Raw genomic sequence first — 72,089 nt, 5'->3', positions numbered from 1 at the left:
GCACAAAGATCATAGTGTTCTCTTTTAAAGGCCTTGTATCACTTGAGGACTCACACAGATCCATCCATATCATATCTTACTCACTAATTTCTCCCATTTTATCACTTTACCAGTGCTATCATGTCTGTGAAAGAGAGTGGACGAGGGTACACAAGGGAGCACGTCCATCAGTTTATCTGGTGGAGTAAATTTGACGAGATGAAAGATTTGTAAGGAGCTTTATACTAAGGAGCGATTCAAAAGGGACATTTCTCACAACAACTGATGCCGCTAACAATCCCTCACCCTATTACAGGCTAGACTGATGATTAATTCATGTCTCCGCCATCTTAACGAGGTTGTGGCCGTTAGTGGGCGGGAGGGGGACGCACTCTGTGGCGCTTTGATTTCCCACATTCAAGGCCGTGTCACACATTAATGACTTCTTTGAGCTGAGAAACGAGCATCATTATCTCTTTTCAAAAAGGGAAGGATGGGAGATTTCAGCTCCGCTTGTAAAAAGACAGGGGAGGAATCATTTAGTGTGTGTGTGTGTGTGTGTGTGTTTGTGTGTCTCTGTGTGTGTGTGTGTGTGGGAGTAAGGGACTGACTGACACTTGAGCATTGCAACCTGCATTTGAGAGGAAGGACGGAAGATGCAGCTTTTCCGCGTACAGTTCAGCCCGAACAGCAATTAACACTGTTGAAACAGGTTTCACTGAGTAGAATTAACCTGCAGTAAAATTTAAATATTTATTATCAAAATGAATTTTCCGAAATTTTCCGACTTTAGTCTGTGGTTTGGATCAAGCTCCAAGAAAAGCTGGATACAACATTTCCCATAATGCAATTGGGTAGCATCTTTATGAGACCCGTCAGCCTGGTAAATGCCCACGTCTTTCAGACCTCCAATTTGAAACAAATGCTTGAGATGTTAAAAAGAAATTGTGTTCTTCTCCTTGTGATGAGCAAACTCACCTTCATGTGTAAAATTGGTGGTGTCCCTTGAACACAACACCTTTTTTCTTTATCAGTGCCAATACACTGCCTGACCTTTGGTACAGATGCTTAAACCTTACTTTGTTTGATATATAAATATAAAGCTTTTTTTCTACACACCTTTTTTCATTTAGGAGAAGAAATATATGTTAACACCAAATCACTACTAAAAATACAAAAAATGGCTTAAAAGGTTTACAGCCTTGAAGATAACCTGTGCAGCTGAATATGTGTTAAATCTGAATCCAGATTAAGGAAGCTTTGAGATTTACAGACTCTCCCGTAGTTGTTTAAACATTCCTGGAAATGTATGTAATTGGCTGTTGTGGGCTCTAGGGCGGGCATAGAAGCTCCTAGCTCCGCAAATGAGCTGTCAATCAAACAGCTGCCATCTCAGGATCTTTGTTCGCGATCGCAGGTTGTTTTTTTTGCCATTTTGTTACCAAAGTGACATTTGGGAATAAAAGAAGAGTTGTTGGAGTTTGTTGCACTACTGAAACACCCAGCCAATGTATTGGTGAGTTAGCTAAACTTTGTACATGCTAGTTTGTTAGCTTGTTTGTTTCTACAGAATCTCGTCACTGGAGGGGTCGGGCATTCAGGCCTGTTTTGTTCTCTTGGTGTACAGTACATCACACATACACTCACCCACTTATCAAGAATATAATCAAGGATGACTCATCTGATTATATCACTTTTCCATATTTCTATAGAGCAGTGCCTATGGGTTCTGCACGACTTAACCCTCAAATATGCATTCATCTTTGTAAGGAGGGGTTTATGCGCTGCAGCCCCACTTTAGCACCCTCTCTGATCACATCCTGCATTGAAGTCCTCAATCGAAGGTGCACTGTTGACCACAATTTCCAACCCCACTGATGTCTTTCCCTTTGATCTAAATACAGATGTCACTTTAGTCGCTGTTTCTATTGAAATACTAGCCAGATGAGCATTCTTAGTGACTGACGCCGTCTGTGCCCCAACAATGAACCCTGTTTCAAAGTCACTCAGATCTTTTCCTCTCGCCTGCTCAGCATTATTATACAGATGATGATTTAGTTAACTTTAGTGCACCTGTGTAGAGTAATTTGCATTCGTTATGTTTGTCCTCTGCTTTATTCAGGTTTCTCCTTTAATTTGTTGCTTGTCTATGCACATATGCTGTGTAAAATGGACTAATTGCTCCTGTTAAAAGAGAGCAGCCACATGGCCAACTGCATCAAGCAATAAAACACTAATATCAGCCACATCTTTTTATTAGGAGATTAAATGATTTTAATGTTCACCCTTCTATTATTAAATGGTATTTTTCATTTTTAAGTCATCGCAGACAGCGGGTCAGTGTGAATGGAACTTTATCTGACATTAAAACCCTGAGCACAGGTGCACCACAGGGCTGCGTGAGTTCACCGGTTCTGGTCACTCTGTACACAGATGCGTGTAGAAGTTTTTTCACAAACAATCACATTATCAAGTTCTCAGACGACACTGCAATCTTATCTCTGTTGAAAAAGAACAGTGATATATCTGAGTACTTTTTGGAAATTCAGAGGTTTGTTGAGTGGTGTGACGATAACCACCTCATTCTTAATGTAAATAAGACAGTTGAAATGGTGTTTGACCCCTGAGGAGTGGGTGACCACAGGCCTGTGGTCATCCACAACGAAGCCATTGCCCAGGTGCAGTCATACAAATATCTGGGTGTCTTCATTGACAACGCACTCACCTGGAGCACACACGTTGATAGAAGAGTCAAAGAGCACTTCTCCAGTCAGAGTATTTATGAACAGGCCACTTTGCAACAAGCAAATAAGATTGTCCGCGACCCATCACACATCCTGCATGGCGAGTATGAGCTGCTACCGTCTGGTAGAAGGTTTAGAGTTCCTCACTGCAGACTGAACAGATTCAAAAACTCGTTTGTTCCCGTGTCAATCAAGCTGTTAAATAAGGTCAGATAAGTTCAGGGGACTTGCGTTTGCTTGTTTTGTATAGGTTAGTAATTTTCCTACTACAATTTTAGCACTTTTTTGCACTCCGGCACTTTGTATGATACAGATGTGCATATCTATTGTATGTGATTGTGTGTAATTACTTATGGCTGCAGCATGGGCGAATGGCCCAGAACAAATTTCCCACATTGTGGGACAATAAAGTTAATCTTGAATCTTGAATCTTGAACCAAACAAAAAATACATCCAAGGATAATGCTCCCTGATACTGATACTTCTTGATGCTCTGAAAGATAAATCCCTCATCTGACCCCTTTGATTATCCACAAATTTCATGAACACATGATAACCTGCTCTTCCTTTCTTTTTCATCCCACCCTGGTGTGCTTTTCAAACACTTTCCTGCACTCTACTCCCTGTAAGCAAAATATTTTATTTATTAATATTTTTTTTTTCACTTTTAAGAGGCTTTTCATACCTCTACATCTATTCTGTCACTTCAGCGCTGCGGCAGTTAGAAGGGCTCAAAGGTCACGGCAAAGTAGAGAGAGCTGGATGAGTGAGAGGGTTTGAGTTCACACAGAGAGTGGAGGATTGTATATTTCCTAAGAAAACAGGAGCAGCCATTTGAGTGGAGGTCATGGACATTTCTATGCATGCTGATAGAATAGGTGGAAGCGTTGGAGGAGAAAGGCCTCTTAAAACTAAATGAACTAAAAGCTCTTGGTTTGAATGCTCTTCAGCCCGTACTCTGCCAAATGTACTCTAGCTAGAATAAAGCACTCGGGTCAGATGGGGTGTTCGTTGAAGCTTTTAGGCTAACTCTGATTCCCACTTAAAACCAACTTTAGTTCCCATTTCTGAACGAGACAAGGCCATTTCTCTGCATCTGTGTACAGAGTTACTGTGGCATGTTATACTTAAATTTTCTTCTACACTTTTTAGACACTTGTGATTCAAGGTAAGTGGAGTCCATCTGCCTTCAAACGCAGGTTATATGCAGTCAACTGTATATGTATATGTATATTTTTTAAATTATAGCTATCATTTTTGAAGCTCCTGCTGTATTGTCTGTTTAATACAATAAATCCTCTCTCTCTCACACACACACACAAATTATGCTCTGATTTTGAGGGTGTAGTGTTTGTAAAATCCACATGATGGCAGCATGGATCTGAATAATGATCTGAATCTCTCTTTTCTCTCAAGCTTTTTTTTTTGCAACTTTAAACCTACTGTCTTCTTTCAGGGGATGCAGTTGAAAGCCCTAGAAAATGCATGTAAAATGGATGTTGAGCTAAAATTATTTTGTAAGTGTTTTTTTTTTACCATATTGACACACAAGTAAATGAACATTTGTAAGCAGGGACAAGAATAGGAATAGATGTTGAGAACACGACAGTGCCTCTGAACTAGTGGAATCTAACTATACATTTACTCATGTACTTTACATAAGTACTGTTTTAAGGGACTTGTACTTAGTTTTTTCACTTCTACGCCACTACATTTTAAAAGCCAGTATTGTACTTTTTACACCACTACATTTATTTGACAACATTAGTTGCTTTGCAAATGCAGATTATTAATACAAAACATATATCAACTGATAAATTATTATGGATTATTATAGATTACGATACCAAACAGTTTATAAAGTAGGCTAGCCCTAATTATATCAATTGCAACATTAGTGATGCTACATATTATTCATCACTTATCATAATCCAGTAAAATAATATTCTGAAATGGGCCATTCTGCACATTTAATACTTTTACTTTTGGTTAATAAAATATATCTTGATGCCAATACTTTTGCTTAGGCTTAAATAGGATGTTGAATGCAAGACTCTTATTTGTAACAGTGTATTTATACACTGGTAATGCTGATTTTACCTTAACTCCACCAGTTTTACACATTAAAGCGTATTTACAGGTCTTAAGGAGTACTACTGCATATGTGAAAAAAATAGTAGAAATTGATACTACTTTAAATACTACTACTTAAACTACTTGGCATATGCGGTAGTACTCTCCAAGACCTGTAAATACACGTTAATGTGTAAAATTGGTGGAAGATCTATATGTCGATTTTGACTTACAATTTTGACTTTACTTGCTGTTGCATAGTTTCTTTTTTATTTTATAGCCTTCTAATGATCTACTTTTTACTTATCTGTACTTATTTATGTTCTTGTGCTGCTGCAACACCTGGATTTTCCCTGTGGATCACCACAGCCTTACCTTGTCTCATCTCCAACAGCAGGTGGCAGTATGGAGCTTCACTCCTACTAACATAACCCGCTGAAGAAGACCACTGCTAGGTTAGCTAGCAAGCTAGCAAGGTGCACGTATAGTAAGTCAGACGTGAGCATCAAAATGCTTCTACGGACGGCCAGACCGTGGTTGGTCCGATGCAGGAGTCTGCCTCCGGCCTGCTCAAGGTCTTACTACGCCGATAAAGTAGCTCGTCTCGGCTCGCAGCCGGATAAACAGTCTTCTGAATATCAGGTAGGCTAGCCTGTTGCTAACCCTAGCTAGCCACACTGTAACGTTACAGTTGCTGCTAATGTCAACCTTCACTGTTATGCTAGTTAGGTTTGGTGGCTCACCTGGCCAGAATAAGCAAGTTAAGGTTAGCAGCTACTGTTGACAAGCGTTAAGACTAGTTTGTTTAGTCGCTAAACCACGCAGAGGCTAACATTAGCTAGTTCAGTGGCTGAAGAGGTCAAAACCTTGAGTCTGCATTGTGCACAAGGTCTTAGCATCATCACACTAGTCTGACATGCATTTCTATTAACAACTGTTTTCTTAACAGCAGGTTGACATAGCTTTTTCTCCACATGTCATAATAGATTCAACCAAGTCAAGTGAAATGTACTTTCCTTGTATGCATCCTCGCCTCAGTTAGTGCCTAAACAAGTAATCATTATTTGTAAGTGGTGAAACTTTTCATAACTGTGACATCTCAGGTGTAGGTATGGATTGGAGGAGTGGCAACCAGCAGGCCTATTGTACAGTGTGAACCCTTGTAAGACTATAAACAGTGGCAGTGATGAGTAAAAATAAATACAATTAATGAGACTTTTTAGATGACCAGTTAGATTTAAGATTGAGATTCAGACAGCTTCATTAATCCCACCAATTTGTTTGAACAGCTTGCCAGGCACACATACCTGTAACATGTAGACACAACAATAGATGAGTAATAAATGAAATACAATATAATGAAATAAAATAAAATATGCCAAGGAGTTCATTGAAATAAAGGAATCTGTAATGAATAGAAGATGCTAATAAATAGTGACAAAATAGCAGAGAACGCAAATTAGGTTGACTTTTTTTTTATTAATGTCCAAGGTTTTGTTGCTTACGAGTGTTAGATTTAAATCATAATTCAACCGTTCAAATCACAAGGTGCATCCATGTCACTATTGGTACATAGTGTCCACATTCAGTAACCGGCATCCATTTTTTATTTTTATCCTCACTGATGCAATGCCAAAAAATATCACTGGATGGCATCACAGACACATTTTCTATGTATTTCTAGCTGGGAGAGAGACACCAACATAAACATGTCTTTTAGGTGATCATGTCCTACATTAAATCAGCGTTATTGCAGCTGTGTTATTGACCTTTTTCATTTCCTCTTGAGAAATGCGGTTTGATGACGGAGCGCTGAGGGGGTTGTAAACTTTCTTTATTGCAAATAATCTAAGAGCTGACTTTAAGAATTAAATAAGCGCCATGATCATAACTTGTCCCATTTTGTAATGGGGGAAAAAATCAGTCACAATGCTCGCCAACTCAGAGGTTGATTGGGTGTTATTACAAGTTTTTTTTAATTTTGAAATTTTCTTTATTAATCTGTTTATTGAGTAGGTGTTGGCATGAACGTGTGACAGGTCACTGTTAGGGCTGAATGGTGCTTTGATTAAATGGTATTTGTGGCATTAGCAGTAAACTATTACTACATAAATACACATAATTTTGTTGACCAAAGCCTTAAAGCCGTCACTGTTTTATGTATATATGACTTTGAAACGTTCCTACCTGCCTGTATGGATTAAGTTACAGCTGCCTATTTTATTTCTGTCATCAGTTTCTTAATATGGTGCTTTGTCTGCCACAAATTGTCATCTTTAGAAATTACATGTAGACAAACAAATGTGTGTTGTTGTTTTTCAGGAGAATTATGACCGAATGAAAGTTCTCGTTGATGAACTGAAAAACAGGACAGAGAAGATTAAACTGGGTAGGTGTTCCACTACACCTTGTGTTTTAATTCCAACATTGCAAATTAGTGTTCATGCAGTCTCGGTGATGAAAAACACTTTTACTTTCCCTACCTGTTCTAGTAAAACTGCTCCATGTCTTAATATATTAAGGATTTGAGGACCTGCTGTCAAGTGTGAATGTACAAACTGGAAGTAACAATTAATTAGAGCTGCACAATATTGGAAAAAACTGACACTGAGATATTTTGTTTTTTCTGGGAATTTCCTCCAGATAACTTGAATAGCTCTGTTTGAATATAATCAATCATGATAGAATGATGGGAGTGATTTTGTAGGGGAGTTTATTTGATCAAAGATACAAAGCACAGCCTGCTTGTTAGATAAACTGATCAAGAACGATCAATCAATGTTCACTGCGCATGCCGAGCCTACGTGTCCCTCACAAGCAACAAACTCCCATGTCTCCGAGTTTTGCTTTTGTATTAAGAAGCGAGAAACTGGTAGCAGAATGTCTTTAAGTTAATTTGCCTTATCTGACATTGTCCATGCTGAAACAATATATTGTGCTGTTGTACAACTGATTAATGAAGGGTGAAAACTTCAAGCTGTCACTGTGTCCAAACATTGCCAGTCACACTTTTATTTACAGTAGATATCTCAGTGCTGATACTCATCTAACTTTGAGCATATTACAGTGAATAACTACAGTGAGTTTTATGAAAGTTGATACGAAAGCACACTAAACATACACATTTTCTTTAACATAGTTTAAATGTGTAGGGTCCAAGTATGTGATTTGAATTTGGATCTACACTTTAACATATTGTAATAAGTCTAAAATCAACACTGGACTATGCAACGTGTTGCTTTTAACGTTTTGTTAATATACTGTTTATTCGTATGAATCCAGGTGGGGGTGAAAAAGCCAGAAGACTTCATACCTCTCGTGGGAAACTGCTGCCTAGAGAGCGTATTGACAGACTGCTGGATCCAGGGTAGAAACTTCTATTTCCTTCACTAGTTTTGATTTTTTCGTGGCTGACTCATACAGCACCCAGCAGACCGGATGCTATAGATTTGTGGTGGTTTGACGTCATTACACAAACTATGGCGCAGGTATTTCTCATGACTGATTCTGTCCACACTCCCCTGTGCGTTGAGAACAGGGAAGCAGGATGGCTTGGCTTATCTTACTGTTTACTATAGACTACTAAAATAATCCACAGTCAGGACACACTCAACTTTGAACATCTCATGTGTAAAAGTGCAAACAATTCAAGTCAGGACATTTCTCCTCCACAGTTTAAAAGTAAGTGTATTACATGTTTTTTTTTATTTGGTTTTCTTGCAGGACCCCTTTCTTGGAATTCTCTCAGTTTGCAGCATACGAGTTGTACGGAAAAGAGGAAGTCCCAGCGGGCGGTATACTTACCGGGATTGGGCGGGTTTCAGGGTAAGCACCATTAAGTGATAATCTCTCGCAGTGTGAGATCTCACATATTTGAGAGCAAATATTTTGATTAGAGCAAATATTTCTGCTAAAATAACACTGACTACACAATTAAATTACATGGGGTGTTAATTTCATCGTTGTGCCTTGTAATTAGCTTTTTCTTTAATTTCCAAAGAGAATTCACTGTAGTACTCCAGGTGCACCTGATAATTTTCAATGCTTTCTTTCTTTTGTTATTTCTCATAGGGTGGAATGTGTTATTGTTGCAAATGATGCTACTGTCAAAGGGGGAACATACTACCCAGTTACAGTGAAGAAACACCTCCGTGCACAGGAAATAGCCCAGCAGAACCACCTGCCATGCATTTACTTGGGTGAGTTTTAGACTTATAGACTAAGTTTAGGGCTACAACTAATGGTTGTTTTCATTATTGATTAATGTGCTGATTATCTTCATGATTAATTAACTGTTCAGTCTATAAAGTCGAAAAAAAAAATGCAAAAAATGCTCATCAGAATTTCCCAGAGTGACATCATTACATTACTTCTTTTGTCCAACCAAGTGTCCAAAATCCAAAGACTTTTAATTTACACAAAAGCTGCAAATCCTCACATTTAAGAAGCTGAGAAGAGCAAATGTTTGAAATGTTTGCTTGAAAAATGAATTGACTGATTGACTAATCAATTAATCGTTGCAGCTCTAAATATTTCATATGATCACCAGCAGAATTAAACATACAACAATGAAAGTCACTCAGGAAAAAAATAAATATATTTTATATCTGTAAGTCTATTAGATGAACATACCAGAAATTGAAGGTCTCCTCTACATTTGTTCCAAAGTCAAAGAGCCCTTTGGGAAAAATCAATTTTTTAAAAAAATGTTCTTGTCAGTGTAGACTTGAGACATCCCAGAGGATCCTTGTTGAGGCTGCAGTTCATCATAAAAGTGGAGACTAGGTGTCTGTAATACAGCCCGAGTCTGAATGTTAATAATAATCATTGAGTTCTCTAAATATCGGCATGCTGACTCCTGCAGTGGACTCTGGAGGGGCCAATCTACCCAGACAGGCCGATGTCTTCCCAGACAGAGATCACTTTGGACGCATTTTCTACAACCAAGCCCGGCTGTCTTCAGAGGGACTATCACAGGTGATTTTACATGTTGAAAACACTTACAGCAGCGGGGAAACGGCTTCATAATTTGCTTGTTTTTCCGCAGCTTAGTGTTGTTATCTCGGATGGTTTATTTGTTGTATTTGAATTAACTTTGGGGTTGATTCATGGATTAGTTCCTCGAAGGAGAAAGGGTTGTCTGAAAAATTATACCAGAGAGAGCAGAGATGGTGATTGTAAATGAACTGCACTACTGTAGGTTATTCATCTTTTCATTGTCTGCTGGCAGCTAAAATCCATCTTGCTATTGACTGTTGAAGAAGAGACATCCTGTCTTTAGAAGCAAAACAAAACGAGTCCGTTGTGTGAAGGAGCTGATAAATGATGTAGAGAAGTCAGGTCTCGCACTCAGTAGACCTAGAGGTGATAAACACAGCTGAATATATTCATACACCTTTAAACTGAATGCCCATTTATTCATGCTAATATTGTCTCTCCTAATGATTAAACTGATATATTATTCAAGGCTATCCCATCTGCGGCATCTTTTTTTTGTCTAAAGGTTTGGTTTTTTTTTCCCCTAGCCATATTTAGTATTACAGGCAGATTTACCGCTAGATTGCAGTATTACAAATTTACGAGTCTACTTTCCATTGCCCATTATATTTTTATTAATCTCATTGACAATTCACATCTTCATTCAAAAAGGTCCTGTCAGGACAGGCCCGCAATACTGCGTCAAATCAATACTTAATCTGAATTCTTTCTACAACCTTTGGAGTAAGTGGGTTTTATAATTTACAGTGTGCTGGTATTACAATCGTAGAACTCAGCCATTCTTGTGATAGCAGAACTTTTGGATGTCCATTGTTCATATTAGACTAATTCTTCTTTCCAGATTGCTGTCGTAATGGGCTCCTGCACTGCTGGAGGAGCATATGTACCTGCCATGGCAGACGAGAGCATCATTGTGCGGAAGCAAGGAACCATCTTTTTGGGAGGACCTCCATTGGTTGGTTAAATCTTCACAACAGCATGTCCTTTTTTGTCTTTGTAATTTCATTCAGGCTGTACAGTAAATGGTGACACACTGCTAGCAGACACTACTTAATGTGTGTGTTTGTTATTTCTGTTTAGTTGTGAGTATCCGTGCCTTTGTGTTTACAGGTCAAAGCTGCCACAGGGGAAGAAGTTTCTGCAGAAGACCTTGGCGGCGCTGATCTTCACTGCAAGTGCGAAAAATAACAATATTTCTCTTAACAACACGTGATTGGGCTTCTGATCTCTGCTTTTAAAGAACTCATCAGTCTTTACAATCATTAGGCTGATGTACATATAGGTTTTGTGACTCAACCCTAAAATCTGTGTAAGTTAGATCTTCTTTCGTGATAAAACAGGACTCTTTTGGTTTTAGTCCAAAAACATAAACCACGGCCTGTAAGTGGAGGATTAAAATCCTGCGGGGAATTTTCCAGTTGTGCTATTTACAAGTTGGGTGAGGAGGTTGTTTCCTCTGGTATAATGTGTAATTGTGTAATATCATAATCAATACTGTAATAGGGATTTGCTTTTGTTTATTCATTTATTTAGGTTCCCTTTTTACCACTACCAAGGTAGAATATTTTTCTTTTTGGGATCCACACAAGTAAAAAGCAAAGTAGAATATATTATATTGATCATATAGTCAGATATTATGTATCAATACCTGTCCTATTTGGAGAGGGGCTGGTGTTCTGTTCTATTAGAGTTTTTCAAATCCTTTTTTTGTTTTTAAAGTTTTACCAGTTAAAGCAACATTAGTTAACTTTTTATATCTTAAACAGCTTCAACATCATGTTGATGGTACAGTGTCTTGTAATAGGGTGAATGGTGTCTCTGTCTCAGCCGCTCCGCCCCCCCATCACTTGTTTCTGCACTATGTAAATTCAATGAGAGGGTAGGATCACAGCGTTACATACATGTTTACATCAACAAGTTTTCAAGACAACATTGTTATGGCATAATGAGTTTTGTTTGTAGTTAGCACCTACATTACATGCCAATTTCTACATAATGTTGCTTTAAATGGTTACTGTCTGATGGTAAATTATTCCATATTCATGACTGTATGTTGCCTTGCATGTTTTTTTACTTTAGAAGAATTATAAACATGTACATCGCACCACAGCTATTGGAAATCAGCATTGATCAAGAGGAAGATATAAAGTTTTATGGCAGATCAAAATGTTTTTGATGTGTGAAAACCCGACTTGTATTGAAATAATGTTAATTTAGATAAATGTGTTGTTTGCAGTCATTACTCCATCGGTATAATTTGCTTTTCAGTTAACATAGATTTCAGTGTTTTTAGAACACAACATATCAAGCAGATTCGTTCTGCATTTACAAATGTAAATACTTCATTTTTTTGAGGAAAAAAAATGGTTTCGTGATTGATATCATAATTTGATTTTATTTAAATTGAAGAAACATATGCTGCTATCAGTGTTATTATTAGTAATGATTCTTGTGCCGTAATAATTTCACAGTGATTTGTTGCTCATTTTCCAGGAAATCTGGTGTGACGGATCACTATGCATTAGACGATAACCATGCTCTCCATTTAGCAAGAAAGGCGGTGAGAAGCCTCAACTACAGGAAAAATATTGAGGTCAGTCCTCTGATGATATCCATTAACAATCGCTTTTTATTATCTAAAAAGTTGAGCCGTTCGTGCTTTCTGTTGACATTCAGTCTATTTTACCTTTTAGGTCACCACAGAACCTACAGAAGCTCCTCTCTACCCTGCAGATGAACTCTATGGCATAGTTGGAGATAACTTGAAACGCAACTTTGATGTCAGAGAGGTATGTTTCCTGTACGTTGTCTCAAAGGGGAAAAAGAAAAAAGAAAGGGAAGAAATGCTTTTTATATTTCCACAAGTTATTGAACAACACCCTAATATAGATCTGTCCAACTGAATGATGTGGGGCTTTGTGAAATGAATATTGTTCTGGTGGTGTAAGTGGCTTTTGAACGCTCGATCAGCTACTACGTTGGACCACATGATGGTCATTTTAAAATCATTCTTTAGCTCTTGTACAGCTGGTTATTAAACACCACAAAACAAGACTTATAGAACACAGACATATTTGCACTGTTTTATAATTAAGATTTATGAATAAAACAAATGAATCTGGCTTTCACAGGTTCAGACTGAACTGTAAACAACTGTCAGGTTTCTCTAGCAGGAGCTCAGTCGATAATGTACCGCCTGCATCAATCACTTTGTATTTGCTCTCTCTGGCAGGGCTTGCCAGATGTTCTCATTTGGTTTAAAGCCCCTGCCTTTGATCCTTGATGTAGACCCAGGAGCAAGAATTACTGCTAACTCAAGAGATGTCAAAGTGTTTGTAGTGTTGAACAGTATTGGCAGTCCATTTAGGATGCAGGATCAACTTGCTGCTCCGTGTTTACAGGAGTGTTTCAACTCTAATAGACTTTTCAGTACAAACAACCATTACATCACTTAAGCAAAACATGTTTAAATTATACATTAAATTGTATATCTTGCTGTATCTCTCTCTCGCACTGGGTAACTTATTCTTTAAATACCATGAACATTCTGGTTTATAAGAGGCACACTCACACTTCTTAAATTAATTATTTGCCAACAGTTAATACTTTGATTGCCAGGTACTTTATGATAAACACCTGAGTGCTGTCAATCTCACCTACTGCTTCTGCCCTAGCTGACTCTGCCACAGCGGCATGTTGGCTGCTGTCCTCCTCCTACGTCTCTCTCTTCATAACTACAGCTATTCCTTCCTGACCCTCCCTTGCTGCTTCAGCTGGTTGAGGCCTTAAAACATTAAAAAAAATTTAATTGGATAACTAATCTCACTGGTCGGACTCTTCAGCGTTCCCACATGTGTTTGCTTAAGTTTCTAGGTACGCTGTTTTTTCCTAATACCTCTGGTCCAGATTGTCTATGCGCCATTTCAGGACGAGCCCTTTTGAGTCTTTTCTTTCAATAATCTATTTATCTGCACTGAGGAAGCAAACATTTACTGTCAGAGTTAAAGAATTAAAATTAATTTACCCTGTTGCTCAAGCAGTCAATATTGACTAGCAGCTATATACAGCGTACTAACTTTAACTTATAGCTAACCAAACAAACACCGTAAACTTGTAATGCAAGTCTTGCCTATTTTCTGCATTATTGACTTTTACAACTCTCCTCATTATTTGATTGCAGGTCATCGCAAGAATTGTAGATGGCAGTAAATTTGATGAGTTCAAGGCTTTCTATGGAGACACACTCGTCACAGGTATGAAAAATACAATTTTTTCCCATTTCTACAACCCAGAAATGTATGTTGTTGTTGTTTTCTCATGGAGTCTCCCAACCTTACTGTTTAACTTTCAATATGTTCCTGTTCAGGATTTTCAAGAATATTTGGTTATCCTGTCGGAATCATTGGCAACAACGGAGTCTTGTTTTCAGAGTCTGCAAAAAAGGTAAATATAGTTTGTACCCAGAGATGACTGAAACAGTTAAACTACATTTTCTCCAAAGAATGGATATAGATTTCTGAAGTCCTTTCAGAGTATCTCCAGGGTGTTAATAGAAAACCTAAAGTGTATCCTTGGCTTCACAGAAACGTTCAGATTCATGGTACATCTTCCATTCTGTGATATTGAGCAGACAGGCAACAGGTGTGAAGTGTTTAAAGCTAAGCCTCACAATCATGTCGAATTTCCATACGAATAAGCATTGTACTGGCAGTGTGTCCTCAACTCTCTTAAATGTCAAGGATTTGAAGACAATACTGCAGCATAGTATTTTCCACAGAGATTCGCCGCTTACAACACTGACTACCAATATTACTCTCTGGAGGGAGCTTCAGTCTTCATAGATGGTTTGTACTGACCTTTCACAGTCAAGGCGCCGAGTTTCTCTCGTACAATAAGCTCTGAAATTGCACTTGTCTGGGCCATCTCATGAGTGCTCTGATGAATGGCATTGTAATAACATAGCATTTAGAAACCATGGACAAGAGACAATCATAATTTTCATTCAATATAATTTACTTAATTTGCAAGCCAATCGGCCGTGAAGAGAGCTGAACTTTGCACAGGCTTAGGAAAGATGAGGAGCTGAATTTGTGATTATGGACTAATACGTTTTTCGAACACATTTTGAATTAGATTACAGGCCTGACCTGGAAAAAAAAAAAAGGTTTATTTGATTCAGTTTTTCTGTGAGGTCTCAATATGACAGCACGTGCGTCGGGTATCACATCAGTGTAATTACAGTCAAAAGGCACTGATACAGTGCTTCAGACAGACACAGATGTGGAACAGACATGCTCAGAGAGCATATCCAAGAAAAATCAATACAGCACCTGCATTTAGAGAGAGGTTTTTGAGACACGCTGTCATCCCTAAAGACATGCCTGGGCTTTATTATGCTAACAGTTAAATTGCTAAAAGCTTCTCCCCAGGTGTTTGTGAAAGGCAACAGACAGATTAAATTCTTGTTGTCGAGCGCCAAAACTGCTGGATCATTTTTCACCAAGTGACAGTTTCTAATAGGCAGACGTCTTTCACACTGTCTGCAACTTCTGTTTGGGCTTTGCAATTCAAGGCAGGATGCTTTGCTGAAAGAAAGCCAGCAGAGGTAACTGCCAAAATAAGGAAAACACCTGAGTAATTTAGCAATACAAAGTATATGGAAATGAGGTGTCTCCATGGCGTTAGCAGTCCTTTTGTGCTTGTTTTCCTTTGCAATAGCTCCTGGCAGCTGTGTTGTGCAGCACATTTTTTCTGGCAAGGCTGAAGGCCGCTCGGCCCCTTGTATTCAAAGTAAAATCTAGCAAACACAAAGCCAATGTGAAACCTGATGACCTTCCTCCCACCTTGATAAGATTAATAAGGTTCGGTCTTGACTGGTCTTGACTCACATAAAGGTGAGGACAACAGCTCACGGAAACGCATAATGAATAATTTGTTGAACATGAAGCATTTGTTTCGTATCCAGTAGAGCTGCAAACACTAGTCAGTCGACTAAAAGAAAAGAAAAAGACAATAAATCACCAACTAACCAACTTGATGATTGATAAATCTTTTCAGTCGGTTTTCAAGCAGAATTGTCAAACATTTGCTGGTGCCCGCTTCTTAAATGTAAGGATTTGCTGCCAAATGAAGAGTCTTTGGGGTTTGGACTGCCAAGAGAGTCCCTTTCAGCTCTGGGAAATTGCGATAAGCAATTTTTACACTTTTGGCCATTTTGTAGACTAAATGATTAATCGTATAATCCTAAAAATTAAACAACAGATAAAAAACATAATTATTAGTTGCAGCCTTTTCATCCAGCTCCTTAAGATTATTCCAGCCTCCAATTATGGTCCAGATGGTACATTTCGTGTCACAGTTCAGCATCTACACTTGTGTGCTTTCATTATATTGTATATTGGTTATTTATATATTACATATTGAGTCTACATTCTCTGTTAGTGATTGATTTCCAGGTGTTTTTGCTGTTCATATCTTTGGGTACCTAGGAAAACAAATCAGTTACAGTTTTCTCATTATATATCGGGTGGTACTAACACATGTCTGTGCATTTTGTCCTCTGGGCAGTTTGTCTGCAGCAGTGAGAATATACTAGATTCAATAAATATTTTAATTCGTTTACAGGGGACGCATTTCATCGAGTTATGCTGCCAACGAAACATCCCACTTATTTTCCTCCAAAACATAACAGGTCAGTGGGGATTATTGGCATCTGAGATTCTGTTCTGTTGCTGTAGATTTATTTACTCTTCCTACTACCCCATCGCCTCAGTTCAGAATAAACAAAATAATTTTTATATAATTTTTATATGAGGCTATTTATTAGATTTTATGTGCTTCCCTATAGGTTAGAAAACACAAAGTTTTTATTTGCAATCTCTCCTCTTCATCTCCATCTTAGGCTTCATGGTGGGTAGAGAGTATGAAGCTGGAGGTATCGCCAAAGATGGAGCCAAGATGGTGACTGCAGTTGCCTGTGCAAATGTACCCAAGATGACTGTAATCATCGGGGGCTCCTATGGTGCAGGAAACTACGGCATGTGCGGCAGAGCCTACAGGTATGATGGAGTTAATGAGTCTTCTGTGCTGAATAAAAAGACGACAGCGGTGGCATCACAAGTAGAAGCCTGGCCAAGACCTGTTACATAAATATGATCATTAGCTGTGTCTGAGTTGTTAGTGCATAATTTAAGTGTACAGAGTGTACCATCCTGTTCAGTATGCAGAATAATATGCATCAGAGATTTTTACATTTAGGAGAAAGTAAAAGCATAAAAAGAGGCTTTCAGAGGCAAATCTTTTTTCGATGCTTAAAGACTTTTTATAATTTAGCCATGCATTTTAATTAGAATTTCCTGACACTACCAACCAGCCCTCGTCGCTTCATTGTTTGTTTTCTTTAGATAACGTCCCCCGACATTATTGCTTCTCTGGGAATGATAAGACATTCTACTGATTTATGTGGACTTGTATAACATCGTCAAACTCATGATGGACAGTAAAAAAAAGCATTAATATCGAGGTGGCAGAACCACAGATAATTATTATTATTAGTTTTTTTTAACATTTCTAAACCGATTTTGCCTCAAATGACAGCTCCATACACAGTTTATCATGACATGTAAACAGACTTGTAAAAAGTTCCCCTTGTTTTGTATTTTTGTTCCGCATTGTGAACACTTAAATAGAAATAGTAAGATTTGCATATATTAAATAAAATGGCTTAGAGACGAGCTATATGTTTTCATATTGAAGGATTGAATTAATGTAAACCTTCCTTATCTTTGTCTCACTCAACTCTCTCTCGTTGTTCTCAATTTAAATACATTTAGAAATCTAGTGGCAAGAAACGCAGGTGATTTGGCCTGTTGGAAAATGTATGCTAGTTCTCACCTTTGGTTGGACTTTCAGACTTATTTAGTATTATCCAAGTTGTACTACTTCCCAGGTTGAGCTCTCATGAATCATTTTTGCTATAGTTGTCATCAGATAATTAGATTATTACTGGAGATTAGATCTTCATTAATGTAGATTTATGTTTAGATTTCTGTGATTAGATCTTCATTAATGTAGATTTGTTTATGGTTTTGATCTTCTTAATTGTTGGTCTGTGACTATTCTGGCTTGGCAAGCGCAACGAAATTGACGTTTCCTTATTTTCCTCTCACAGCCCTCGATTTCTGTACATGTGGCCAAATTCCAGAATCTCTGTAATGGGTGGTGAGCAGGCAGCCACTGTCCTGGCCACCATTACCAAGGATCAGAGGGCACGCGAGGGAAAGGAGGTAATGATTCACATTAATCATCCCATTTGCGCTTCACTGAAAAGGCTTAAATTAGCTTTGGTGCATTTTCTGCCAAAATCATAAACATTATGAAAGATGCTTCTCCCTCAGCAGTGCTCTGATATGATACTTGTACAAGGATACAATTATATCAGTGTTAAGTGTTACAGTGGCAGCTTATGCTGAATAGTGCAGTCATCAAATGGCTGTAATTAAATAGTGTCAGGTATGCTGTTATGGGTCTATTAAGAGTGCATTAATAGCTTCGGAATGACATCAACGCCTTGGTGGCAGGCGTTTCAATCAGTGTTGAAGATAGTTTAACTAAGTGTGGCACTAAAATGACTGAAAGGGTAGCAAAAAAAACATTAGTTAATCTAGTGAATTTCAATTGTAGTCTTTATATATATATATATTTTACCTTTTTACTTTCCTTTTTTAGATTATTTTACTTTTACTCCTGTTCTTGGTCTGAGACCTCAAAATATCCCTGCTTGAGAGTAACAGAGGCAAAAAGTCAATTTATTTCTTCAATTCCTTATTTACACTAACTTTATGCATATAAAATAGTAAAAACTAGTGCTTAGGTGGAAAAACAGCCTATTCAAAGAGCAAAATGCAAAAATACTACATAATCTTGCATAATTTGTAGTTATAAACTATATATTGATGGATTTGATATGCTACATAATGCATCAATCATCCGGAGGCTGGCGTGTAAGTGACTCAGGAGAGAGGAGAAAGAAGAGAGAGTGGGTCACTTGTCTACACGATCTCTCATTGGCTATTGTAGGATTAAGGGTGGGCATGCTTTGTTTTAACAGGATCCAGGCAACAGTACTTTGCAAAAAACTGAAACACAAAATTTAGAAATTAAGTAGACAGGTCCCATCCTTCTTCCTCCTGCCAATACATCAACTTGACTTGTCTCAGTAAAACAGCAGTTGGAGTGTGTTTGTCCTCTGTAATGTAATGGAAGATGGTTTGGCTTAGCCAATACAGCAGTAAGATGAGCTGTCTAGGACTGTCAGCCTCCTCCCACACCTCCCCAACCTTGTTATTAGATCAGGACATGATGGAGAGGGAAAAATGAATAAATTGGACCTCAGGTTTTTGCCAACTTTCATTCAAACACAGACCTCTGACCCATGATATCACTCTTCTAGTTGCTGCTACCCACAGGCTAATGCATAAAAGTGGCTTATTATGATGGACACTGTTCGCTTGTCACCCCAAATCACATCTGATTGAATAAATGTATGTATACACCGCCAGGTTCAGGATGAGTCATGAAGAATATTGTAACGTTGAGTGTTTTTGATTTTAAAATACTCAAAATAGTTTTTGTGACCTGTACTTATTATTTATCAGGAGCTGACTGAATAATGGACACTGTGACACAGGTTTAGGAAAGTGTATTTTTCACTGTGGTTTTGACCAACATAAAGTGTAACAGCAATCTCGGAATCCATCGGCTGTTGTCTGATGACCATCTTTTGTTTTAACATTTTATTCACAGTTCACTGCAGAACAAGAGGCCGCCATGAAGGAACCCATAGTGCGCCGGTTTGAAGAGGAAGGCAGTCCATACTACTCCAGTGCTAGGTGAGGACATATCATACTGTATGTCACAACCTGGTGTGTCTTAAATGATATACCGACACTACTAGTAAGTAAGAAGTTTAATACTATGTCTGAGAGAAGATGTTCCTTGTGGAACAACAATATAGGGCAGAGGTTTTCTACCAACAGGCCATCAGTCTGTGTCTCTGATTTATTTTTAAATCATTTCAATAAATCATGTGATCCTGCCTTTCCAAGCACGGAGAAACCACAACAATGACTCTTCATGCATGAGGATGATGCTGTGATGTGTTTCTAGTTTATTTCTTTTCCATTAGATGTCCTGTTGTTCTGTCAATATGGGCCATCTCTGCTCTTCATTCAGTCCTGTGGTCTGTTTTTTATGGTGTTTGTTAGTAGAGCAAACATTAGACGATGGAGTTCTTACAAACAAAATACGCATTTCAAATATTGAAATTAGCCAGAATTATTTAACTGCAGGCCCTCACTGAGGCTGAAAATATCTTTTTCAGGAGTGTGCTGGCCAACATAAGTAATAAAACACAGAACACACAACTACAATGAGTTAGAAGAAGATAAAAATCAGAATTCACAAAGCTGATGAGACCAAAATGGACACAATAGCTTAAATGTACTAGATGTCTAACAAGAAAAATCCTGCTGGTTCGGCCATGATCTTGCAGATGACTTAATGAGGCTATTAACACATTTATTGTAGAGATGATACTGGCATGAGATAAAGATACTGATGTGTTTTGCGAGATGGATACAAACTGTTGATGACTTCATTGAATCAACAGAATTTGGCTGTGTTGACCACCAGTTATGGTCCCACTGAAAACACTGGCTATTGATAATTATCAGCACAGTATTTGTTTCGAACTTTAGCCCTGGTGTCCTGTAAGAATTTACTAAAATATGTAAATGATTTCTATCAAAATGTCTTGCTGGCCGTCAATGCACATGGATGGATGCCTGAAAACTATAATAATAAATACAAAACTAAAATGGCCCTCAGTAGAGTGAAACCTCGGCCGAGGCCCAACAGTCCCCTTTAATTTGATCAAGCCTAATCGAATATCAAACTCAATAGCTGTGTATCACTCTTAATTTCAAACCACCCATAACTGCCTAACCATAATTTACAGTGGCAACAGAAAACTTTTCCCTCCTAACTTTTTTCCAAATGGTATTATTGTGGCGCCGCTGATATAAAAACAACTGGATTGTTTCCGTTTTCCTCAGAGTCGTAAATACCAACATTACGAGACAGAACGTGAGTTTATTCAATAATTAGTTTATATTAGAAATGGATTGCCAGTTAACTTTTCTTTTCTCAGGTGACCACGCGCCAGATTGCAGACAAAGTTATAAAGTGATGGAACCAATATAAACACAGATGTTTCATTATGATATGTTGAAGCAGAAAACGTGTCTGTTGCCACTTTAAGCTCTCCAGATGTGTAACGGCCAACCTTTAGTACAAAACAATGTAGATGGAATCATAATCTCCGTTGTGATGTGGCAGAACAACAAAAATGTCGAAAAACAACCTATTTCGCAATGTTAAAGAAATTGAGAGAAAATTCCTGCATGTTAATGGGGTCTATTCTGGGCTGAGACACCTCTTCCATCCAAGTTTTGTTGAAATCCGTTCAGTAATCCTGCTGACAAACCAACCAACAAACAAACAGACAGACAAACAAACAGACACGGGTGAAAATAACCTCCTTGGCTGAGGTAAGAAAAGAAAATGAATTTGTGATGTATTTTGATATACCTTTGATGAGCGAGGGACTTACTGAGAGAGAGGAATACAAACTCTTGATATGAGACTTGCACAAACACTACAAGAAGCATCAGATGAGTGAGGTGTGATGCACTTTCATTCATTTCTTTATTTATTTTACAGACTGTGGGATGACGGGATTATTGATCCTGCTGATACTCGTCTGGTTTTGGGACTGAGCCTCAGTGCCGCACTGAATGCACCAACGAAGAAGACACGTTTTGGAGTGTTCAGGATGTAGAGCCCTCACACCTTCCTGTCAAGAGCTGGACGTGTACTGTAATTATACTAGTTTTTGTAGATTTACTTGTGAGTTGAAACAAACACAGGAAAAAAAAAGAAGAAAAATCACTAAAGTAGAATCACACAACGTTGGATCCATGTGATCGGATGGTGATGGTGTGCTGTCGTTGTGGGACATTTCCACTAATAAGTTGTGCCTTAACTGTTACTATTCCAGTGTGAATGCAAACTGTTTCCTTCCTCTCTTTGATGGATTGGGTTTTTTATCAATTACTGTAAATGTTGAATCATAAAAATGTGGAACATAAAAGTGCTGTCTTTTTATTCAGGACCATAACTGCTGCTTAGTGATGAGAGGAAATTACATCTTCATAAGGGGGCGCTGTTTAGCTGTAAATATCCGATTGGCCAGCAGCTAGAGGGATGACAGAAGCAACATTTGTCAAGCTAAATGCCTTTTAGATGACACTAAATGGTGTTCTGGTATTGACAGAGGAGCTATTTTGAGGAAAATCCTAACAAAATAAAGTTTTTAAGGATGTCCATGCCCAGTGCAATTATCTCTAAATGCACACTTAGTGTAAAATTACTTGTCCAGAGACATTAGTGCTTTTATTACGCCGCCTGAGCCACCCTTCTGTTTGTTTTTGTGTTGCAGCAGGCAAGAATAGGATGTGGTCTATAGATGGCATGTTGCAGGCAGTGTGCTGTGTGCCCAAGCTGAGCCACAGAGGAAGAGTGATTAACTTCACCAACTGGCCCCTCTTTCTTTCCCTACCTCTCCCTCTTTTCCATTTTGTCCGTTTATCTCTTTAAGCGAGCATGTTGCACACAGTCGGTATGCTCACATATTGACATAGACCCTCTGAATTCACTCTGGCAACAAGTTACAGTTTTTCCAGAGGCCAAGGATTAGGTGCAGCAGTGGATTTGAATGTTCGACTGTCTTCCTATGTAGCCAGCTGGTTAAAATGCTTAACTGGAAGCCCTCTTCTGTGTGTGACTGTGTGGCTGCTACACTGAAGCTGTGGAGAGCCTCACCTTAGGGAAAGCAGAAATAACTCAGGCCATGATGTGCATGTGTGTGTGTGTGTGTATACGCCACCCACACACACATCCTCCTCCACCACCTCCTACCACCAATTTTTAAAACTGGTTTGCCGGTCATGCCTTCATCTTCTTCCACCAAATGTCAACGTGGGAGGCATTACCAAACAGCATGAACCAGTTTGAAGAGTCTAGATTTCATTGAAGTGAGCAAAACTTTCTAGAGATTTAAGATTCAGAAAAGCTTAGTCTCATTCATGTTTTCAAGAAGAGACAGCAGGAAAATGTCAATCAGGAGTATTTATGATGCCTCTCTGTTGTCAAACAGCTCTTAATTGCAGTAATGATCCCTCACTGGGTGGCTTCCAGGTCTCCTCTGACAGAAGGGTGAGGTCGTCCTTTTGTCTGGCCAGAATATCTGGCAAGCTTTCCGTCTGATGTCGAGTATTTTTGGCTTTGAGGTTGCACAACACTTCACAACCTAGAGGATGACAGGCTTCCCCAGCATACACTGGATTAAAAGGGCGATCGGGACAGGTTGCCAGACACACCGACAGATGCTCTCATTAACGGCTGTGTGCAGTCGGTGTTCTCAAACTTAGATATTTTTGGATCATTGGAGGACATTAAAGTAACTGGAAGAGGCTCAAAAAACCACACATTCCACATCAAAAGGGATCAAGTGTCAAACTTTTCATGTTAGAAATCCTTTTAACATCTTTGTCGTATATCTTTTAAGTGTCATACAGATAAATTATATCTACATCTAGTCAGATACAGTGAAGCTGCTTCCTAGCTGAGCTAATTATTGTAGGCAAGCCATATACTCAGTGGCAGATGGTAACACATTACATGTACTCCAGTAGTGAACTTGTGGTGGTGCAATTTAGAAGTAATTGTACAAATATAGTACATTTTACTCCACTACACTCATTTGACAACTATAGCTACTTTGCATTTTTAGTGGGAAAAAAAAACATACAGCATCTAATCAGTATGGTAAATTAACTTGTGTTTATATAGCACCTTTCCAGTCTACCAACAACACAGAGCGCATCACATTTACCCATTCACATGCACATTCATACACTGATGTCAGTAGATGCCATGCAAGGTGCCGACCTGCTCATCAGGAGCAATGCATGAAATATCTATGCTCAGCGGTTCGTTGAGAGTAATTGAGGGTTCACTCGCTTGCAGCTGGTGGATTCAGGGATCCAACCACCGACCCTCTGATTAATGGAGGACCCGCTCTCCCTCCTGAGCCACAGTTGAAATACTTGGCTTGGTGGGTTGGGCCAGCCACCAGCCCAAAGTGTCAGGATTTGTCAATTAGGGGATGACATGCAACATTCAACTGTGTTACAAATTGGACCTTTTATGTACAAGATCTGAGAACTTCCTCCACCTCTTCATACACAATAAGTGGCTCTGAGTGGGTTGAGCTTTTCAGGAAATCCGGCAATCTTTACAACACAGCAAGAAACCATTTCTTGCTGTGTTGTTCCTCATTAAAGTGACAGGAAAGTAGGATTTCACAGTGCCTGTCTTCATCGTTTACCTCAATATGTCACATCTGCTCAACATAAATTGAATATGTTGAATATAAATAAAAGTACATATACATCATGCGTATATTTATGTTCCATCCCGACAAGTCAGGATCTTTTTGTTGATTTTTTTTGTTTAGACTATAATTGTGTGACGTGACTAAATCACGGTCTGAAATGGTGTCTAGAACAAAAATAAAAACTCTTGGTTCTGAATAAGGTTCTTTTGATTTTGAGTTGATAATCGCCCCCTTTGTTCTGCTCTGACCTTCCTGTGGAGGAGGCTAAGTAGAAGACGACTTTCTCCTTTTAGATCCCTCTCATTCTGCAAGGCAAACCTTTGTTAAGTGGCTTTTGTGAGACTGTTAACATAAATTAATTGAGAGATGACATGAATTCAGAGCAAACTATTCTGTAGTCAGTAGTTACAGGTAGATCGTGTTACCTAACTGTGAACTCATTTACCCAATAAACTGAAGTCTGCTGTGTGTTGGGTTAGTTTAAGGTCAGCAGCGAATTGTCACAATGTGAAACTCAGCCCGCTCATCACTCTTAACCCCTGAGACATTTGTTCTTCCCTCAGTGCGAACAATCCAGATGAATGATTCATTTATGTCAAATAAATTAGAGCCAGTGTGATTCAGGAGCTCATTCACTCTCTGACAGATCTGCCGAGACAATTATGACTCATGTTGGAGTCACCCCACAGCCTAAAAATAATCATGACTGAGAATTTGGGTCAGTCTTAATGTCCAGTTCCTGGAGGGAAATGGATTATTGTGTGATGAAAAATGCATTTTATTTTTCCCACTGAGTCAGAAATCACCTACTGAAACACGAGAGAGAAAATGAGTATTTCAAAGTCCAGGAGATAACTACTGTGTATTAATTTGGGAGAAAAGATATTCTTTGTTTTTTCAATTTGAATAAAACTCAACAACAACACAATCATTTAAATAGCCTCTTACTTCCAGTTCAGTGCTGCTTTGTTAATGTCATTATTGGTCTGTGGAACATTAAACAATTTGTTTCTTTAAAGGTTAATGCCACCAATTGTACAAATTAATGTGTGTTTACAGGTCTTGTGGAGTACCACTGCATATGTGAAAAAAGTCGTATAAAACCTTTTGTGGCTCCAGAGGAAGCTGCATGTCATCTTTTCATCGTTTTTAAACCGTCCAAAGTTACCGAAGCCCTGAATGGCCATTGGTTCATCATATTCCTCCGTTTTCCCGTGAAATGAGATAAACTTTATTTGTTTTCTTGAGATCATTAGGTATTTATGTCGTTATCAGGAGACAACAATGTTGTTTTCCTGAGATAAAAAGATCATTTTGTCATTATCAGTGTTGACAAAATATGATGTGAGCTCGATTTACAACATTACGTTCATCTGTTTTTTTTATTCACTCAAAAACTAATTTAGATAAAGCATAAAAGCACAAAACAAATGCGGATAAAGACTGACCTGCCTACATGAGTGTTCAAGTCATCCATCAGTTGTCATTGCTTTCTTGTGATCTTGCATCAATTAGGTTATCTCCAGAAAACAAAGTTCCTTATCTGGAGATCTTGAAAACAAATCAAATGTAACTCGTTATCACAGGAAAACTGAGGAAAATATATGTTTGACCGATGGCCATGATGAGACCAACAGTGTTACAAGAGCACAACGCCTGACCAGTGGACTGCTTTTTAACACCTGGTGCCTACATTACCCATAACCCTACCAAGCCAATTGGGGAGATCAGCATTCGATTATGGACAAATGATCAAAATGGATACCGCAAAACCTGAGATATTACCTTTTTCATTCACTGTATTCTTTCGCATTTTCAAAACCTGGCGCCTACATTACCCACAATGCACCTTAGCCACTCTGTGACATCAGTGGAGGCAATTTATCAGATTACATGCAGCTTCCTCTGGATCCACAAAAGGCTTCATACTACTTTTTTTCCACATATGTAGTAGTACTCCTCGTGACCCGTAAACAGACTTTAATTTGTCAAATGAAAAACCCTTTAACACTGACTTCACTTCCTTATTGCTGAGGTTTCCATTTAAGAATTGCAAAAATGCTTTTTGTCCTTTCACTTGATGTCCCCCATCCCTTAAACACAAACTAGACTTGAATATCTCATGAAGGTGACCATAAATAAGGACATCAGATATGAACAAATATAGTCTTGTTTCGCTAAAAAGTAATTCACAGACAAAGAAATATACAGTATATTTTACACCATCAGTCCAACATCTGGTTTATAATCATACATATAAAAAGTATCAGGGTGATAATAACAAACAGCTGAACAGTGTTAAGCTATGAGAGGAACACAGGGAGGTTAACATCATGAGAAAAAGAACAATCTGAACTTATGAACAGACAGAAACACAAGTATCTGCTTTGCAAATGAAACACACTGCAATGCAGAAGCTGCAAATCCATCGCGATGAACTGTTTCTCAGGACACATGTGAGTCCGGAGTGCTGCTCAGGATCACATCAGGTCACATCCTCCCTCCCAGCCTTCTGTCCCGGGTCCTGGGTGAGGAGCCTCCGGGGGCAGCTGCAGCCCTGGTGTCGGTGTAGTGTATGTGTGCGCGTGTGTGTGTGTGTGTGGTGGCCCGGACGCCGAAGTGACGAGCCTTGTGGTGCAATCTACGTGAGCACCGTCCCCGGGACTGACAGGGCCGGAGGTCCAATGAAAACGAGTCGACATATTGAGGTTGTCAAATCAAAGCCAAAGGGGAGGCGCTGTCCCGTCCTCGTCTGGATTACGTCATGCACAAACAGCTGGTCGTTGGCAAAAATCTGAAAAAATGTAGACCAGCACAGCGACTGAGAACTGCACCCGGGCTGGAGCCCTCCACTCAATATTTGGCTTTCAACGATGTGGCAGCTGGAGCGTCCGGGCTCAGGATGTAGCCCTCCGTGGCTCCTCTTGCTTGTTTACACCTCTCTCTGCGCTCTTGGAGGTGAGTGCTCTCCGTTCAGTGTGTGTTGCTTTGATTCACGAGGAGCTGTTCCCTTTGTCGGGGGTGCTGAAATCCTCCCCGAGAGGAGCAGCAGCAGCAGCAGCAGCAGCAGCAGCAGCAGCAGCAGCAGCAGGATCGGATCCCGTCCTCACTGCTTTCAATTCAATCTCCTGAACATCCACAGCTGCTGCTTTTCTCTTCTCCCGTCAAAAAAAAAAAACACCCCGATTTCACGCGCACAGTCTGGCTTGACGCATGGTTGCTGCTAATAATGGCACGCAACACATTGACAGATGCTCCTGTAAGGTTGTAGCGCTATACGGTGCTGAGGATCTGACTGTGGCCGCGAGAAAGCACACCAGGCTGGACGCTTTGGTTGATGCTCGCCTCTGGGTCTTTGTGTGTTTGTTTGTCGTTGTTTTGCTGTGTTAAAGAGGACAGAGACAAGTTGGCAGGATGCAGAGTATCACCAGGGAATGAAATGTTGGGAGTTACATCTTGTTGTTTCATGTTTTTAATTGAAAATGAGCAGATTTAATTGGATTATGTTGAAGTTAAAGCTGTTAAATCCCTCTAATGTCACATCCCTTTGTTGTGAAATGTGACCAAAAAGTCCAAAATGTTCAACCTTGTGTGTATTTATTGTCTTTTTCATGTGTAGAAACACATGAAAGGTGTTTTTCTCCATCCACCGAGACTGTCTTTGCTGCTTCAAGGCAGAGGCGTGAAACAAAAAAAACCTCAGAGCTCAATTGTGGGACAACAATGAATCCATACCTACAGCACACGCTGTACTGTCTGTGGTCACAGAAGACCTCTCAGGTCTGTCTGAGGATGTTGTAGTCGCCTGACAGACTTGTTGCTGTTTTGCTCCATCAGTTTAGGTAAATCCTTGGACTTTGTTGAAGTCAGTCAGATCAATTCCCCCCTCTGCCCTCTGTTTCCTGGCTCACTGGGGTTATTTTTCTCTAGTGTAGTGAGGAGGATCAGAATGATATTTGAGGACGGGGTCCTATTGCAGAATTCGATGAAAACAACTGCTGTTTATTTGAATGGTTATTGTCTGTCTCTGGGTAGATAGGACGTTCAGTTTGATCTTGTTAGGATTTCACATGTGACAGCTCTGATGTTGCCGTCTTTGTGGTTGAAAGAAGAAGGTCGTGTAATTTTCATGACTTTGTGTTTGATGAGTGAGAGCAACATGAAGCAGAATATAGTGTGTTTGACCAGGTGTCGGGATCGATCCCTGTTTTTTTGTTTGTTTTCCTGCCAATCGTTTGCTGTTACAGATGGTTCCTCTTTTGCATCTGTTTTTTAAAAGATTTTTGTAATCCAACAAGATCATGTTAGTAGAGGAGGAGTTTGGAAAAGCAGCTTTTACCGACGCCAAAAAAAAAAAATCAAGTTTAAAGACCATCCAGCTCAGCATTCAAGGATAAATCTCCAGTTGAAATGACAAAAAGCAGGATTATGTCTGTATTAAGCCTCTAACAGAGTAAAAACAGTGGTTGGGAGGCGCTCATTGGAAAGATTACTGAATTCAGAGCCATGTTGTAAGAAAGCCTGTAAGCACTCTGCTGCCTTTATCTTCAAAATGAAACGTCTTCATTTAGCTGGCAAACAAAACAAGCTTATTTAGATATTTTGGCATGTTTACACCTCCACATTAAGCCGAGTCGCAGTGTGTGGCTGCTGGATTGTCACTGAGACTGGCGCTGCTGATTTCCTTTTTTTTCACATAGAGGGGGTTTGAAAATAAATATGCAAGTTTATTATTCAAATCTTCTAAAAATAGTTTGCTATGTGGGTTTCATTCATGCATTTAATTTGTCATGACAACCTCAGATGCCGATTTGTTTCAATTTAAGCCTGTCTTGTTTATTTGGTGTAACTGTATCATGTATCTTTTATATGACAAAACAATTAACATGTGAAATCTGGCAAACACAGGGTAGTGACACCCTATTTCAGAATATCGATCATGTATTATATGATATCAGTATTTTATTTGCAGTGCAGAGAAGGGTGATTTATTACTTAAATTTTAAAAACAGACCATCGATTCCTGATTCTTCTGGTTTTCCACCGTTTCGCACAAAGCTACGTCCACAAACCCAGCAGGGTGCCTGTCTTTGAGTTCGAGGAAGTTCAATCAAAGAGTGATTTTCTCACTTTCCTCACTGAAATATTTGATTCATATTTTGTACACTGACGAGATAAAAGTCCAAAAAAGGAAAGACTGGAGAGAAGTCTGAAAAATGTACCTTGGATTAGATTTTCCTACCTCCAGTAATTATCTCAGAGCCCCTTTTGGAGGTTCTGACCCACATGTTGGGAACTACTGACTTAGACTCAGAAAAAACTACAGTGTCCTCTGAGACACATCAGACAATCGAAAACAACCTAAGATCATCTGTAGCAGCCGTCATCAATCAGTCATCATGGTCCAGGCAGACATTTAAAGTGCATGTCAACACTTAACATACAGAAGTGCTTTACAGGGTGTGTGGTTCAAGCTTATTTTTTATGTAATAAATTGTGACTTTCTTGTAATTGACGTTACAGAAGAGCCCGACCGATACTGGATTTTTGGGGCCCATGCGAATACCAATATCTGGAAGTTTAAATGTTGACATATTGGCCGGTACTCATATATAAGCAGAATATGTCGTTAAACACACATTTTATGCAGTGATCCGTCAAATGTGGTTATCAAACACTTACACAAACATAATGGAGGCAGGATATTTTTCACTCTAACAATAAACGTTATTGTCTAAAATGGCATCAGTGCACTAAAACAATAAACTTCACTGGTACTTAGTTTTCTGCATCATGTTTTGGAAAAAAAATCGGCACATATCGGACAACATATGTGCTGATACCAATATTTAGGTCGGGCAGTAGAAGAATGTGGCGATGAGCAGCTCATCCTAATTGAAAGGCTTGCTTATATCCAGTTGTGGAAAAATTGTTGGGGATTGTCAAACATGCGTCCGACCAACACGCAAGCAACTATTTATAGTACGTCAATGATTTTTAGTTATCTGTGATGTGGAAGAAACCACGACTGTTTCCTGAATCAGACAGGCAGATGAGGCTTACTGCAGTGTTTGTGCCACACTTCATCTATCAAGCTGTAGCACTTCAGCCTGCGACATGTGACTAGTCATAGGTATCCATGTAATGAAAAGGTAATGAAGATCCTTGACGTGAAGAAGACTCACATATAATGCAGATAGCAAAGCAGAGGAAGGCTGGGATGAGAGTGGATATAAGGCTGGGAGCTTTGTTATGGGATTAGGCTTCAACTCTCGACAGCAAGGTTGCTTCATTCTTCTGAGTTTCTGCCTCCTTATTCTGCGCCTTTAGTATTCAAGGTTGCTTCCATAGGTGAGAGCCGGCGCAGGCTTTGAGGACTGGTAATAGTGTGTGGGGGCAGAGCAGAGCCATTTTGCTCTTTTTCCGAACAAACATTAGAACACACTGCACATTCGAGAAAAAACCTTTCCCTTTATGCATCTGCGGCTCGCCGCCTTGTCACTGTCGAGGGTCACTTTGTTTTCTTTACTCTGTGTCACCATCAAGGCAGCAAAGCAGAAGCAACAGCAAAACATGCAGCTGCAAATGACAGCATTAGTACAGCGGGCTCGCTTGTTGTCTTGCTGCAATTCTTAAAATGAAATGAATTCATGCTGTTTTAGCAGCAGAGGCTTTTCATTGCATCCCCAAAACAGTATTGTGGAATTGTGCTATTTTTGTACAAATATCAGGTGAGACAAATTATCCCCCCCCCCCCCCCCCCCACAGAAAGAGAACAGTGAAAGACTTCACCACAGGTATTCCAAGTGCAGATGGCTGATATGAAAAAATTCAAAAAATAGTGTGTGACAAATGGAAAAAATTTCCTCTCCAGTGAAACATCAAGTTGCTAACACATTTTCCCCATGAAATATTACCTTATTTCTTATCTACTAATGTTCATATTAAAGATAACACGTTTCTAACAGGCACAATATGTTCTCGTATGGCAATTAAATGACTCACACACAATTTCCTTCAGATTTTGCCCACCTGCTGGGCGTGCTCGATGCCAGCTTTGCTCATGTAGGTAATATAGGAGATTACACCTGTCACTTGTTCTGCGGCTTTTATATGCAGTGCCGTCGGTGGATGTAATCCAAGGATTTGCCATTATGCAGGACGCGAGTGAGCCTGCATACCTACATCTCCCTCAGCTGTTTTAAAAGCAGTCTGTGGTCACATATTTAGATGATCTAGCTCTCTACAAACAGCTTTTCGGGTTCAAGGAGAAGCTTATCATTGTGGACTCAGAGAGAGTGCTTATGCCTCTGTTCTGTTTTTCGAGAATAAATGGAGAATGCTTTGTCTTCATAAGCAGGAGTCTTCATCAACTCTGTGTTAGCCACGCTAGCGGAGTGGCTAGGGATTGCAGTGTCAATCTGTTGGTTTGTCAAGCACTCGTCCAGGTCTATCCCACTGGAGGTTGCTGTGAAATTTTGTACAAATAGATGCTCAGAGGGTGAATTATACTGATTTTGGTGGCCATATTATTTGTAATCTAGCGCTATGAACGTTTTTAGTCAGAGTTTTCACTTAGACAGCTCAACATCTACGATATGGAGTGGCAGAAAAAGTTGAATTGCAGGACATATTTAGTCATAAATAATTGGTATGTATATATATATATATGTATATGTATATGTTATTACCAATGTATTTATTCATTTATTCATTCATTCATTTATAAGAAATGATTAAATAAGGAAGCCTATGCAGAATTATTAGCTAAAGATTAATGGGGAGGAGGTGGGATTAGATACATTTACACTTCTTCCCACTCCTTTTCGAACACATCATTAGAATTGCCTGTTTTCATATGCACTACACTTTTGTTGTTTCTTTTGTTTATGAAAATAAAATGTACATGTTCATAATAAAGATTTCAATCAATCAATCAATCAATCAATCAATCAATCAATCAATCATCTAGTTTTGTTAATCAAATGTGGTTTGGCAAATCCTCACAAATATTTATCTTTTTCCTACAGATTGCCTTTTTGTGACTGAATACTTCACCCGCACGCCTCGTAAGCTGAATGCTTTCAACTCCTTTGCGAGTGTGGAACTGTTCCACTTCAATGTGCCTGATGACACCATGATGGCCGTATGGAACCTCATCACCTTCAAGGAGCAAGGTGGCACGTTTGGAGACAGCTGCCCGAACCGCAATGTGACTGTGTAAGACGTCGAGTTTGTCACAACATCCTTCTCTCTTGTGTTTAAGTTAAAGCCCTGTCTTTTGTTGAAGCTGAAGCCTCCTACTTCTTTCGGTTCAAAATAGATAATAAAAAACATCCTATACACTTTATCTTTGGGAAAAAGGCTATACAGTAGCGACTGGTTAAACCTGAGCAGTGTCAGCTATTACTGGCAGCCTTGACATATGGAGGAGCTGCTGTTAAAGCATTTGCTGCATTTAGCTTTTAATTTTGCTTGTCTATTTTTATCATATTGGGGGCCAGTATTTGTCAAGAGAGTGGTATCTCAGTTGACTCCTCTGTGTCCCTGTGATGTTATGATTGACGTAGACATGGTTATCACATCCAAATATGTGACACTGGATATGATTATTAATGTCTTGGATTTGAATTTTTCATATTTCAAAGAGAAGACGCCATCTGTGCTCATGCTGTCAGCTGTTCCTATGGATGGATTATATATTTGGCAGGTGCCTCAGCTGTTTGTGAAAATATTAGGCCTGACACAGGGATTGAATGTCGGCTTTGTGATTAATAGGTACTTCAGGTCTGGGGCTCCTCCAGTAATCAACCCTCTGTACACCCGCTTCCCTCGGGATACAGTCGTCCCAGGATCCTTTGCTGTGACTCTCACCTGGACTCTTCCAAACCGTACAACAGGAGCGTTCAACGTGACCAGCCCGCTCCCTGGAGACTGGTTCCTGGCCGCACATTTACCCAAGGATGAAGGCAAGATCTCAGTCAAGGTGAGCCTGAACATTTATCACACGTCAGAGTCATAGATTAATCTGTGAGTTGCTATTTTGGCAACATGGTTGCTGCACTGCACTTCCTAGATTACCACTTATAAACAAACTGTGCAAACAACACTGTGTCCTGTAGACAGCGCTATATTGGATTTTTGATTATTGACAAAAATAAGCTCTGTGGCAAACACAAGCTTATGATACTTACTGATACGTTTTGTTCAATAAGATAATCTTCACAGATGAAGACCACTTTTATGATGTTTGAAGCACAAATGTAATTAGAAGTAAAAAACTAATGTTACTTCATAGCAATCACATGACTTTAACATCACTACCACATTGTATTTTACTGTGCTATAGAATACACACTTAAATAGATCAATCTATAAGTTGTAAAGTTGGGAGTTAGAATAGTTTGCAACTTAAGTCGGCCTTGTAAAGACGGACTAGTGAGTAGATGAGTCTCCATGTTCAATGTTATATGTCACAGACAAGTTCTGTAGTCTTATTTAGCCACTTGTTAGCAATCAGATTATCACCAAAGTCATTTGGAAAGATTTGACAGGCATCATGAATATCTGTATCAAAAGTCAGGCCAATCAAACTGATAGAGGTTGAGATATGCCACTAGATAAGAGACAATTTTGACCTGTTGGTGGGGCCGAATGAAAAGTCAAGGAATCACCAAAGTCTGTAGGATTTATCTTTTGGGTAGCAAGAATTTCTGTACCAAATGCCATGGCAGTCCATCCAATATCTGTTGAGATACAGCGCAACTACAGCAGACCAACACTGCCAGCCCTGCAGCCATGCTAACATGGAGAAAAAACTCTCATCCAGCTTCTGCTGTTTCGAGCAGTAAATGAAAAGCTTGAATCACTGTTTCGTTTACATCACTCACTAATTGAGCCTGTTAAAAGTGGAAGCGTAACTTAAGTGTGATTTACATCTAAAATATGTTCTTCATGGTTACTTAGTTCTCATTCATGGTAGAGAAAAAAATCAAATAAAAATGATGTAAGTCTTCGTTGGGATTAGTATTCCAGCCTGTGCTGCTGAGCTTAAAGAGGCAGAACAGTGTCAGAGAGTTTTTCTTCATCTCATCGTGTTCTCCTATTTGGCCACATAAACACCTGCTGATTTCCATTTCAGGCAATTTATTTGTCATTGGCATGGTGTTCAGTTGTGCTTCCTTTGTGGTTCCCACTGGCTAGAAAAGGTGTACCTGGAATGCACAACAATCAAAAATATCATCAAAAGTTGCTATCAGCATTTCAACAGAAGAATTGATGTGGTTCGGGGGCACTGGGAATAGAGGCAGCGACGGCTAAAATGCGACCAGCCTGCATTGACACACAGTATAGATGGAAATAGCGTACCTCCTTCAGATTCTGCTTTCTGAAGCAATTTTCTAGCAACAAAGATGTGATGTTTGCAGTTCAGAAAGGAAACATGGGTGGAAGCAAAGCAAGCAGCACAGAGGGGCTGCACACTGCAATTATAACAATCTCAGTTATGTATTGAGCTTAAAACAAAGGATGTAAGGAATTAGCACCCAAAAACAAAGCAGCAGCGATCTCGTTATTGCAATTAGGAAACACAAAATGCTTCCCTTTGAGAGCAAGATTGAGAGTAATGACTCTCTGTATGTAGGCAAATTCTTATGTTTCATTCAGGCATCATTTTTTGTTAATTATCTGACCTGTATACCTAGCTAATTATTATTATTCCCGTATCCAACATTGGATACCATCCAGACACTTTTTCCATCGCTTGCTTATCAAGATCAGGTGCATCATATCCTGACTGAAGTCAGGGATAATCAAACAACGCTCACTGTAAATGAGGAAATTGATGGGAAGTGACAAGAGTGGTGAATGATATTAACTGTTTACCCATCCATTCGAGCACCTTTTGTGCCCCCAGCTGTTTGCTGCTATGACTTAATTAAAGCATAGGGCGGACTGATCTAAATGATGGGGATGTGAAAAAGACTAACTCTTAAAGGAGACATATTATTTTAATTTTCAGGCTCATAATTTGTTTTGGGGTCACTACTAGAATAGGTTTACAAGCTTTAATGCTCAAAAAACACATCAGTTTTCTCATACTGTCCAGTTCCTCTGTATTCCCCATCTGTCTGAAATGCTCTGTTTTAGCTCCTGTCTCTTTAAGGCCCTTCCCTCATATAACCGGCCAGTGGCTAGGCATAAATTATGTGAATGTGTGACATGGTGACATATTGTGATGTCACAAAGTCACCAATTTAAAGGCGGGACTACTGAAGAAGCACTTCAGGAGCAGTGTTTTCTGTGGGATAGCGGAGCTTCTGTTGGTTGCGGCCTTCGACCTTTTTTAACTTTCAAGACCTTTTATGCACAAGAACATCTATGAAATGTATAGAACACTGAAGGAAAGGGAAAAAAATGAAAAAGGCAGAATAGGTCTCCTTTAATCAGTCATGATTATGGAGTTCCTTTTGTCTCACTTATCCGTTACTTACTCTATCATTTAGTTACATATCGGTTTGACATAGCAGTTTGCCAGTATTGTTAGACATTGTCCAGTCAGCGTTGTCTACTGTCAGTTCAATGGAGCCATTTATGCAAAAATCTACTATAACAGTCTGTAAATGCTGCAGTTGCACATCTGTTTTTCAAACATTATTTCCTAATTCAGTTGTTCATATATACTGTATATTTGTTTATTTTGTGAATTAGCTTAGTTATCCATCCAAACACATTAAATTATCTTAGCTAATAAAATGTACCTTTACAGCCTAATGCAATCTAAGTTATTACTCTTGCAATAAATCCTTTCCAAGTCTGCCTCAAAATTATATTGCGAAGTGCTCCTTTCTGTTCAATAAAGCTGAAAATGTGCTCTAAAAGGTTGCATTTATTGCAGCACTATTGCAAAGGATTGCATTAGATTGTTCAGGTGTACCTAATAAACTGGAAACTCGGTGTATACCCCAGAGTTTCCCCCAAAATTGCATTTTCTCTGTGGGTCATTCTGACTGAAAGCGCTAAATTAATACAATTAGTCGCAGTTTCAATGGGGAGTTTTAGTGCTCTGTGGCCTTAACTGATTATTATAGGCTTTAACATCCTGCCAAGACTGAAATTCAGGGGAAAATAAATTAATGTTTTTTGCCATGAAAATGTTCAAATTTAAAGCTATTAAAAACCATCGAAAGCCATCTGCGCTTAAAACATTGGACTTTAAAACCCATACTGGTCAAGCCTTAATTAAAACACAACTTGCTCTACAAGACTCACGTGCCGCTCCGACTGACAGGCTGTAATAAATCAAAGGGTCACCTCGCAGCCACATGCCACAGTAATTGTGGCCCAAACGGGAGGGGTTAGTGACTGGTTGACAGAAATGGACGACCTCATTTGGCATTCACACCTGTCCTTTTGAATCAGGTGCAAAAGGTCCCTGGTCCTTTTTAAAACAAATTTCACAGCAGATCATGTGTTGAAAACAATGCACGCTCGCCTGGCTCCAAGTCATTCGGTCTGCTCGGCTCATCTCACAAAGTAATGCACATCAAGCATTAATGGTTCAGAACAACACGAGTGAAATAGCGGGTGCATGTTACTGTGTGTGGCAGGCAGAGGGAGGACAGAGTGATATTAATCCAAGAGGGTGACAGGCTTTATGCACACAGTCGATTAGGATTTCTCGGTCAGTCTGAATGATATCTAATCTCCTCCTTACCAGCTTTTAAGAAATACCAGTGAGTTAACCACGGAAATGCCATTTAAACCACTGTTGCGTTATCTTTGTAGGGTCTTTCTGAAGAATGCCAGTATCTGTTCCAACCTCAGCTCATCGTCCAGAGGCTAATCGGGATCTCAGTGCTTTATCCTGGATACTTCATCGACCAGATGATCCCCGTCCACAACAGATCTGCACTTTACAAGTAAGTCTTCCAGATGAGCTTCCAAAAACCAAAAGCCTGAAAAGGCTTTGAAAGTACACACTTAATCATGAAAAATATTGTTTTTTGTGAACAGTCCACCTCCTCATCTGCCTCTTAAGTTGATTCTCCTGGAGTCTTCTCTATGAGCTTATCTCACATTTTCATTTCCAAAAAGATGCAATTTCCATGTGTGTGCTTCTAGTATGAGCACCTTTATTAACTTCCCCTTCTCTCCAAAAGTCACCTCAGTTATATGAGCAGAGCAATATGATTTTTTTTTATTTCAAGGTTTATTGTTCATTTTTTCATGAACTTTTGAAGGTGCCTGAAGGAGGAAGATTTAATATTATACCCGTTCTGCATAAACAAATGATGAGAAGAATATTAAAAAGTTCGTTCATGATTAAGTTGTTGGTGGGTTTTTGGTCTTTGTTGCGTGTGCATATGAACATTATATACTTTTACAACTACTTTTAACAATTCTTAAAATTCTTACATATTGCACCTTTAAACCAAATAACACTACATTAGAGATGACGTTACTGCAAAGTTATTGCTACAAAACAGCAAAGTTACTATAAAGTCATTTGTATAATTAAAACTGTAACAGCAGAGGCGCAGTCCTTTATCATAATTATTGTGGCCTTTCTGTCTAATAAACATGAATAAACATTAACTTGAATACATTTACATCTAGTATTATTCTACATTTTTCTGTATGATATATCATACGGCCTAGGTTTGTACTATTGTTTCCTGAAATCTATTCTTGTGTGTGTGTTTTTGTCTGTGTGCGTGTGTGCGCCTGTGCAGAGTGTTCATCCCCAATTATATATCAAAGGTGAAGGTTCAGCTGGTAAACTGCAGCACCAAGAACAAGAGTAGCGAGAGTTGTCCCGTGGTGCTGAAGATAAGAGCGCGGGCGCCACCGGTGCATAACTCGAGTGCCCTCGACTGCAGGGAGTGGAACCCCTGTGAATTAGACACCCTCGTACCTGCCTGGGAACAATGGTACTACATCCTGGTGGAGCGATATCTCACTAACTGCAACGTCTACTTCCGAATCGGGGTGCAGATCACAGGTGAGTTTGTTTTTTTAGGAGAAATATGATGGATGAGTCTTCAGAGTTTTTTTTTTTTTTATATTTGGCTTGATGTGAATTTCAGCCGCCTCTGAGCTCTATTTATTTTGTCTTTGTAAAACACAGCAGCAGTGTGCATTCAAGGATATTTCAGCTCACTGGTATTCTTGCCTATTGTCTTAATGTGAAGATAACTTGTAAAAAATGTTGTATTTATTAGTCCCATAAGTGCAATGCGCAGACAGTTTTGTAAATGAGAGTATTTCACCAATTTTGCCAATTAAACCAATTTTTTAAATGATTATTTGGTGATTAGAGGTAATGTTGGATTTCTCTTTTCTCTCATCATTTTCAGATGAACTGTGATAATGCTTGTTGCCACCATCTCTGAGATGTTTGCTTCCAGCATTGTTCACAATTTTTCTTCCTGCTGCTTTGATGTGTAATTTAAGGTGATACTGGAGACATTTCTGTAAACCTGAGCACTCATGAATTAAACCAAACAAGAGCTCAAAGGAGATCTCTGCAGCGTATCACATCCGCTATCCAAAATGATGCAGCCAAAGGCTAAAAGGATTGTAGCTTTCAGCTTGCACAAGTCCTCCTTAAAATGTTATTGTGTCCTCAAAAAATCTCCAATGTCTTGTATAGCGTGCAGATTTTTGGGGAAATTTAGTTTGAACATGTGTTTTGCTGGGAGAAATCAGACCATTAAGAGGCTTGTACAGCCCAAACTCAGGCGATTGGTATGGGATCCCTAAGAGGCCAGTGATACCACGCTTAAGTGCTACACGCTGTTTTGGGGCTCTGCGGAGCCAAGATATTCTTTCTGCTCACTCCACAGGGATGGCTCACAAATCTGTGGGAAGTCTACTCCCGTGTAGCGATCCCCTCCCTCTATACGGTGCACTTTGTCACCATGGAAACACAGACACTAATTATTCACACTCTGTTTCTCTCCTTGCCTGCCAGGCAGATCTCACTTGACCTTTTGTGGATTTAAATTGAAGAACACCTCAGGTTCAGGGACCATCTGGAGTCCTCACCTTCCTCCTGCTTTCTCGCTGTTATTGGTTATTGTTGTTTTGCGCTGTCTCAGAAATATGTGCCCTTATTTCAATCCAGTCCAATTTTCACGCACCACGGTCGCTGGCTACACAGGAAGCATTGAAACTAGGTTATTTATTATCGTTGTTTGTACAGTATTTTCACTGGAGGTGTCTTGCCCTCAATAGAAGATTGGGCATTGAATAGAGTTTATGTGTTATGCTGTACACAAGCAAACAGAAGCCAGTCCTTTGGATTATAAATGTTATGAAACGATATGTTTTCACAGCCCCTTCACTCCCAGCCGCCCACACATGTTCATACATAAATATATGTGATATATTTGGGTCTTTTTTTATTGATTTTGCACAGATTTTTTCTTGTTTCTACCAAAGTTACATTTGCCTGGAGCCAGCAGTATTCGGTATTTGAGTATTTTTAGGAGTGCTTCAGCTGCCTGAACGGACATCAAAATACTTCAAACCCTTTCAGAGACAACACTATGCAAACGAGGCTGAGCTCGAAAAGCCTTTGAAATCCTTTCCCCTTGGGGATTGGCGGTATTTGATGGTACTTTGCCAGTTGCCATCAATGACCATTTTGCAGTGAGTTGCTTTGTGTTGAGTGAAAGCATACTGTTTGCAATTACTGTGAATCTTTGTCTCATTAAAAAGCAGTGTACAGCGCTGAACCTTGCTGTTTACATTATGGAAGCCAGCCGAAGGGGATCATTTCAAACATTTGCAAAAGACTCGGTTGCTTAGCATGCATAATAACGGCAAGTCAAATAACTGACTTGCCGTTATTGTCTGTTTGTTTGAGATTTGCCAGGGATTGGTTCTGCATTGTTCATTCATAGACACAGATTGATTTTATCATAGGGATTATGACATTACACAAGATGATGATGACGCAAGGTGCATTTTTTGAAAACCTTCTGCAGCAAGACAGTGAAAAGCCTGCTGTACAGGAATCAGTTTGATTGATTTCCTCTGTGAATTTGATGTCTTCCTGCTCTTGACTAGATTGCTCCAAGTCCAATTTGTCAAAGGATCAAGCACAGCCCAGCTCCTCCATGAACATGCCTCAGTCCTTTGGCACCGCGATGGGTTTCTCGCTGTCTGACACCCTGTCGATGGCAGCCCTGCCCGGCCCGTCGCAGAACGCCAGTCAACTGCACTCCTCGGAGGACAGCATCGTGTACCTTGCCCCCACCGCCGACACTAACAAGTGCTGGCCCATCCGTCCGACTCTGCGCAACGAGCTGGACACCTTCTCTGTGCACTTCTACGTCTTCTTCGGTCCGAATATATCGATTCCACCGGACAGAGCCGCCGTGTTCGCCATCAACCTGATGCCTGTTTTAGACAGTGGAGGGGTCCTCAACATGGAGCTCAAACTCAACATGGTGAGTTGCTCTCATAGTTCCTTTTTTTCTCCTCAAATAATGTTATTGCTTTTTTTTTTTAGCCTTCAAGGCACATAAAAATGTATCCCCCAGACATCCCTTTCTTTCCAACCAAATCTCCCTGTTAACAATCCTCACACAAAGCTACTAAAACAGAACAAAACAAAAACAAACAGTAACAAGATCCGTTTAGATAACACCATTCCTGCTTGTTTTATAATCTATGGTAACTGTAAAGACCATTTTAAAGGACGACTTGCTATTATTCAAACTGGTTGATGGGTGTTTTCATAAAGGTGTGAACACTAAATCTAAAGATATTTGTCCACAGGATCCGTCTTTTTCACACAACCCATTCGTTGTCTATGTAGGAAGCCGTGCAATGAGACAGGATACAACAGGATGCATAACATTGAATTATGGCTACAAGCCGCCTCTGGAAACTACTGAAAAAAACATAAAAACTAACAATAGTCAAGTTAGAATGAAGACGGATTCTGCTATTTCTTGGCTAAAATGTCTTCAGAAACACTTTTTGCTGAGCTATTTTTGTCATGTATAATGTTGGTCTGGTTTGAAATCCAGGAGCAAACGGCCCATGAGTGGCTTTCATCCAATCAGGTGCAGCCAGTGAGTGATTGCATGGTTGTTGGAGGGTGGAGCCTGTTTTGGTCAAGTGTGCAAAACTGGGAAGTGTTGCACTCACATCTCTCGCTTGAAATTGTTTGTTTGCTTTAAAGAAGATTATATTTTAACACAATGTTTTTGGTTTTTTTGTATTTTTTATCATCAAGACACTTGAATTAGGTACATATATGTAAACCAACCTTCAGTTTTATGTCCAGCAAGATTTAGGTGTTTGTATTCAATGTCTTGATCATGCAGACAGCATTGCTTATGTACTGTGCCAGGCACCTAGATGAATGAGATATTTTGACTCTGTTCCCTCACACTTCACCTGCTGTACACTTAACTACTGCAAAAAGATCAGATAGTAATCAGCAAAGTAAACATGCATCAGAGGGAAAATCCCCAGCCAGCGAGGGTGAATAATTGGGCTCACAAAGTGTCTGGCTGAGCTCGCCTGCTAAATATGGATGCACGTATGGTCAAAGACTTTGCTCTGGGAGCTGAAAAAGTTCACAATGAACCAGGCACCAGTGTTTGGGCATGTGACATATGCTTATAATTGAGAGCGAACAAAATACCAAAAATCAGCCATGCAGTATTTGATGTGTCTTTGTTAAGCTGTCCTTCAGATCATAATGGCATTAGGGATGCACCTGCAGCTGCTCTGGTGGTCTACAGGGAACTGAAAACTGCAGAGCTACAGGCTGGCAGATGGAGGTTCTAACATTTTCTACTAATAGAAAGCAAGTCAGCCAACATTGAATAACTAGAGGATGAAGCATAAAACCACAACAAACATCTTTGATTGTTCCGTTCAAAGGAATGTCCTGACATTTTGGGAAATGTGCTTTTTTTCGCTGGGAGACAGATTGATATCAGTTTTGTCTCTCAGCATTCAAAGGAGATATCGGTCGAGGGTATTTTTAGCCTTCAGTACCTGTAGCTTAGCATAAAAGGCAGAGGCAGGTGGAAATAACTGGCCTTCAATAAAGGGAGAAAATATCCCCTTCCAGCGACTCTAAAACTAAAAGAAAAATCTCACTGCATGGTCCATCCAAAAGCTTTTCTGGAGCTCTCGACTGGACCATGTCCTCTTCCTCAACAGACGGAGTTGCCCAGTGGTCAGTGAAACATAAATGTTAAAATTTCCTTTTTTTCTGAGCACCAGTAAATCGAAGAGCTACTGGAGTTTTATTTAGAGCTAGTGATGAAGAGAAACGTCTTTAAGAACCTGCTTTTCTGAGATCTTATGGATAAAAACATGTAATCAATTAATTAAGAAAATAATGTCTTATGAAGTGATAATGAAAATGTGTTTGTCGCAGCCCAACATATAAAAATGGTTTAAAGTTGTTGTCTTGCAGCCACCGTGCTGTCTCTCCCTGCCTCCAGACTTTGTGATAAGCTAGGCTAAACACATCTTTCAACTCCACTGAGCACACAGAGATGAAGCTGATAATCGATCTCCTCATCTAACCCCCGACAAAAAAGCAAACAGCCTTATTTCCCAAAATGTCAGAGAAAAATACAAATAGCTGTCTTTTAAGGAAATGAGAATAATTGACTGTAATTCATTTGGTGGTTTATTGATTGATTGCTGGTTGGTGTGGCGACACGGTGGGTTATTGGCCACTGTCACCTCACAGAAAGATGGCCCACGGTTTATATGGATTCCCTGGTATGTTTCCATGCTTTCTTCATGTTTATGTGACCTTTATCCCACAGTCCAGTCAGGAGAGAGTCTCTTCTCAGCAAGTGCATATCCACCACAGGAACCAGGACCTAAATATAGTTCCAGGGACATTTTAGGCTATGAACAGTTATCCCCTCATGATCATATTTCTCAGAATTCCTGAATACAGTAACAATGGCAAATTACAAGTAAAGACTGTGACTAGGGTACAGCACCATACAGTAATTTAGCAATCAAATATTGTAGTTTTACAGTAATGTTGGTAGGGTGACTGTTAAAAAACAGTAAATGTATGTAATATTACTGTAAATTTATGGTAATTTACAATAATTAAAGATGATTATTACAGTAGTATGTTACTGTAATTTTCATGTATATTACTGCAAAATAATTACTGTATACTGCAGTTACTACTACTAGTTCCTCTTGTGATAGTCTCCAGAACTATGTATTTACCACCCAAAATTTCCCTGTATTGGTCCCTGTATTACTTTCCAAAAGCACAGGATCTTTGGGGGTGGTGCTTGCAGAACTGAACATTTCTGATTGGTCGAGTACTTTGCATCATTTTATTTCAGCCACCATTTTAAAAATCTGCAGCCGCAAGACCCAATTATTTTTGTTTCTTGTGCTTCAACATATCCACATGAAATTACAGACGATCATCGACTGCATGCAAAAATTACCTGTAAAACAGCCGTCGCTTTTTTTATACGTCACTGGGCTAATCTTCGGAAGTCTTTAGAAGGAGATGAAAACAGACAAGAACGGACTGAAGGAGCCTTTTAGTTCCCTGAAAAAGGACTAAAAGCCCTGGTACATCGGGTGGAAACGTGGCTTAAGCGATAGTTGTTTGACTTTGATTTTAACTCAGTGGATTCTGCCGATGTTACAGAGACAGTATGCTGTGATGAAACGTGGTTGCTGCGATTGTTGTATGTGGCGCAAGATGTATTCCACAGAGAGACTGTCGTACTATATTATTCTATGGGCAGATTTCTCTCCCCTCAGCGGTGATCTGTCATTTGCTTGTCACAGGCGCAGAATCCAGTCAGCCGCTGCCGGTGGGGGACTCTGGCAGATTTGCAGGGCTTTAGGAGACAATAGCTGGAGCTGCTTGTCTGCCCTGCATCACTCTCTGTGAAAGAGTGCAAAAGGAATGCATATGGCTTTTATTTCCACTGATATCTCAATTGGCAGAGGATCGGTTTAATCGCTTTAGATCCATTTTTCAAAGTCTTCTTTAGGTAGAGCTTATGCAAAGAAAGAGATTGTAAGCACTGTAATGAGTGTTAGTCCTTGAGAACGCATCGGCGTACGCCTTGTTAGATTTTATATGTCACATGTGTTTTTTCACAGTAATACGACAGGGTGTAGATAGTGACACCATCTCTCACTATCACCCAGGAGATTTGGAAATGTGGCATTGAATGTGAAAAAAACAAACATATAAATGAATAAATGTGTAAATAAATATATGCCAAAACACTTAAAATGCTTTACATATATGTTGCCCATTAATTTATTCTTTTTGAGCGTATTTATTTTAAATTATTCATTTATTTTGTTTGTCACTTTTGGGCCGCCGTATATGAGAACTAGTTGGTAAAAATATCTTTAATCTATCAAGAAAATATTGAACCAAAGCCGAAAGAAGGGCTATTTTCAGTGAGTGAGGAAGCTTTTTCTTTATAGATAATGATATCTGATATGAGTTAAAACACAAGAGAGTTTAATATTTTACTGAGCAAAATTCAAACTCATCACAGGGTTTATTTTAATTAGTTTGGGCACTGGGATGTGCAGCATGTACACATGCCAGCACCGGCCATGCTCTTGCATCTGTTGGCATTCTGTCCTGCCTGACACACTCCTGGGAAATTTTAGCAAAGCAAACGCCACATGTGGAGACAACAGAGATAAATTGGTATTCATCAAAGTTTTTTTTTTTCTCCTATCTGCATCATTTTCATAATTAAAGTAGAAGTATTTGTCCCGTTGTAGGGATTTTTTTGAAGACATGTTTATTCAAAAGAATCTCTACAGTAGTTCGCTCAGTCAGTAACCTTGAGCACTGCACTGTGACTGAATTATGCTCCTGCCACTCACGTTCCACAATCATAACTAACAGCTGCATAATGGATCAGGCCTATAAATCACAACATTAAACATGATTAATGTAGCAATGTTCACAGCGGTGTTACAAAGTGCTTTACAAGTAACAGCAATAAATAAATCCCCAAACAAAATTAATGTTAAAATTCCAGGCATTAATTTAAATGTGGTATAAGAAATAGAACTAGAATAACTTAGTATGAATTAACAAAGATGCCCTGACAACAGAAAGGTATTTTAAGAAGTGATTGAAATCCTTTTCTAATTGGTAACTGGACAGCAAAGATGAAGAGTGCTGCGAAACCTGCCAGCATCCATCTTCCGGTGAAATTATATGAGATGGAGCTAGAAGATAGATTGAGTCTACAATTTTATCAGTAAAATCTTGATATCAGCTCCACACACACAGAGGACAAAGACATTTCCTGGTTTTTACAGCAAATGAATGGTTCGGATGAAAGATTTGAGAAGGATCAAACATATCGCAAAATAATCTCGAGAGCATCTATCCTCCTCAATTTGAGATGTTTCCTGTTGAAACATGCTGTTGGCAGTCGTTAACCGATATGATACGAGGGATTCTAATGCTGGAGGCTGATTTTAAAGGCTCGGTGTCAATACGATGTAAATAAACTGGGGCCTCTTTTATAAAAATCGTCTTAGATTTATACTTGAAATTTGCCTTAAGATATTTTGAGATGGTGTGCTTACTTTCGACTGATAAAAGATGCAGAGCATAAGAAACTTGCTCAAGCAGGTTCTTAAATCCCACTTGTAACCTACACACCTGTGATCTCTAAATCTCAAATCAACTTAAATTGACAACACCTGCCTTGCAATTTCCCCTCATATAATGCCAGCACAACGAGGGTTTGGTATAAAATCTAACTTTTTGGAAGACGTGATCGCGGCAATGGCGGAGGAGATTGAAGCCAGGAGACATGTTTAATTCTGTGGACTAAATAGTGGCTTGAAAACAAACTTAAACACACAGCTGGGGAGTGTTTGTTCACCACAAGCTTGGACACATGCATCCCAAACAGCAGTACCTTCTATACCCAGCAATAAAATGAAGTGAGTTTAAAATAGGGGGAGAAAAACATTTGTTTTGCACCTTTAATGTGTGCCCATGAATTTGGGTCAGAATCACTTTTGAGAATAAACTACAAAGAGTTGCCTCTAGGGGAGACTGGGATTATGACTGTAATCAAAAGGGTTTAAGAGAATTTTGTTTTAGATACTTTGTCATTTCACGGCTTGTGCACAAAGTATGGGTGCTTCTTCGTCTCATTTTGGGGCATTTCATTGTGGATATAAATATATTTCCGGGGTATACTGATCGTGTTGATTCTATGAGAGGAGTGATGTGACATTATGATTTTGAAAGTTAAAGAAAATACCAGTTAAAGTGAGAATATGCAGGGTGTTGTCACTCTTCTATGTTGTTGTTTTTTATTTAGTTTCATTGTTCATTGAAGCTGTGGAAATCTGTGATGGTATTTTTGGCTGTTCGCCTCAGTGACGACAGAGATGACATGTTATAAGATTTTCTGTTTGCCAGGAATAACAAGTAATAAGAATTTCAACCACAACACAAGAATATACTTTTCCTTTTATGGCTCAGCTTTCAAATATTTGTCGGGTAGGCCAACCACACTCAAACACTCGCAAAAAACACACTCAAGTCCTTAAAGGGGAGTTGAGTCATACAAGACCTCTGTGGAGCTTTATCTGGGCCAGGAGGAGGGGCAGCAACTTTGAGGGAACTTGTTTTCTCCTGTCTCATCACATGCTGTGTCTCGCAGTCACACAGGCTTAATAAGGCAATCTTAACCGTTGCTGTGACTTTCTGGCCTTGATTCTTTACATGGGCAGATGATGGGACAGTGGGCCCCTGGGCACAGATGTGTACGAGGTGTCTCCTCGTCCATAACAGCACTGTTTGTTTCTCTTGAGTGACAAACTGTATCGGTTGAAAATTGCACCTGAAATACAGCTTACTGTGCGATGTATGCGCTTTGTAGCTGGAGAATGAACTGTCGGCCTTGAATATCTGTTGTAAATATCAGTCGTACTTGTCGAGATATTTCAGTCTGGGCCAAAGTAATGGACCGACAGACAGATATCGCCATGTGGCTAGCCTGTCTTAAAGCATATCTACTTTTACTTACCTATAAATGTTCATATCAGTCTGTCTAGCTTCGGGGGCCTCCTTACCCCTTTAAGGCCCCTGGGTCTGTTTCTGGATGAGCCTGTCTGGTAATCCATCCAGGAGCATTCGGCGCTCAATCCTTCATCTTCAAACTGCGGGGCAGAACTCACAAACAGGCCAGACACCGTACACTGCAGGTCTGCAAGGCTGAAAGATGGGAGCAGGAGGAAGGAGACTATCTTTAAGTGCCAGTAGGTGTGATTGAGTCTTAGTACCAAGAGAGTACAGGCCAGATGGTGAGTTTAGGAAGCCTGAAATCTCAGCACCTGGCAGGGTGTTTGTTGAGTCATTGCATTAATCAACAACTTTGCCAACTCCCTGCATATACATTATGCTCATTTAACGCTCGGGGGGCGATAGGAATCTGATTTATTCAAGAAATAATTGCCCGAAATTATCCCTACCACCAAGCGCAGTTCTCTCTGGACACAAAGCAAAAGCATGAAATGTGCTTTTGCTTTGTGGTGTAAAGTTTTTGTTTGGCAAAGAATGACTCCTGCTGTTTCTGACTGGCAGGTTTAGTAAGTTAGTCGGACACTTTCCACAATAATCGTAAAAACATTTCAACGCTCCTCTTCATTCCCAAACACAGAGACACTGCGAATAAATTAGAAGACGTTTTGTCATATTTGATGCCTGACTGCACACTGATGCTACATGCAGTCATTTTCTTTCTGTTTGTTCCCCTGTTGTTCTTTCACTGATACACCAAATTGGGCTGTAGTGGTCTCTTTCACCTCCCTGCAGAATGAGCCAATTTATTTAAGCATATGCAGTTCCCGATGCTTGAGTAATTTCCCCGGGATTTTTTTTTTTAATGCACGAGTGCATTAATGTATAATTGATGCTTTAAGGAGATAAACTGCCAACATCTTCATTTAGGTGCCTCGGGCACAAGAGCAGTTTCACTTGATTTGTTAGTTTTAAAGTTTACTATCTCACAACTGAGGGGAAATGAGACCAGAGGTAATCATGAACAGTGTTAGCTCACCAGCGTGATGGCAGCAGATGGTTGATGGTTGGATAGAAGGATGAAGACATGTGCTTGTGTTTCCTCCTGCAGTCTACCCTGAAAGGAGCCAATGTGACAGTGTTTGGCTGCCTGAACCACGGGATGCCTCTTTTCTTACGAGAAAACTCCTCACTGAAATGTGAATCAGGTAAGTCAAATTTAACTTTGACGAAATCACCAAACATGTATTCACATTTAATAAAATGGCTGCTTGTTCCTTCAGAATATTAGAATTAGAAACAACAATAACACTCATACAGCTCTTCATATTCCCAAAACCTTGACTGTTCATACACAGTTTACTGCATCTGTTTTGCTTAAACACTTCGACTGACAGCATCCTTCTCTTTAATTACTTGAATTGGAGCCAATTTCTTTGAGAAATTCCACTTCATTGACAGTTGCAGCTCCTTTTATCTCCTACACACAGCTGACATTTCAACATTTGAATTCAACTGAATTTTCAACTCTTTTCTGTTCTTTTGTTTCAACTGACGTCAGCATCTTTCAGTATTTGTTTCACGGCTACGACCTCAGCTGTTTAAGTAAATAAACTTATTATTCAGAAAATGTCGAATTTTCTCATTAAGAGTGAGGCTCTTTCTCTTTTAAACGCTCCATTTCAGTCTTCTGTCATGGTTTTCTTCTGTTGCAGAATCGGTGGCCGGGTTTTTCCTTTCCGTGAATACCTCGGCAAATATCACCAAACTACGGATTCCCTACCCACAAACAGGCACCTGGTATCTCAGTCTGCGCTCTCTATGTGCTACCGAACACGGGTAAGACAGGCAGTTCTGCTTCTGTATTTCTTTTATCCCATGCTTACACTCTGCTTCACTGAACTACATTTATTATTCACCATACGAAACTGTTGGCAAACTTAAAAGAAGACAGTAAATATATTGACACTTTGGGAAATGTGCTTGTTCGCTCTCTTGACCTGCTTTAGAAGATCGAAAACGCTGCTATGGCTCTATACTAACAGCTTAATGCAGGTGCTGAGATACAAAGTAATTGCCAGCAGCTGGCTAAATTAGCTTAGCATAAAGGCTTGAAATAGGGAGAAACAGCAAGCCTGGCCCTGTCGAAAGGTAAGAATTCAGTTATGAGCACCTGATTAACATGTTACACCCTGTTTGTATCACAGAAATGGCCCAAACACAAGACACACAGGCAGGCAGGTAGCATAACAAAAAGCTAGCCTTAATGAGCTGGTTTTCTAAAATATCCCAAAATCCACAGTCCAAACAACAAAAAAGGCAGGCGACAAAAACTGGCAACAAAAGGCAAGCAAAGGAAAATACAAAAGTAACACAAAAACTGAGGACAAACCAGAGAACAATGGGGAATAAATCAGGAACACAGGGAAAACACGAGGACTGGGGAACAGGCACAGGAGCACAGGAGACACAGGACTGACGCAAAGACAGGATGTCAACAGACGAACCAACAATGTGAGGGACATGCACAGCCTTCAATACAAACTGAACCAAGGAAACTAACCAGGAACAGGGCAGTGCTAAAGAGGCTGATGTGAGACAGGGGGGGAGCACAGGAACACAGGAGGGAAACAGAACACTGGGAACACAGGTGAGCAGGATGTAGAAAGTGACAAAACAAATAAAATGGGAAAACAACAAACCATGACAGTTTGTTGGATTGTGTTACCTTTGGAGACAGCTAGAGTAGCTCTGTTCCAGTCTTTATGCTAAGCTAGGTTAGCCAGCTGCTCGCTGTACATTCATATTCAGCATACAAACAAGAGAGTTGTCAGCGTATTTCCCAAAATGTCAAAGTAATCAGTCGAAATGGCAACAACAGTAAAATTTGCGCTCCTGAGGAGTCAACTCAGGAAGTCTCCAAAACATTATTTACAAGCATAAAATTACTGACACCAGTGGAATGATTGTTGCTCATAAATGCTTTACAGTCTCGTAATCAATTCTTGGCCCACTGCCCCAAAGCAAACTCTGTGATACAATATTTGCTGTCAATTAGAGGAAGACAATTGCAAAATAGGACATTCAGTATTTCTTAAAAACTCATCTTTGTATAACAATCACCAGTTTATTTACCTAAATTAATAATTCATTGCCGTAATGAACACACCGTGCTCACTGTTGCAGCCTTTCTCATTCAGCTACGTCCTCTCCCATCTGTCACACAGCAGATTAATTTGGGACTGGCTTCATGAATGTGCTTCTGCTGCTTACCTACCATATGACATGGAAGAGGGTTAGATTTTGAGGTTTAGAAAGCAGATTCTTCATATTTAAACATTGGCATATGAGTAAATGTGAACAAGATTGTTCAAACAGGCCTGCGAATTGAAAATCCACCTTTCTTTTGCCAGAGTACCCTTGAATACTGCATGTGTTTTCTTTCTTTATTTTCGGTGCTATTTTTCTGGTTCAACATGATTTAACAACTTTGTATTACTTGCTACAATGAATCAGGCTGCAGAACATTTTTGAATCTTTCTAAAAGGTGAAAGATGGATTTTAGTGTTCTTTCGTCTTTCATCGGCATTTGCTATTCATGCATGTCGAAATGTATTGTAAAAGAGGCAGAGACTAGTTTTTCTACATAATGCATCACACCTACAAGACATACAGAGTTGTTATACTTTTGTTTGTTTGTTCTTTTAAGTCTTTGTGAGAAATATCTGAAAGAGAAAGTGAGGAAATGTCTCCATTAAGTTGTCAAACACAATGTTTCTCCCGAGTTCTTAAGTATTAGCTATTCAGCAGATTGAGCTGTTTTGCCGAAACCTTAATGGCACGAAAATGTGAACAGAATGAAATTAAGCAGATTTTTTTGCAGGCCACTTGGGAGTTCAAATTGAATTTGAATAACAAATAATAACAGATGGTGTGGGACATGGTCTCATCCTCACATGAGAGCACTGCTGAGGTATGAAAATGTGGAAAACAGTCACATACAGTAGCTGCGTCTTAGATTTCCAAACATGTACACTCGCCGAATCAATCAGGTCTTGTTGGAGAAGAAAAGACGTGACGTGAGGGATAGGTGCGCTTTAAGGCTACAGTTAAGTTGATTGATATAATTTCGAAATAAAGAAGTGAGCAGCTGTGTCAATTAAAAAGTGAGTTCTGGGAGAAGACAAAAGAAACAGATTTGTTACCTCCTGGAGATTCATTCTTTGTGACTGGATGTATAAACTAGCAATTAGAAAAGATATACCGCAAGCACAATTAAACAAGGCCTTTTTTTGCTTCTTATCTCATGTAGTGTAAGAGATAAGTTATGCATACATATGTTCATGTGCAGTTATCAGGCATAACAAAAACCTTTTTCACAGAGGGAATCCACACAATAAAATACCTTTTAGTTGAAATGGTTCTCTAGAAATACAGAACAAAAGGAGACGCTGAGGGATGAGAAGTGAGAAATTGAGTTCTTATATAAACATACTGTAGTGTCTGTCGAGAGGAATTGTGTTGTGAAGAATTCCAGGTGGGGAACCTAAGTGAGATACCTAATAACGGTTAAACTATCTCTGTAGAAGTATAATCTTGTATAATTTGTGGAAAATTACTTTTGTAATTGCTTTTTAAGATTGCAGAAGTCCAACAGAGTAAAGCAGTCTGACAACCCTCAACCCTAAGTGACCTTTTGATCTTGAGTGCTGTGTTGATGATAGGCAGTCTTCAGTCACACTAGCGTCTCTATAATTAAGATTTGATTATAATGTTTATTCACTCATTATTCATTTGCTTATTAATGTTACAGTACAGCTGATGCTGGTGTTCATGTCATTAGTTTTTCCCCACCTGGCCGAAAACCATATTGGAGAAATTGTAGATTTGACCTGCTGGTGATGATGTTGGTAGATAGACAGCGAATGCGTGCACAGTTCAGAGAGCTGTTACAGTTCCTCCTGAGGGGGGGATGAATGTAGGAAGCAAATATAGGGCGATATCAACGTCACAGGAGCTGCAATTTTTTGATAAGGGTCCAATATGCCATGACAACAAACTATCATAAATGAAGCACTGTGGTGCTACAGAGATGCCCCAGCCTACAAATCATATTCTCCAGATGTAAGGCAACACGCTTGTCTGGTCATCATTATTTTTATAGTTATTTCAGTGAAAATGAAATGCAAACATTACCATTTCCACTTCAACTGTGACTCATTGCAATCACAATATAAGACCCAATCTGATTTTTTTCTTGCACATCATTCACCCCTAAGTATATCGATAGGTGCAGAGACATCTCAAACAAGACCAGAAATGTACCATGTGTTGTGACACTAGAGGAAATGTCAGGAAAGGGCATTAAGATCAATCATCTGGGGAACATGAATGTCTGCACAAAGGTGTTAAGACTTTTCAGTCTGGACCAAAGTGGTGGATCGACTGACCATCATTGCCATCTGTAGATCCATGCCTCTACACACAGATACCTTAAAGGGTAACTCCACCAAATTAAAGTGTGTTTACAGGTCTTAGGGAGTACTACAGCATATGTGAAAAAAGTAGTATGAAGCCTTTTGTGGCTCCAGAGGAAGCTGCCGGTAATCTGATAAATTACCCCTAGTGATATCACTCGGTGGCAAGTTGCATTGTGGGTTATGTAGGCGGCAGGTTTTTGAAAAGCAAGAATAACGTTATATCTATCAAGGCGATATCTCTGGTTCTGCTCTATCGATTTTGATCATTTATTTTTACATTTGCATTATTTTTACAGTTGTTTAGATGAAATGATAAACCAGTGGATTGCTTTTCAAAACCTGGTGCCCACAATGTGACTAAGTCACTGAGTGACATCACTGGAGGCAATTTATCAGATTACATGCAGCTTCCTCTGGAGCCACAAAAGTCTTTATACTACTTTTTCACATATGCAGTAGCACTCCTCAAGACCTGTAAACACACTTTAATATGTAAAATAGGTGGGGTTACCCTTTAAGTGCAGAATGTCAGTTGAAAATACATTTAAAATCCAATCTTTCTTCCTCCACACTACCAGTAGTGCTGCAGTGATGTCCCTCATGTTCACCTCCATGTAATCTTCTGTGACTTTTCCAGATTTGAGCCGTGCACCAACATCACGGCTGAGGTGTACATGCGCTCATATCTGACTCCATGCATCAATGACTGTGGGACGTATGGACAGTGCAAGCTTCTCCGCACCAACAACTACCTTTATGCTGCATGTGAATGCAAAGCAGGTAACGTGAGCTTTTCGTCCTCTTTGTTTGTTGATTTGAGCAAAAATTTACGCTAGGTTGTCCATTTATATTTCCACTTTATTTTCAAATTGCATTTACCTTCACTAAATCAATTTACAGTAGCCAGGCATTTACTGAAAAAACAAAGTTGTTTCTCAGACAGAAGTGGAGAAATAATTGTGTAAATATGCTTTACGCTCAACAATGCCTTTAATTATTAATCAGTTATTATTAATTAGAAAAAAAGCATGGCCATGAATTAATAATTGGAAGTGATTTTCAGCAGTCAAAAGCTTTTTTTTTTTTTATCCCTACAAGATAAGATAAAAGTTTCTGAGAGGAAATTGGGTCATCGCTGCTGCAAGGAATTTCTAATTTGTTGAAAATACATCATGCAGAGTGACAAGAAAATGAGAGAGAGCAAGGTCGGATGGCACAGGTCGTCCTCAAGAATTGAACTGGCAATACAGCGATTAAATTGTATGCGCCGCTGTCCAATGAGTCATACAGCGGCCCGGTATTAATCTTCTAATATAAGCCGTGTTGATAAGACAATAAAACAGGCTCCTAATTACGAACAGCTTTTCAATAAAAGATGAGCTTATGAAACTAAACAAAGCATGTCCTCTGAGGCTTTTTTTAAATCCTGCCTTTGATCTTCTTTTATCAGAGCTGGTTTCTCTTCAGTTAAATTCATTGTCATACTTCATATGTGTGACTGCTTCCTGGCAGGCGCTCTGCATTCAGCACTTGCCCTTGGCCCGTCTCACGCTGCAAACCCTCTGTTCAACAGTGCTCGCGAATATTTAATTCACACTGTCTTATCCAATCCAGCACTAGATAAGGATCCAATTTAAGTGGCAGAGCAGGGCTGTTTTTAACATAGGACGGAGTTCACACCAAGATGCTCTATTGTGCAGGATAAACAACTTCACATGTGTCTCTTTTGGATTATTTTTCACAGAGAAATGTGTTTATAAGATACGGATGATGTAGCTTTCATCTTTTCAAGAGATAAATATTTTATCCATTTTAAGAGATACTGTAAATTCTAAAGGGATGTGCCTCTGAAACAAACTGATTCATCCGCAGTTTCTTCTCACCCATTCAGACACAAAGTGTAAGAAGACTTTCCAAAAGGTTGTTTAAAGTTTAAGGAAGATGGAAACCATTTTAACTTCAGTTTATTCTCACCTGTAAAGCCTCCAGGCACAGAAGCTCTCTTATCTCTCAGATCTCTTCTTTGTTAGATCAACATACAGTAATACTGACTCTGTGTGTTTGTATGTGTTAGGCTGGGAGGGCTGGGGATGCACAGACAACTCGGAGGCCTACTCCTACAGTTTCCAGCTGCTCTCCACCCTGCTGCTCTGTCTCAGTAACCTGATGTTCGTCCCTCCGGTGGCCATCGCCATCCGAAGCCACTACCTGCTGGAGGCTTCGGTCTACATCTTCACCATGTTCTTTTCCACTGTGAGTGACTGCCACACAAACAAAGCAGCGCATGTTCTATCCTCTGGAACAAGAGTTGACCTAAAAAGTATTTTTGGGTCTGGTGCCAGCACAAATAACTGTACAGCTGCATTACTTACTGTGATAGAAAGAAATATACAGATTATTATAAGCACAGGTTGAACTTTGAAGGTTGAGAATGGAATTTTTCACCAATCGTTGTGTTATTGATCACGCATACAAATGCATGATTTTTTTTCTTTTTTATTGTCGACGCACATCAGTGTGAGAGAGCAGTCGGGTAACATGGAATGAAGTGTAGCAAAGGTGATGAGAAGACTGTAAGCTAGCAACCCATATGTAAAGGTAGTATATGTACATATAAGGAATTCCCATATGTACATATATGTACAAACCATATATGAAACCTGTTTCAATTTACAATTTCATATACTGACATGTATGCCACACCCATACAAATATGCACTTTTATATATGTAATTTACATTATGGTATGGAAGCCCTAAAGGGCCATGCATTCATACATTTTATTTCCTCCGTTTTCCCATGATAACGAGTTAATTTCATTTGTTTTCTCGAGATCTCAAGTTATTATCTCGAAATAACAACGAGATAGAAAAGTTTCGTTATCTCGAGATCTCGAGATAACGAAACTTTGTTTTCCCGAGATAACGATTTAATTAATTCAAGATCTCGAGATAATGACTGTGATATGATAGGCCTGAGATTATGGAGATGCCCGGGACCTTGTAGCTGGTCAACTACGTAGTTAATGACGACATCAGGCTAACTTTGATTGCGCCGCCGATATAGCTGAAGCCTTGCTAACCGTCTTTTCAGATTACATACACTAATGTGTATATTATCTGTAATAGCAGGGCATAATGCTATTTCAGCCTTTGTCAGGCCTTGATTAAAAAGATATGTGACGCGGTGATCGATATGCTCCTGCTCCTCTGACATTGCTACACTGAATGATGTTTCCTGCAATGATTTAATAAACTACACTATTGTTTTGTTTTCTCAAGATCTTGAATGAATTATATCGTTATCTCGGGAAAACAAAGTTTCGTTATCTCGAGATCTTGAGAAAATTATCCCATTATCTCGGGAAAACGGCAGTTGTTATTTCGAGATAATGACTCGAGATCTCGAGAAAACATGAAATTAACTCGCATTAATAAAATATATGAATGCATGGCCCTTTAGGGCTTCCGTATTATGGCATAAATGTCACACATATAATTATTTTTGCATATAACATATTTGTAGAAATGTGTAATGCAGTCTATATACATGGTAGAATATTATGTAAATATATCTAAAAAAAATCATATTCTTTTGATTTATGTGTATACAAATTTGAATATGGTTATTTCATATATGTTACTTCTATCTCTAATTCTATCTTTACACATATAAATTACATATATATTGTTCACCTATGGTCTAAACCTATATCTCCATATATCCCATTTATGTATGTATGCAATAATATCATGTTTTCATATAGGTAACATATATGGCATAGATATATATATATATGATATAGGGGCATATACTGTATATCATCTATTATATATATATCATAATACTTATGGGAAACATTGTACATTTAAAATGTTTAAAATATTGTCTCTGCAAATGTTTGATGTGAAAGGATATGAACTCAAAGTGTTTGTAAGGCTGCGTTCAAACTGACTGGAGCCCTGCATGATAAAATGCAGCCTCCTCGTTCATTTGAATGTGGGCAGTCCATCAGCACAGCGGGGGTGCCAATGCAGGCATGGGGCCACACAACATCAACCAGCAAGGCGCTGTGTTGGCCAATCAAACACATGCAAGCACACATTCCTGGTGGGTTGCTTTGAACAGGGAACAGAATATTCTACTCTTTCATAGCCTTCTAATGATAAAATAGTTGCTGACATGATAACCTTTTTGAGTTTTAAAATCCTGCCTTTAAACACATTAAAGGTGCAATATGTAAGAATTTTAATTTACAACATTCCAAAAATTAACCAAATTATCAACAGAATGTGAAGAAACAGTGTTCACGTAATGTCAAAGAGGTGCTTCCTGTATGTTTGGAGTATGAATTCGACAGGTGGCCATTTCTTACATACTGCACCTTTACGTTGGACCATGTACAAGCACAAAACAGATGTACAGAAAGTAATCGGCTTTAATAATGGTGGCTAAAATATAAAACCAATTTTGGGCTAAATTCACACCAAACCAGAAAGACTAGTCACTGAAAATACAGACAGACAATCAAACAATGATGCACCCATGCACCCATCTCTTATCAGAGTACATTTTGTGAAAAAGACTTTTGTTTTTCTTTAATGCCGGCTTTGCAGGATGTTCTTCTGCCTGTTGGTCTAACCACTACCTTTCCCCTCTCTTCTGACAGTTCTACCATGCATGTGACCAGCCGGGTATCGTGGTCTTTTGCATCATGGAGTATGACGTCCTGCAGTTCTGCGACTTCCTCGGTTCGCTCATGTCAGTGTGGGTCACTGTCATCGCTATGGCCCGACTAAAGTCTATCATCAAACAGGTAGGCGCCTCCTGTAATTCTACCTATATTTATCCTTAAAGGAGAGTCAAGGACTGTCAGAGAGCAGAGAGTGTAGGCACCGTTTGTCCTGATATTCAAACTGCTATCTTGTTTCCACTTCAATAAAACTGTGAGCTTGTGTTTTCCATGTGGGAAGTCGAGGACACTACATTATACGCTCTGCATTCAGGTGGATTAAGTCACGATAAAGTGTAGGAGCCGTGAGCCACTTGCAAAAGTTGTTAACATGTCAGTAGGTTGTTAAAATCTGCTTTTTTTGGTAGGTTGCCATACATGACCCCACTTAAATGCACCATCTGAAACAGCTTAATAATGAGTGCACTCAAAATCTGACAATGCTGGTTGTTCCTCTCTATTAATTCTCTATAGGGAACAGCACATGCCAGTCGTGCCGACATGAATCAATGCATCTGCAACACATAAAGAAAATATGGACACACGTTAAACATTAACAGCACAGACTGAGAAACACATATTTTACATGGAAAAGGTAAAGTGTTTTAGTATAAGCTGATAGGAATTCAGTGTTGTAATATGTCACCTGCCGATTGGCTCGTTTGTGTCTCTAAACGATGAAGCAGCCATTCGCAAGAGCAACTCCAGACCTCTTTGATTTGCTTGACGAACTCTTAGACGTGGGCAGCGATTCAGACGTCTGGAACCAGACATCCTCAGACCATAACGCATGTCTGCTGCCATGTGTTGCAGTCTGGAAGCACCTAAGCTGAGTGCCACGTGTTAGTGGTGGGCAACTTGTGATAAGCCCTGAAGCACTGAGGGTTTCGAGGACTGAGGAGCAGAGCCGCAGAGCTGTGAAGGAGAGCCATAAATGAGTGCCGCATATGCCTCAATTTTTACTTCTAAATGAAAAGATCAATGTGTGAGAATCGTTGACGCGCGGCGCTAAATCCTCTGGTTGTTGACATATTGCGGCGGATCACAGTAAACACTAACAGGTGCACCTTCTCCCTGGGTCACTCCCTGGCTGCATACCAAGATGGAGCAGTCTCCAGGAAAGTGTGCGTGTGTGTATGTGTGTCCGTGTCGATAAATGAGACGGGGGAGGGGGAGAGGGGGCGGAGTAGTGGGAGGGAGGGAGAGTATACGAACATCTGCTGTCCTCTAGAGTTTTCATTTTTGCTGAGCGCTGCAGTACGCAGTCACTAATCAAATCGCACATGTCAGGACTGGCAAGTGGAGCTGTGTGTGTATGTGTACAAGAGTGAGACAGTGTACGTGTGTGTGTGTGTGTTTGCTTGTTTGTTTGTGTGTGTTTGTTTGTTTGTTTATGTCCATGGCCGCAGCAGCAGCAGCAGAGGGTGAAGGACTCGGGAGCACCTGATAGTGTGTGTATGACTTTTGGACCTTCAGAGGTCAAAAAGTCCTCACTAATATGTCGACAGAGTGACATGCAAGCGCGTTTTTAAAGGTTCACATTAAAGAAAGAGCTTCACGAGATTTGTTAAAGGAGACACAATATGCTCATTTTCAGGATCATAATTTTTTTTCGGGTCACTACTGGAAATGTTCTGTTTTAGCTCCTGTCTGCTCTGATTGGTTAGCTCACACAGGCCTGAGCCACTTCGCTCACCACGTCTCCGGTTGGCTCTGTACTGTTTTTCAGCTTCCATTTAGCTTCACTTCTTCCGTGAACATAGACATACATTATGCAAAGTGTGACGTTTGAAGCATTTCAGGAGCAGGAGTATTTTCTGTGGGAGATCGGAGCTCATGTTGGCACAGACTTTGGGCTTTTTTAACTTTCAGGAGCTTATACATGCACGTGCACTAGAAACAGCAGGTCTCCTTGAATCTCTACTCGCAGAAGGTTATTGCATCAGAATCACATAAATCATTCTAAAGGATAATTACGTTTAATTACATCTTGGATCTCATGTTTGAAGTTTTGGCCCTCATTTACTGACCAGTTATGGTAACCTTATTCTTACCAAAGTAACCACTGAGATCCGGGTGCACACGACATGAAACAGGAGTGTTCAAGTGATCAGAACATTTTAGTCAGATGATCTTAACTACTAAAACCAAACAGGGGCACGTTTGGTTGAACCAGGAAGTCGGTCTGTAATCCTGTGAGGAATGCATAAACAGACATCTTGTTTAATTTTAAAATTGAGTTTTCTCTTTCAAATAGGTATTTGAAACCTACACTGTCTGACTGATTGTGTTTCTTGGCCCATTAGACCTCTTTCCCAGATTTTACCAATTAGCTTGGCGAGTATAAAGTATTACAGTTACTGATGGGAATGACTGCCACAGCAAGTTGCAAGAAAAAGCCAGAATCTTTCTTTATGCTATAGCGTTAATGAACATTTTCAAAATTCAGTCATTCAATCATTCTGAGAGCTCGACTCCTCGAGCATTGTTATTCAAATTATACTTAATGTTCATGCAAATTAGATGCATGCAATTAGTTCTAATAGTTAGACAAGGGGTTCAACAAATCAGCAGGTGCACAAAGAATCAACAGTGCAGGTAGAAACTCAGCTAACTTGATGTTGCATGAAACATCATTTATGTTATGTGGAGCAACCATAAGGGACACGAATGATAGATGTAGATCAGCAGACTGGTAAAACCTTTAAAACCAGAGCAGGGAGTTGTGAAAGCACATGTAATAACACAGAAACACGATGTTTCAACATTAATAAATTATTAATTTCAGTATGGTGAAGCGCCAAGGTCTTACATTTAGTGAGCGACCGTGAGATTTGTTAAAAGCACTTGTGTGCTTAGTTGCTCTCCACCACTTACTGTTCACAAAGGGGCACGAAAGAATGTTCATGGTCAAATGATTTGAAATGTATTTTGTGTCTGTAAACATGTTCCTGTAAGACAGCCTATTGTGGCACTGACATTGGGCATGTTATAATCTACACATGCAAAAATACAGTGTAAATCCATATTACTGTACATTGATTAGCACGGAGATAAAAATAGACTTCCTACCAGGATTCCTACAAGCTCGTTCGTCACAGTGACAGATAAAGATTCATTACAGAGAAACCCCTGGCTCCATGCATGCATCAATTCTTTCACGCCTGCATATAATACATGTATACATGTATGTTTGGGTGCTACTGGATGATCCAGCGGTGCGGTATGACTGATGACTGTTGCTGCACAGAGTCCTCGGGCTGCACCACGCTGCTCCTCTCCTCCTTTCTCTGTGCCAATTAGTCCTGTTCTCCTGCAGACGGGTCATTCCTTCCCTGCTCCAAAATCCCCAATTTCTCCTCACGTTCCCTGCCAGTCAGTAGAGTGCAGACCTCAGGCATCCTGCACAGGCTTAAGTTCTCCCGAGGCATGTGCAGCACAGCGTATTGATTTTTTCCCCTCTCACTTTATCTCTTTTATATCCTGTGGCTTTATGTCAAATTGTGAGCTTGACAGAAAAAAAAGTTAAACTGGTATTATTTATAGCATGGGCCTCTATTGTTAGTGTTTTGTATTCATTGATATATTGTGGCTTTTGCTCATAGACAGGACGTTCAGTTGGTGTTTTATTCTGTGAGCACTTTGAAATACTAATTTTGACCTCAGCAGAACTCAGTAATTGTCAGTTACAGGATAAGTCTGACATTGTTTTAGATTTTTCCTATTGTCAACAAATCCCTTGAAAAGAGCAAAAAATAACGCTTTTAATCTCTATAAACAAATATATCCATATGAATGCAGAATCAGTAGGCAAGGGAGAATATTTTGGCATCGGAGGTATACATTGTTTGATTTTTAAAGAAGGCTAATCTCCTAAAACAACTGAGCACTGTAGTTTAAAATACTAAATAGTGCATTTGTCGTGGACTATTTTTAGCTACAGATTAATAATAATAATGTTTCCTTCTATTTCTGAACAACATTACGAAGTGCTTTACAAAGAGAAATTAAAACCAGACATGGCAGATAAAGTTAAAGCGAAGGACAACAGTAAGTAAGATTTTAAAACAATAAAAGGAAACAGGTGTAGAACATTTGGTGCTCTAGTGCATATTTACTGAAGCAGGGTGCTGTATGTGGGATTAAGTCAAAATGAACTTCTGTGTATGACTATGATAATGAAGGAAAATGTCACCCAGTGCCACAGTCTGGGTTTTTATTAAGAGTGAGACACAAAGGAATAAGCTTTAAGGAATAATCAGACTTTGGCGACACAGACAACGCAATTTAGTAGGATCAATTCACTGTTGGTGTTCATGCTTTCATTGGACTGCTTGACAAAAGCAAAAAATATAGAAGCTCCAGTCGTAACCATTAATATATAAATGGTTCTCCAAATAAACTTGCTAGATTTTTGACATGGTGAAGCCAACAACAGATCATTTTTTTCAGTGGTGCATTACCATAGTGACTCACCGAGTAACTCCAGATATGATGACATTAAAATCAATTCTCCCTCACTATTTTGCTGAACCTTACTGAACTGACCTGCACCCACAACACTAAGTTTCATTGTCTTTCTTTTTCCTGCCTGTTTGTGGTAACTTAAAAACCTTTTTTGCAGCAGCAGCACAGCTTTTCCACTAGACCTCCATGAATCCACAAGCTGTGCTGTGTGGAAAAGTAGAACTCTCACATCCACAATAACAGGACACAGCTGCAGAAATAATTAAAACACAGTTCCACATACAGTCACGAAAACTCGTCTCCAGGTGTTTGAGTCACCGTCAATCATCTCTAAATGATTTGTAGTGCAACTGCAAAGCTTTTGTTACCGTTTTTTAACACCTGTGGGAAGAAAATTACAATTCTGACAGTACTTTTTTCTCTCCACAAGCAGCAATGTGCTGTTTTTTGACCACACAAACCTTCTTTTATTTACTGTGGATGTAACAGTGTCAGCATTGTTTATGGAGGGCTGTTATTGATCCATGTGTTTTTTGTAAAGGTGCTGTATCTGCTGGGGGCAATGTCTCTGTCCATGGCTCTGCAGCTAGACCGTCACGGTCTGTGGAACCTGCTGGGACCCAGCCTGTTTGCTCTGGGCATCATGGCCGTGGCATGGGTAAGGGCAACTGTTATATTTATTGCAGTAGACCAGCGCTTTACAGTACAGTGAAAAACAGTTTATTCCGCATGAGCTTACATTTGAAAACAGTAGCCTCTGAATTCGGAAATTACTATTCATAGTTTCACAGTTTATGGAAATGAATGATAGCAATTTTAGTTTCTTAATCTGGTATTTCAGAGGTTTTTCCACTCAAGAAATGTTACTTCTCAATATGTGAGCAACTAGTCACAGGAGGTTTTCACAAGAAACAACATAATTAATTTGAATACATAATGTGTGTTAAACATTCATAGACAAGCTTGTTCAAACATGCAGATGAAATGTGTCAGCGCTGCCCCTCTATTGTTCCTCATGCACGTTAAGTGTAAAAGGACTTAATCCATCATTTAAGCTTAGTGCTGGAACATGGGGCTGGAACATGTGCATGGCTAAAAACTGAGGGTTTTCTGACCAATGAAGCTATTTTACATTAACATGGAAGGAGCTTTAAAAGTTTTGCAGCCTGTGGGTATTAGTCATGGCTTGTAGTTCCATTATAAGTCAGCTTGTACTTTCACTGACTCTTCTCCGAGTCATAATGTGCTCCCTGAACTGAGAAGATAAAAAATAATAGTCTTTCAGGCAAGGTTCTTGGAAAAAAAAGCCGTTAACACCAAACCTCTGACATGAGAGTTTGAAAACAAGGTTTGTGGCTTCCTTGAAAAAAGCGTTGCTTTGAATAAAGTGTGGGAGTTGTAGCTGTGAGTTATCTTTCTGTGAGCTGTAGGATCCTGCTAAAACTGTGGAAGATGAAGCTCTATCTAATTCCACTATGTAAACCCTCAAGTTTTAGCACCAAGGGTAAAAGACAGTATATGTTACCACGGGTGAGATTAATAGCAGTCTGTCAGAATCCTTGCACAGCACTGCTGTATCATTCAAATGTGAGTGTAATCCGAGATTTACATTAAGCCAGTGGCTTCCACTCTTTGGGTGATTCTTCTTAGACATTGGTACATCCGTCAGTCAATTATAGTTAGCTCATTAACATATGTAACATCATGTGACTACAGAAGGGAAGCATGACACAAACATGTACATTGCAGGTCTCCAATTTCCACTTATTTAATTTAAGTGACGCTTGAAACGTCACTACTTAAAATAAATTCCATAAAATGGTATAAAGGTGGATATTGGAGCCCTATGGTGTGTGAGATGTTTTTTTGTTACGTGTTTTTCTCATTAAGCAGCTGCCATATTTTGGTGTGGATGTGCGTGTACACTCTCCGTGTATTTTTACAGGGTTTCAGAAGGGAAGTAAACACAGATTTTGTGCAGTGTCAAAATGACAGATACACAGAGATATAATCTCTGATCTTCCAATGGCGATGATCCACATGCTAACCAGACACAACAGTAAACTCAGCAGAGCAACTTTTCCACATAAAATCACTTGGATCTTATGTCAATGTCGCAGTTTTTTAACATAAACCTGGGGCACTTGATTTGATTACTTGACACTCCATAATTTATCACCTGCTCAATAGCGTATGTCTACATTTCAGCATTCTCTCCTCAGTGCCGCACCTCTGAGTTTGAGCACCGCACATTTTCTACAAGAGCCCTTTCATTTCAACTTGTCATGTTTCTGCAAATCCTGGCATTCTGAATGTTCCCAGACACTACCGAATTAGATCAGTCAAGCGGAGGGCACAGAGCGCCTGCTGCTTTGCAGGGGTGTCATGAGCAGTAAGAAGGAGGGGACAAGTTCAAATCTGTCAATGCCAAATATCCCAGAGTCTCCACACTAAATGAGGCCCCTGACTAACGCATAGAAAGACCACCCTGGTCTGAAATTGTTTGTCTTAACCAGAAAAATGTGCAAGTCCAAAGGGACTGGAACAGTAAAAACACATTCATGTTTTTCTTCACTTGGTTTCACATCGATTATTAGCCCTTAACCTAAAATGTATACAGCGTAATAACTCAATCACAGCCATTCTCCTGCAAGAATACATGTAATTATTTTTGTCATTCATGAACGGCTTACATTTCCCCTGACAACGCGGAGATTCTTTATGGTAATGTTTTGGGGGAAAAATATAATGCAAGCAATCAGTGTTTATGAAGCGATGAAAACAGAGTCTGAATACAATAATGAAGCACTCTCTAAATGGTGTTTAGATGGAAATGAAATGAAATGTCCAAGTCTCAGTGCGCCACACTTTCAGAAATTGTGGGCCACTTATAGAACGAGCACATTCTCTAATAGAGACATTATATCCAGTTACTGTCAAAAGATACATTAGCATCAATAACAAAAATAGCCAAAGCGGTGACTGGCCAATCACTGATGACCAATTTGAAACATTTATCAGCTGATTATGATCGTCATGATGGACTTTATGCTGCAGCAGTAGACGTGAATACAAATTCGGACAATAAAACCGATGGAGATTTATGAGGAATCCCATCCCTCTGTTCCTCCAAATCAAAGTAAACTGCCTGCTGCTCCCGCTCTGAAATCCAATTGGTCTGCGTGTTTGAATGACTGCTCCCTGTGTGATCTCCCTCTTCAATATCCTGTTTCTACATGACATGTCTTCATTAAATTAAGGAAATTAGAACATTAAACATGGGGCCTTTCAGATCAAGTGCAGAAGAAATAAACTGTGAAATGGTGTATTTTATGGGTCCCTTGGTTCACTAACAATTTTCTAGAAAAAAATTGATATCTAACTGTTATTTCTTGATTAGTTTTTTTTTTTTTTTTCAAAGGACTGTTTAATTTGAGACTAATTGCAGAAGCATGCATTGGCACATTTTATTCTCAATTGGCATAGCCAAGACAGCGTTTAAAGCTGGAATTATGCTTTTGTGTAGATGAGCGCAGAGGAACTGTTGCTCAACAGGAACTAGTCTGAAAATGTCTTATTGGGCTTTTGGGCAAGATACCTCCAAGAAACAATAGTTGAATATCCACTCCATTTAGAGAAAAAAACCCAGGGACCATTCATCAACAGTTCACAGTTTGCATTTTAAAAAGGTCTTAATGGTAAAGTTGAGAATATTGTTTTATGTGTCTGTTACCTGTCAGACGGTGCGCACCATCCGACGGCGGCGCTGCTACCCGCCCACCTGGAAGCGCTGGGTGTTCTTCCTCTTCCCGGGCACCATGATCGCCACGTCTGCCGTGGCCCTCTACGCCTTCGTAGAGACAGAGGAGAACTACTTCTACATCCACAGCATCTGGCACATGCTGATCGCAGGGAGCGTGGGCTTCCTCCTGCCGCCCCGCGCCAAGCCCGACTCCAAGGTGACCCCGCTGAAGCGTAGGCGGGGCTGCGGCTATCAACTGTGCGTTAACGAGCACGAGGAGCTGGGTCTGGTGGACCCGGCCATCATCTCCATTAACAGCATCTGTACCAGCTGATAAACCACCACACCCCCAACCTTTTACCTTAGAGACACTTCATTGCCTTCTTTTACTTGGGAAATTCACACACGGGAAATTAAGCCACAGAACTTGAACAAGCAATGTAAATACTTTAATGCAGATGTGACGCACTGGATTTCTTTTTTGGTTGTTATTGTCATGGTAATTACTATCAATACAACTGTAATTATTATTATCTATAGTTAAAGTTGTTCTGATGAATTGTGGGTGTACAGTGACACACAGTTGTTTGTGAATATGTATTTAAAGTCAAAGCTGAAACACTGCTGCTATCTGACGGTGACTGTAAAACTGCTTCTGTTGGTTATTTATTGGTGGTCTTGTAAACAGGCCAATTATTTTACTGTCGGGCACAGATCAGGGGGAGATGTGGGAGGACATTTATCAAGGGCACGGCTTTTCTGAAATTCTTTTGGAATATATCTTTTGCACTGAGACACAAAAATGTTATTCTGTAAATTTTTATAACGATATAAACTACAGTGGGCATCACAAATGTAAAACCTAGTTGTCATGTGGAATGTTAGACTGTCTTTTGCAATTGCAATGTATCGCTTTTACACGAATGTGCTGATTGTTCTCGATGGGAACAACTCCAAAGTCCAGCTGCCTGTTGAAAGAGAAGAGGGGAGGCAGGATTATTTCAGAGACCTCAAACCAAGACCTCACCTCCCTGTTCTTTTTCTGACAGGACCTGTGTGACACCACATTCATAAACAATAAATGTTTTCTTTCTTTGCCTCAGAATTACGTGTGCTTTCCGAGCTTTTAAATTTAGTGCAACTGGTGAACATCCCACAAAGACATCACATTGCAATTCCTGCCCTAATGGAAGCTGGTGGTACTCAGACAGTGAGATGAGACGCTGTCAACAGCATCCTCCCAGGAATAGAGCAAGAGATGAATAATTCTCCTACAGAGAAGCTGTATGAAGGCAGCTTCAGAGCACACTGCCGATATGCAGCCTCTCTCTTATACAAGGAAAGAGGGAGTTTTATGACTCCCTGCTTTATGCCTTATCAGACGTGATCCATCAGCAACTCGTTAGTATTTATCACCCTGCGCTGTAAGCAGACCCAGTCTTATCAAATCATTTGAGGCCAAAAGATGAAAGAATTAATATTTATTTTGCAAGTGTTCATACGGCACAATAGCTCATATTTAACTAATAAACAGGATTAAGAGTCTCCAGCCATGCGAGCAGCCCTGTGAGGCTGTTCTTGAGCTTAATGCTTAAATCAACGTGTTGACATTGATGATGATGATGATGATGTTTAGGAGTTGTAATTTTTACCATGTTTACCATCTTAGTTTAACCTGTTGGCGTGCTAACATTTGATAATTAGTACTAAAAGGAAAGTACAGTTGAGGTTTATGGGGTTGTCATTAGGTTTGCAGGTATTCGGTCTTGGAGTAGTTGGTAAAATGACATTTTGTCTAGATGTGGTGATGATCCAGGAAAAGCATGATCAGTCAGTATGATGGTAACATGTTGGTTATTACATTTAAAAACTAGAATGGGACTCAGTAGAGTGTATACCTCCGCCATGTCCCAGAAGTCCCCTTTTGTATTTCATAGAACCCAGCCACCTAAATATGCCTGATTTTTTTCATCAAGATCTGTTTTATTCCCAGAGAAGTTAGGAAAAATGTCAAAAAAAACGCATCTCATAATGTTAAAGAAAGTGAGAAAAAAATCCTAGATCCGTCCCTTTTTCTGAATCTGCACCAAAAGTTAATGGGGTCTATTCTAGGCTGAGATCCATCCTCCATTCAAGTTTTGGGGAAATCCATTCTGTAGTTTTTGTGTAATCCTGCTGACAAACCAGCCAACAAACAAACAGACACAGGAGAAAACATAACCGCCTTGGCGGAGGTAACAATGCCAAAAAAGTTAACTTAGATGTTGCTAGCATGGCTAAAAAGTAACAGGCCATAAGGAAGTAGTTTTGGGAACTAAACTAATTTGCTTTCTTGTGGTGTGTTTGTAAATGTGCACAAAGTGGACGGTTAATTTTGAGCACTGTTGGAATAGGCTTACCGTTGCTCAGAGCATCACACTCTTGGAGCGCCAAGAGCAGTCAGTGTTTCATGCACAGTTGAAAAGGCAGTCTTAGCTAGATGCTAGCAACTGTGGACTGATGGATGAGTGAACTGAAATAATTCAGCACAAATGAGCTACGTAGCAGCTGGCTTTCTAAAGCTTATTTTCATTGGCATATTGTTACAGCAGTAGGCTGCTCATAATCTCTAACATTGTTATCCCCCTCAGTGTCGACAAGCTCTTGCACAAGAGGCGCTACGTTTTGTGTTATGTATCGACATTTTTTCTTTCACTCATTTTCTGACAGTTGACCCATTTGTTAATTCATACAGAAACTGCATGCTTCAGTACTTTGAACAGCTACACTGTAATTTTAGTGTTGAGCATTAGATTCGATCAACACCCCCTTAGTGAGCACTGGATGAGAAAATTGAGGCCTATTTATCATATTTGTCTGTTAAACATGAAGCTACAACCAGGAAACAGTTAGTTTAGCTTGAAGGCTGAAGCACAAAAAAACCCTGGTAAAATCATACAGTAGCTTGCTAAATATGTCACTATCGCAAGTAAATAATACAATTTAATTCAATGTAACTGTTGTTCTTTAAATTTGCTGGTAGGTGGATTTTTTCATCTATGGACAGAGTCAGGTCAACGTTCAGTCACTCAGCCTTTGGTGTTTAATGGTAAGCTAAGCTAACCACGTCCTGACTGTAGCAGACACATACGAAGGTGGTATCCATCTTCTCATCTCACTCTCTGCAAGGAAGCACATTTTACAAAATGAAATCAACATAACAGGTACATGTTTTATCAGGGCAGATTGATTAAACTAAGAATTGTACAAACCGGAGAAAGGATTTCTAGTGATACAAAATGAACACGCATAGCCGAGACACACCCACCTACACAGGATGACCGAATCTACATTTTTTTTCTATTAAAGACTTGCAAGCAAAGCAAAATAGAAGAGAAAAAAAAACAACTAATTCCTCTTTTTTAAGAGGACACTGCTGCACCTAATTATACATCAATTCTTTAGTTGGCGCGTTTCTGTTGAGCTTTGGAAATGAGATTGAATGGAGGTCACTGGAGGGCATTCAGAGACCTCACAATAACTTTTCTTTCTTACTCTCTGTCTTAAAAGAGAAAAAGTACAAGCACACAAAAGAGATTCAGACTGATACACTGGAAGTGCTTCCTGCTTTTATCAAATTTCGTTGAATCGTGCACTTCCTCTTGAATCATTCTCTACATATATATTCTTTATATCATTTTATAACTGTATCTTAAAGATTACATTAAACTGAGCGAAGTACATCCCAAACAGCCTACTGTACATTACAAAGAGTCTTTGTTGCTCTCTTCATTTCATAAAATAGAAATTGCCTCTCTTGCTAGCAGATGATTTAAGGAACACTGTTCTGAAAGGATGCAGTTGATACTGAAGGGAGAAATAAATTGAAATGAAAAATGAAACACTGGTTACTTCAACACAAAACTTCGTAAAGCTGTATACTGTATATTTCAGGGCATTTCTCAGTCACTTCCCTGCCACTTCAATAACAAGACAAGTAATGGAAATTCTTGTAATAAGATATTCCAAGTGCAGAGTGCACCCCTTGGCGAGAATAAAAGGCCTGTGACTGTACTAAATGAGACAAATTAGACCAAAATGACAAGGTCTAAGATATTGAAATTTCAAACAGTGGATAACTCTGTACTTCTACCACACATGAAATCAAAGCAAGTACCTTTTTTGTATTCATGGATTCTTGGCTAACATATCTAACAGGATTATTACTCTGACACATCATAACCTACAGCATGAGAGCAATTTCAGCTCGGTTTATTTGCATGGCTGTTTTTTTCCTTGGGTAAATCCTACAGTGTGAGTGCAGAGAAACTGTATTGAATTATGATGAATAGCACAACATCACAATACAAATTTGACTACTTTTATTTTATCTAACTCTTGCTACCTTACACACTGGTGTTCATCTGATCCTATCCCACCTTGCTTAACAGGACTTATCTCTACGGCCATGCAAGCAGCTCGGAGGCTGCTCTCAGGCACAGCGATAGTTTGACCTTAATGCTAATGTCACCACGCTCTCATGCATCATCAACAACAATGCATAAGCAGATATAACGATAGCATGTTAGCATCCATCCACTGATTTTTTACGATTGTTTCTGTAAAAAACACAAATCTCAACCTGCTGTTTGGTGCAAGAGGAAACGTCAGAGGATTCCCAAAGCCAGTATGAGTCATCCTCTCGGAAACATGTCTGTACAAAATTTCATGGAAATCCATTCAGTGTTTGTTGACATATTTCAGTCTGGACCAAATCGGTGGACAAACTGAGCGAAAGACTGTTTGTTGCCATCCCTAGAGCTAGACTGGGTAAAGAACTTGTCCAAAACCATTTAATGACTCATTATAATTCATTTAAAATAAAATAATACATTTAAAAAAGATCAGAAATTTTGTGTTGGGCAGACCAACTCACAAACATTGCCATCCTCAGAGTCATGCCAAAAAACATAAAGCTAAAAAGTAAATTAAATAAAAGCAACAAGCAAGCCAGCTTTTAAAACTAATGGTTGCTGTTCCTGAGCTATCGAGTTTAATAATGGCCAGAACACTTTTTGTAGATTATAATCATGTCATAATGAAGTTTCAATACAAAATATCATTATTTCATCCTTTTACCCTTTTAGACATCTTGTCATGGAACTATAGCGAGTAAATAACAAATAAAGTGTAATATATTTAATTGATTAACCTACACAGAGAGATATAAGTGATTCTCAGACTATAACCAAGATTGATTTTTTTTCTTTTGAATGCTTTGTATGCATCTATTGAATTGTGTTAGTAGTTTGTTTTCAATACTAACCCTGCAGAAAGGTGGGGAACAGATGTGTGTGCAACCAAAAGACAGCAATAGACACAGAAGCTTAATTGATAATCAGATTTTATTTCAATACGAGTGGACAAAATGCTGAAATGCTGTGACTTTTTATTCAAATGAGCCAAAAGCAAAATGAAAAGCAGCCACACAGAGAAGCCGTATTCATTTGCATGCTAATTAGTGGTATAACTAGTAGCACAGAGTGAGTTTAAAAACAAACAAAAGACAGCAGAGTTACAAAGTGGAACAATAGATGCACCTCAAATTGCAGGTGCATCTGTCAGACAGCTTGAGAACTATTGAATGCTGCAGAGGGAACACTCTAGCATGGGCAAACTGTCTGCTCACTCCGTGTAGAATTGAATTTCCATCCCAGTGTCAACAAAACTGCACATCATAAGCAACCCACAGTTACAGCCTGTAAAGGAAAGTTGGTGCACCGCTTGTATACAAGGTCAACACACAGCGGTGCATAATGTGGTCTAAGGAGCTGAGGCGCTGAGGGGCTGATGAAGAACAAATGAGTCATCTTTCAGCCTCTTTTCATCCGCAACGGTTTGAATTTGAAGAAAGCCAAAGGATGCATTTAACCTACAATGTCTGCTGCCCACCATTAAACGTGATGGTCATTCTGTAATGGTTTTGGCACCCATCTGGTGACAGTCACAGCTCCAATGTTTATTCTGCACTGGAGCAACCAGGAAATATGAGGCCATTTTATATGGCCAGATGTACTCTAGGGAGCAGACACAGGTCCAGAACGATTCCACGCTAGGTTAGCTTAGGTTAAGGTAATAAACAATCAATTACATATTGGACAGGTCGATTTAATTTCAGGAAATAAACATATACAGTGGTTTATTTCTCATTTTTCATTACAACTGTGTTCCAACAGAACCATCAGGGGGCAAAAGTTCTGGCTTTCCCTGCACTTCATCATGCTATCACTCACTTAAATTGAGCTTGAAACAGTAACA

The 72,089-nt window shown here is 39.5% G+C and overlaps 2 protein-coding genes across 2 annotated transcripts; both read left to right on the top strand.

Annotated features, from left to right (window-relative positions):
- Positions 1-5,248: 5,248 nt before the first annotated feature.
- Positions 5,249-22,005, top strand: mccc2 (methylcrotonyl-CoA carboxylase subunit 2). The gene is made up of 17 exons (XM_073466900.1): positions 5,249-5,438; positions 7,119-7,185; positions 8,079-8,163; positions 8,520-8,621; positions 8,868-8,995; positions 9,661-9,773; positions 10,636-10,749; positions 10,905-10,969; positions 12,288-12,387; positions 12,488-12,583; positions 13,975-14,047; positions 14,161-14,237; positions 16,419-16,485; positions 16,696-16,852; positions 17,965-18,079; positions 19,599-19,684; positions 21,576-22,005. The coding sequence occupies exons 1-17, from the start codon at positions 5,307-5,309 to the stop codon at positions 21,691-21,693; spliced, it is 1,695 nt and encodes a 564-aa protein (XP_073323001.1). The 5' UTR covers positions 5,249-5,306; the 3' UTR covers positions 21,694-22,005.
- A 5,180-nt stretch (positions 22,006-27,185) lies between these two features.
- tmem8b (transmembrane protein 8B) lies at positions 27,186-66,198 on the top strand. The gene is made up of 13 exons (XM_073465726.1): positions 27,186-27,270; positions 32,343-32,532; positions 33,091-33,298; positions 37,099-37,232; positions 38,046-38,314; positions 40,387-40,769; positions 48,483-48,579; positions 49,087-49,210; positions 53,489-53,631; positions 54,926-55,104; positions 57,521-57,667; positions 62,592-62,708; positions 65,791-66,198. The coding sequence occupies exons 1-13, from the start codon at positions 27,186-27,188 to the stop codon at positions 66,124-66,126; spliced, it is 2,412 nt and encodes an 803-aa protein (XP_073321827.1). The 3' UTR covers positions 66,127-66,198.
- Positions 66,199-72,089: the final 5,891 nt, after the last annotated feature.

This window comes from Pagrus major, chromosome 5 (assembly GCF_040436345.1).
Source record: "Pagrus major chromosome 5, Pma_NU_1.0".
NCBI classification, from domain to species: Eukaryota; Metazoa; Chordata; class Actinopteri; order Spariformes; family Sparidae; genus Pagrus; species Pagrus major.
Note: the sequence above shows the minus strand (reverse complement) of the source record. Positions and strands in the feature narration are given on the sequence as shown.

Bases quoted from the DNA above. Each gene is read 5' to 3' on its own strand.
- mccc2 (XM_073466900.1), top strand. From the start codon at position 5,307: ATGCTTCTACGGACGGCCAGACCGTGGTTGGTCCGATGCAGGAGTCTG. The intron at 8,622-8,867 runs GTAAGCACCATT...TATTTCTCATAG, and splicing joins GGGATTGGGCGGGTTTCAGG to GGTGGAATGTGTTATTGTTG. The intron at 10,970-12,287 runs GTGCGAAAAATA...CTCATTTTCCAG, and splicing joins GGCGCTGATCTTCACTGCAA to GAAATCTGGTGTGACGGATC.
- tmem8b (XM_073465726.1), top strand. From the start codon at position 27,186: ATGTGGCAGCTGGAGCGTCCGGGCTCAGGATGTAGCCCTCCGTGGCTC. The intron at 37,233-38,045 runs GTAAGTCTTCCA...GCGCCTGTGCAG, and splicing joins AACAGATCTGCACTTTACAA to AGTGTTCATCCCCAATTATA. The intron at 40,770-48,482 runs GTGAGTTGCTCT...TTCCTCCTGCAG, and splicing joins TGGAGCTCAAACTCAACATG to TCTACCCTGAAAGGAGCCAA.